Source organism: Trichosurus vulpecula, chromosome 2 (genome assembly GCF_011100635.1).
Source record: "Trichosurus vulpecula isolate mTriVul1 chromosome 2, mTriVul1.pri, whole genome shotgun sequence".
NCBI lineage: Eukaryota > Metazoa > Chordata > Mammalia > Diprotodontia > Phalangeridae > Trichosurus > Trichosurus vulpecula.
In genome coordinates, this window is record NC_050574.1 from 10,612,801 (window position 1) to 10,684,889 (window position 72,089).

At 39.0% G+C, this 72,089-nt stretch overlaps 3 protein-coding genes and 3 pseudogenes across 3 annotated transcripts; 5 read left to right on the forward strand and 1 right to left on the reverse strand.

Moving 5' to 3' along the window:
* Positions 1-5,730: 5,730 nt before the first annotated feature.
* On the forward strand, positions 5,731-6,681 carry LOC118836212 (olfactory receptor 14C36-like). The gene has a single exon (XM_036743559.1). The coding sequence runs from the start codon at positions 5,731-5,733 to the stop codon at positions 6,679-6,681; it is 951 nt and encodes a 316-aa protein (XP_036599454.1).
* Positions 6,682-15,696: 9,015 nt separating this feature from the next.
* LOC118840172 (olfactory receptor 14C36-like) lies at positions 15,697-18,119 on the forward strand. Its single transcript, XM_036747667.1, has 2 exons — positions 15,697-15,723; positions 17,154-18,119. The coding sequence occupies exons 1-2, from the start codon at positions 15,697-15,699 to the stop codon at positions 18,117-18,119; spliced, it is 993 nt and encodes a 330-aa protein (XP_036603562.1).
* A 10,426-nt stretch (positions 18,120-28,545) lies between these two features.
* On the reverse strand, positions 28,546-29,565 carry LOC118839381 (annotated as a pseudogene).
* Positions 29,566-33,240: 3,675 nt separating this feature from the next.
* LOC118836213 lies at positions 33,241-33,794 on the forward strand (annotated as a pseudogene).
* A 25,165-nt stretch (positions 33,795-58,959) lies between these two features.
* On the forward strand, positions 58,960-59,762 carry LOC118839836 (olfactory receptor 14C36-like). Its single transcript, XM_036747346.1, is given in 2 exon segments — positions 58,960-59,725; positions 59,728-59,762. Coding segments are annotated over 2 exon segments (801 nt in total).
* An 8,960-nt stretch (positions 59,763-68,722) lies between these two features.
* On the forward strand, positions 68,723-69,658 carry LOC118835555 (annotated as a pseudogene).
* The last annotated feature ends 2,431 nt before the right edge of the window (positions 69,659-72,089 follow it).

Sequence of the window (72,089 nt, forward strand, 5' to 3'; positions counted from 1 at the left end):
AATGCTCTGCTTTCGCAGCTTCCCTGAGCACAGAGAGGTTGAAACTCTTGCCTGGGATCACACCCAATTAATTTGTGTCAGAAGCAATAGTTGAACCTATGTTTTCCACTCACCAAGGCTACCTCTCTATCTACTATGCCACAACACCACTCTTTGCATAGTAAGATCCATATATATGTACACACACACACACACACACACATATATATATATATACACATGTATGTAGATATGTATATATAGGCAAATATGTATGTATAACATAGCAGTATATGCCACATATTCATATATAACAGTTATCATCATTATTGTTATTTTTTGTCCATTTTTGAGGTGGACCAATGACCTCACAGATGTTGTCTTGACTCATTAGTGAATTGGATTTAAGTGAAGCAGAGTTGTACAGAGTAATCAGCATCACTCTCCCTATGACAGTATAGTGTAAGGAACAGTCCTTTGGCCTCAGCACTCAGAAGAAGCAGGCTCAGAAACATACCAGCTCTGTGACCCCAGGCAAGGCACTGAATCTCTCAGTGTCCCAGGCAACTAGCAGACCATGTTGCAGAACAGGACCTGATCACCTGGAGTTCCTTACAATAATAAAATCACAAGTCTGTTCTATCTCTTTATCTGTCTGTCAACTTGGCTATCTATCTCCAAAAACAGTTCTTTTACTGAACTAATCCCAGAAGCCAAAGTAGTTGGTATAATGGCCCCATAGGTAGATATATAGATAAAATTGATATTGATAATGTTGGGATAAAGTGAAAGGAGTAAAGATGATCAAAGACCTCTAAAATATTGCCAATATTTTCAAGGTTCAGAAGGTCAAGTACGGGATTTGTTGAAAGGGTGGGACATTAACCTGAAAGGAAACAACTGGGATTTATATTAAATATGTTCACATATGTACTATTTACATAAGTATATATGTGCACACATATACCTATGTACACATGTTGCACACCTATATATGTGTGTGTATTACACACATACAACCATAGTCATATCTTTACTTTAAGGGCAGCTAGGGATAAAGCACTGGGCCTCCAGTTAAAACTACACTTTGTGACTCCATTTGGGGTTTTCTTTTGCAAAAGTACTGGGGTGATTTTCCATTTCCTTCTCCAGCTCATTTTATAGATGATGAAACTGAGGCAAACTTGGTTTAGTGACTTGCCCAGGCTCACAGAGCTAGTAAGTGGCTAAGGCTGGATTTGAACTTATAAAGAGGAGTCTTCTTGATTCCCAGACTAGTGCTCTATCCACTGTACCACATAGCTGCCTCATATGTTGGGGGTTATAAGACAAAAACCAAGAATCCCTTGCCTTCAAGAATGTCACACTGGGGAAACTTGGGTACCATGTGTGAGGTGGAAAGAAGATGAAATTATTACATACAGTAAATGCACCAGATGTGGAGGTGCTCTCCTGTAACATGTGCTACTGGGAAGGTCAAGGTAGGTTTATAAATGTGAGTACAGGAATTCTGAACTATATGATCAGCTAAAGGTGATCTAGTGTCCACACTAGGTCTAGAAATAACATGGTAAGCTTCTGTACTGATCTTGCATTGAGATTGGGCCCATGAGTAGCTGCTACACTTCCAGCTTGGGTACGAGAGAGAGAGAGAGAGAGAGAGAGAGAGAGAGAGAGAGAGAGAAAGAGAGAGAGAGAGAGAGAGAGAGAGAGAGAGAGAGAGAGAGAGAGAGGCAGAGACAGATGAACAGAGGGAGAGAAAGAGAGGTAGGCAGAGTGAATGGGAAGGAGATGGAGGAAGGGAATGGAATGGAGAGGAAGAGGGAGGAAAAAAAGGGACAGAGAGTGACAGAAAGAAGCAGAGAAGCAGGTATAGACAGAGTGAGAAGAAGAGAGAGAGAAAGATAGACAGAGAAACAGAGGGAGACAGAGAAAGAGGAAGAAAGAGGTAGTGAGGGAGAGAGGAGGTGGAAGGTGCAGAGGAAAGAGGCAGAGAGAGAAGAAAGGAAGGAAGGAAGGAAGGAAGAAAGGAAGGGAGGGAGGGAGGAAAGAAATGTGAGAAGAGTAAATGCAAATATATACCAAGTAAATGTAAAGTATCTTCTGTAGTGGGAAGAAAGGATTAGAAACTGGGAGAAGAGAATCAGGAAGAGCCTCATGTAGTAGGTGGCCCCTGAGCTGAGTTTGGGGAAGTTGGGCATTCTATGATACAGAAGTTAGAAGGGAGGTAATTCCTGGCATGGGGCACAGCTCTTGCAAAAGCACAGAAGTTGGGGGTTGGTGGGACACAGTGGAATGTAATTCTCTGTCCAGGAAATACAGGGCAATTTCAAAGGAATATGGCATGCCAGAAGGACGCAAGAAGCCAGACTGGCAAATGTTTTAAGTGTCCAGCAGTATGATTTGCATTTTCCCCTGGAGGGTATGAGGAACCAGTAAAGATTTTGGAACTGGGAAGTCAAATGGCCAGATTTGGATTTTCAGGGAATTACTCTGGTGGATAAGGAGAGAATGCACTGGATGAGTGAGCTACCATGAGCTCCCTAAGTCCAACAAGAATGTTACTGCAGTGTCCAAGGCAAGAGTAAAGTGGTATATTGGCTTTGGGAGTAAAAGGACACAAATGACTATGAGAGATGTTGGAAATTGATGATAGGACTAGGAAATCTAGTATGCTAATGGGTAGATACAATGCAATAAACACTTTAGTCATTGGAGTTTAGACAGAAAGAGAAAGAAAAAGACAGAGACAGACAGAAAGAGAGGGACTGAAGGAGGGGGAGGGAGAGAGATAATTATTCCATGAAATAACATTTAATGCATAGGCCCTGATAGGAATCTCTTTAACTAAAACTATATCACTAGTAACTTAATTTCACTTAACCTGTGTTAAACAACTTATCCTCCAAAAACTGATCATAGTAGAAAATTCTCATTTAACACACTAAACAGAGCTTTGAATTGGCGCAACCATTCTGAAACGTAACTTGGAATTATTCTTCAATATCCTTTGACAAAGAGATCTCACTGGTAGATATAATCCAAAAAGCAGCAAATGACAACGTATAGACACATAAAATTTGTAGCCGCAATTGCCAGAGGAATGGCTACACAAATTGGGATACATAGATGCAATGACATATTACTCTATTCTAAATGATGAATATGAAGAAAACAATAGAAAAAAGTCATATTATCTGATGGAAGTGCTGTGTAATGGCAAGAAAAGTGGTATTTTTCACTGCTTTTTTTTAGCATGTTTCTCAGCACTAAGGCAAGCAAATGCCTTTGATTGACTCTCGCCTTTATTTCAGTCAAGAATGTTTGATTGAATCAAGAGTCTTTGATCACCTGCTTAAGTCACAAGAAAGCCTAAGTCACATGAGTTTGAGTCACATGGTTGTGACACCCTCTGAGCCTGAAAAAGTGCATACATATTTGGAGGTTAACATTTGGCTTTGTGGGCTCACTCATTGCAAGAGTGTTCTTGTGCAGATTCTGGGTAGTCATTAAGGAGCTCTCCACCTGGCTTTGAAAATCCAAATGTTGGTGCTTCTCTCTCTGGTAACTATATATGTATTGCTATGGACAGACAGTTAGAAGCCCTGTCTGCTGATTTTCTCTGTTTATATAATTTCTGCTTGTAATTTCTATTTTGTGTTTTCTGTGAAGTTCAGGGTTCTGGCGTTCCCCCTGAAATAAGTGAAAGATATATGTATGTTTAATTAAAGGGAGAATGTAAACCCCTTTAATGTTGCTTTCCTTAGAAAAGCAGATGAAAAAAACCTGTGCCAGAAGCCCTCCTGTGTGCTGGTGGTATTGGCCTTACACCTCCATAGCAGCTGCTAGGAGCATTGCTGTTACAAGCTGTTAAAAGAGTACAAGTAAGGAAACAATATGTGCAATGACTACAACGATGACAAAGGAAAGAACTACAACAAATATATGCAGATTGAATACTTGGAAGTGATTACAAAGCTTGGCCTTAAAATAAGAAGAGCCAAGTTCTTTCACTGAATCTTTGTGGCAATAAGAAGGGACTGTGGGGATCGTTCTATTAAAAAAAATTCCAGACTTCCTCAATGTATAGTCTGGTTTTGTTGAACTTTTCCCCCTCTTTTTCTTTTAAACATTTGTTAAAGGAAGTTTTTCTCAGGAAGGCAGCAGTGGAAGGATATATTGTGAAATCGAGGGGATGTGAAAGTAAAAGACATGCAAAAATGATTTGAATTTAAACTTTAAAATACCCAAACCCTATAATGGCAGGAATTGAGTCCTGCAACAACCTTGTACACATAAGGAGATTTCTACCAAGTTATATGTCGTCTTGGCATCTTGTTGTTGTATTGGTAATTAAGATGGCACTTTTTTTTTTTTTACTGTTTTCTCTTTTAGAAGTGCTAAAGTAATCAAATACCTTTTGAGGTGCAAAGCAGCAGGCCCACACCCCGTTTGCTAACTAGGTGCTAAACCCCAGGCTCACACCCTTTTGCTGATTAGGTGTGAACCCTTCTGGCCCTGACATGGGTATATAAGATCCAAGGTTATTGGCCTTTGACTTTTGGGGCTCTCATTCACTGGAGGAGTGGTGTGTGACACTGGGAAAGCCATTGTTAAGAGTCCTTCAGCTTTGAAGAAACCCAGATGTTGGTGCCTTCCTGGTAACTATAAATTGTGGTTTGGTCTGTTTATATTGTGTATGTTTGTAATTTGTTTGTATTTGCTCTGAAGTTCGGGGTGCTGACTTTTCCTCCTGAACTAAGTGAGTTATATTTGTATGTTGGACTAAAGTAAGATTGTTAACCCCTTAACGTTGCTTTTATTAGTAAAGCAGATCAAAAGAACCTGTGCTGGCAGCTTCCGTTGCTAGTCTTGTTGGGTCTTGCACCCCACAATAGCTTCTAGTCAGATTGTTGCTGCACTTGTGTGAAGGGTGGATAATCACACCGATCAGGATGTGTTTACAGGCAAACTCTTACAGGAGCAAAAATTTAAACAATAATAATAGCTAGAATTTATGTAGTGCCTACTATGTGTCAGTCGCCATGCCAAGTGCTTTACAAATATTATCTCATTTGATCTTTTCAACGACCATGGGAGGTACGTGCTATTATTATTCCCATTTTACAATTGGGACCACTGAGGTAAACAGTGGTTAAGTCACTTATTCAAGGTCCCACATCTAGAAAGTGTCTGAGACTGTATTTGAACTGAGGACTTCCTGATCCAGGCCCAGTACTCTATCCACAATGCCACATGGATGCCTAGAGGCCATTAAAATTTAACTCCTCTGGGTCATCGTGTAATGGAGGTGACCATAGATATTCAAATACTCTGCCATCAGGCACAGCCCAGAATGACTTTGAGTACAGGGTCAGGGCCAGACTGCATACCTGTTGACTGAAAACCGTTCCGGTGCAACTAGGAAAGGCCGTCATCAGGTTAGCTTCATGGCAGTGAAATGTTCATTTACATCAAAGCTCAAAATGACTGATGTTTTCCTACATCAAACCCAGGTTCTTATTTGGGTCATTAAATGATTGTCCACACCTAGGAGTGAAGTCTCAGTTCCTTAATGTATTGAACAGAAGCCAGTAAGGGACCATGAATAACAATATTTTGCCTCCCTAAGGACCCAACACATCATTGAAAAAGTCTTATGTGCCAAGAATAATACAAACTGTAATGTCTTCTGTTTTTAAAATACATTTCTCCTTTGCTCCTCAGGTCACTGGGTGAAAGATTCAAGAAATGTCTAACTTTACCACTGTGAATGAGTTCCTCCTCATGGGGTTTTCTGACATCCGAGAGCTACAGATCATATATTCTTTCCTTTTCTTACTGATTTTCTTGGCTACCCTGTTGGGGAATCTGCTTATAGTCACTGTTACAACTATTGACAGGCGTCTTCACACCCCTATGTTCTTTTTCCTTAGAAATCTGTCTGTTGTGGATGCCTGCTACATAACAGTCATTCTCCCTAAAGCATCCATCAATTCCTTGTTGAACAGCAGAGCTATTTCAAAGAGTGAGTGTGTGGCCCAGATCTTCCTTGTGGTTTTCTTCTTCTATGTGGAGCTGACTTGCCTTGCCATTATGGCCCATGATCGCTATGTTGCCATATGCCACCCACTCCATTACACAATGATCATGAGTCCCCGAGTCTGTATGCAGATGACTTTAACATGCTTGCTTACTGGCCTCTTGTATGCAGGTTTCCATACTGGTTACACATTTCGTTTGCCTTTCTGCCAATCCAATGTGATCCATCAGTTCTTTTGTGACATCCCCTCTTTACTCAAACTCTCTTGCTCTGAGACTTTCAGTAATGAAATGATTATAATTGCCTCTGGCCTGGGGGTTGGAGGTGGCTGCTTTACCTTCATCATTGCTTCTTATGTTGGCATATTTTCCACTGTGCTGAAATTTCCAGTGAAAGAGGATCAAAGAAAAGCCTTTTCTACCTGCATCCCCCACATCATCGTTGTGTTGGTGTTTCTGATCTCAGGCTTTTATGTGTACCTTCGGCCACCATCAGTTTCTACATCCATCGAGGACATGATTCTTTCTGTGTTCTACTCTGTAATACCACCCTTCTTGAACCCCATCATATACAGTCTAAGGAACAAGCAGATAAAGGAGTCTGTGCAAACAGTGATAAAGAGAACTATTTTTTTCCTAGAAGACAGCAAAAATTATTGATCTCTAACTTTTACAGTCATCTTACTCTTTAAGTGTATACTTACATGTTTACACTTTCCCCTTTATATGTTCTGTGATGCAGTGATAGTGCCTTTTTGCTCTTCTTCCCACACAAATATCCATCCCTTGCCTATGGGGATTTCCATTGACTTTCCCACATGCCTGGAATGACCCTTTTTTGATCTGCCTCCTGGTTTCCCCGGCTTCCTCCAAGAGGAAGCACAAATCCCATTTTTTAACAGGAGGCCTTTCTTCTTTACCTCCTCCAGTACTAGTCATTTCTCTTTGATCCTGCCCTATTAGCTTGTATATATCTTATTTGTAAATAGTCATTGACATGTTTTCTCCCCATCAGAATGTGACATGTTAGAATGTAAAAGGCAGGGACAATGATTTTGCTTATTCTTCCACTGAACCCTTTGAAATCTCCTCTCTCAAACATCATGGTGCACACTTATCCATGATTAGCTTTTATCAGAAACCTTTAGAGCAAGTGGTTTCTTCCCCCTTAGGGATGCCATCATATCTTTTCTTCCCTCTCCAACAATTCTCCCTGGTTGAGAATATTAATCAAGATTAGAAATTCTACATCTGATTCCTTGAAAAGGATGAAACTCTCTTCAAGCCACGTCAAAAACAGACATTACCTTTCCTGTTTAGGGGAGAGAGGACACTCCAGTAGGTGTCTGAGTAATTAAAGTCCTTCGTTGCACTAATATATCATGCCTCTTTGTCAGCATTACCATCTATTTTCCTCCTTCTTCATTTCCTCTTTCAATCCACGTGTTATGTATTATACTGCAAGAGCAAAGTTACATATGTTTTCCCCTTACATTGGTCTACACCCAAATTTGCTTCACTATGATTCCTAAATCTGGTTGCTGGTTTACCTAATGTAAGTATATCTTCTTAATATACCATGCGATCCTCATAGCCCTACTTTTTATGCATCCCTTTTCTTTTAAATCAGGTGTATACATCCTTATTTCCAGTCATAGGATTAATCCCATGGCATTCTAGGCATTTTCCTTTCATCAGATTTATTCAGTGAATTCTTAGTGATACCCATGAAGTCAGATGTGCCTTCTTGAATTAGGACCTCTACTCAATGGAACTTACCTTTAAATTGTGAGCATGAATACACTAATAATAATAATACATAATATGCACATAGCACTTTAAGGTTTGCAAATCATTCTTTAACCATTATTTTGCTTTATCCTCAAAAGAATTTGTTGTTTTTCAGTTGGGTCTGGCTTTTTTTGACTCCAGTTGGAGTTTTCTTGGCAAAGATACTGGACTGGTTTGCCATTTCCCTCTCCAGCTCATTTTACAGATGAAGAAACTGAGGCAAACAGGGTAAAGTGACTTGCCCAGGGTCACATAGTTTCTGAAGTCAGATTTGAACTTAAGAAGATGGGTTTTCCTGAATTCAAGCCTGATACTCTATCCACTGCTCCACCAAGCGGCCTCAGGAATTTGTGGAGGTAATTACTATTACTATCCTTGTTTTACATAGGAGGAAACTGAGGGAGGCAGAGGTTAAGTGGTATATGACACTGGATTTAAACAGAACCTGGAAAATAATACACACGATGACTATAACATGGTAAATGGAAGTTACAACAACCAAAATAACTGAACACTCTGCACAATAGCCAAAGTTGTCCATAATGAAGAGATAATAAAATCCATTTTTTCTTCATTGTGGATATGCCGGGCTAGAGCCGGAAAATAATATACATTTTGTGTGTGTGTGTGTGTGTGTGTGTGTGTGTGTATATGTGTGTGTGTGTGTGTGCATGTTATATGTGAATACACACATATGTATATATGTTTGTGTGTGTATATAGAATGATTGAGAGTTTTCCCACTGACCTGCTAAGTGGTCCGTGGCATTTTGTGTTTGAAAAGTCCGGAAACTGCCACAGTTCAGTGATTCAGTGCCCCGAGATCTGCTTTGACCTGGCTGCTCAAGTCTGGTCTGTGCTGGTGAGGCCCAAACTGGGTTCTGCTCCACTCCCAGCCATAGATATTTCCCAGGAACCATCCAGGTTATCTGGGGCTTGAGATTTCTTTCACTCCATCAATTTGTGGAGTCTGTAGCTCCTGAATTTGTTTAGGGTCATTTTTCCAAGTGTTTGGAGGAATTTGAGAGATCTGAAGCCTGAACCTGCTTTGACTCTACCATCTTGGCTCTACCCCTAAAATATATTTTCTTACCTTAATATAACAGTTGTTCACCCATTTTATTTTTGTTGGGCTAAAAAGATTTGCTGCGAATAAAGTCATATCTATGTTACCTCCATTTGTGTAATTAATGTATTTGTGGTGTGTGCTCCACAGTATTTCTCAGCATTAAAAGTTACACACAATCTAGTGATTTTTCTTGAAAATTCTGGATTGATTTATAAAATATTAGTGAGATTTGTAGCCCCACCAAAATTGGATAAAGGCGTCCCATTTCCAATATTGACTTTTTCATCTTTCACCATTCTTAAGTGATTTTATGTTCTGTCTATAATGCATATGTTGTTATGGATGACCTTGAGTAAATCATTAAACTCCCAATATTCTAGGAAGTGGGGAGTTGGATGTGTTCAGGGAAAACTCTTTTCTGGGGTGAGAAGGGGTCCAAGCCCTTTGCAGGACTGGTTTCCACTCTTGGTATCTATTTTATCTGTTGGGGGCCTCTCACCCTTGGTAGTCCTTGACCAGCAAGGACCTGTCTCGGTATGCAATGATTGAGGTGGGAGTCAAGATAACATGGAAGGAACTCCATTTATTGTTACAGCAAGCAGGATTTTTATGCAGTACTAGCCTTCATTACTGGGTGCAACCAAGCTCGTGCATGATCCTCTAAGCCTATCAGGAGCCCCAGGGCCATGCATCACAGCTCATGGACAACTCATGTCCAGTCCTTATTTGGAAGGGGGCATGTGCTGTTCACAGCCTGCCTTATCAGAGGAGGAGGACCCGAGCCGGACTGTGTAGCCCCAGATAATTCCTTTTTCCCATGGGACAGTCCGTGGGCCTCAACTCCCAAGCTTATCAGGCTCTCAAGAGCCCCTTACACTTATTCACCTAACTTTGACCTGTGGCTTCAAGAAGTTCTACCATGCACAGTTGCCACATCCTGGCAAACCATTTCTGCAGATAGGCTAAACCAGGTTGAGAGTAACTGAGGGATCCCAAATTGGTTGGTGAGTTGGGAAGGTGTGTACCACAAGCATGTGGTAGAATGGGCAGATGAGAAGAATTTGTTCAAACTGCCAAGAAGGCAACTGAAGCAGGTGCTATGGAGCACTCAGAAGATGGTCAGATATTGAAGACACAAAGGTCATACATCACATCTTGAGCCATCACCAGTCATTTTGACTCTGTCCTGCCACTGGGCTGTAATGACTTTGGACCAGTGAGTGAGGACAAATGGTGTCATATAACTCTGCCTTATTTCAGTCCAATTTATTCAGAAATGAAAAGACATCATCTGAAGTAATTTTTTTTTTAATATCTCCATGTCCTGTGGCAAATGACAAAGCATCAGGGCCAAATACACTGGGCGTAATAGTCACAATCCTGCACATAGGCAACCCAGGACATAGGGTCATCTACTTACTTGAAGCTGCAGTGGAATTTCACAGAACCCTAGGTGTCTTTAAAGGATTACACTGCTCACCTCCTGGTGTGATGAAAGGGGTGGAAAAGGTGCCCTAAAAATTGTCTACTTAATCAACACTGGCCTGATTCCCTCAGCAGGCAGAGATTCTTCCCCAGAGTCAAGAATTCATCAGGTATCTCAACCAAATAGCAGCCCTGAGTGAAGCAAGGCTGACAAGTGAAGACCAGTTTAGGGAAGTCAGAGCTGGATATACACTATTTCTGGAACAGCTGCAGTGAAGGGGAACACCATGAACCTGGTGTATGATTTCCGATTAAAAATAATCTAGTCAACAAGCTTATATGCCTACCAAAAGGAATGAATGACAGCCTCATGTCAATTTGATTGCTACTTGCAGGAAAATGCTGCACCACCATCATCAATGCTATCCTACCATCATGATTAACACTGATGAGGTCAAAGAAGTAATTTATGACTGTTGGAGACCCTTATCAACCATGTGTCAAAACTTGATGAGCTTACAATTTTGGGTGAGTCTAATGTTAGAGAAATTTCAGTCTACCAGGTATGGCAGGGACTTCTTGCGAGGAATGGAGTTGGAAACATCAAATGCAATAGTCATTTACTACTAAAGACTTGTGTATCCAATGACTAATGCTGTCTTCCATTTACCTAAAAGCTTTTTGAATGCATCCTCACACCAACATTGGTGTCTAATAGACTATGTGATTGTAAGGAGAAGAGACAGACAGGATGTGAGAGTGAAGAAGGCAATGTGTGGTGCAGAGTGCTGCACTGATCATAGACTTATCCTCTCCAACATAAATATTCAAATTCAGCCAAAGTGGTGGCCCCAAGACAAATGACTACCAGAAGAATAAATGTCAACAGATTTGAGAACTTCTCTGACCAGGAACAGTTTGCTTCTAAGTTGGAGGGAAATTTGTATCAACATCAAGTTGACCCAATTGACAACAGAGGAGGAGAAAAGGAGTAAGTGGTTTTCAGAGATTTGGTGTATAGCACTGTATTTACTCATCTGGGTCAGAACACTTCCAAACATCAAGACTGGTTTGATGAAAATGATGGGGAAATTTAGAAGCTGCTAAATGAGAAGAACTGCACATAATTTACCATCAGGAGAGTTTATCCACCTCTAAGAAGGCAGCATTTAGTTCCACCAAAAGGAAAGTACAAGTGAAGCTTAGAGAGATACATGATTCTTGACTCAGTAAGAAGGGAGGTGAAATTCAGTTTTATGCCGATAGTAACAATAAAAATTGGCTTTATGATGCCCTGAAGGCTATTTATGGGCCAGGGCCCTATGACTCATTTTAATTACTCAGTGGATGATGGAGCCATATTGGTTAGTAATACGGACACGGGCTGAACACTTCCTTAATGTTCAAAATAGACCGTCATCAATCAAAACTGAAGCCATTGACTGTTTACCTCAAATTGAAATCAATCCTTCCCTAGCCGATATTGCAACTGAAGAATAACTATTGAATGAGTAGGCTCCTTTTGTGTGACCAAGGACCTGGTGCTGATTCTACTAGAGCTGAGATTTACACGGTGGATGGTCCATTGCTCATACAAAAGCTGACTGAAATTTTCCAGGGTACATGGCAATATGACCACCCAGGAGTTCAAGGAAACCTCCATCATCCATCTCTATAAAGGTAGAGGAAACAGCTTGTCTGTGACGGTCACAGTGGGGTCTCTCTCTTAGTCATTGCTGACAACATTCTTACCAGAGTCCTCCTTAATAGGCTGATCCTTCGCCTGGAAGATGCTTATCTACAAGAAAGCCAACGTGGCTTCAGAAAAAGGGAAGGAACAGTTGGTATGCTGTTTGATGTCCAACAATTCCTGACTATTATAGACTATTTTGCATAACTATATATGTATAACCAATATTGAATTGCTTGCCTTCTCAAGGAGGTTGGGCGGGGAAAGAAGAAGGGAGAGAATTTGGAACTCAAAGTTCTAAAAACAAATGATAAAAAATGATTTTACATGTAACTGGGAAATAATATATAAAAGCAATGGGCTATAGAAATCTATCTGGCCCTACAAAAAAGAAGGGTGAGTGGGGTGATAGAAGGGAGGGCAGACTGGGGAAAGGGGCAATCACAATACATGCAATCTTGGGGTGTAGGGGCAGGTAGTGACAGGGAGAAAATTTGTAAGAAAATAAAAAAAATTAAGAAATATTTGTAAGAAAATCAAAATCTTGTCAATTTGAATGTTTAAAAGTAGATTAATCTTAATAATGAAAAGAGAAACAAAAAAGAAAAAGAATATATTTTAGTCTGAGATTAAATGATAAATATCAAAGAAGATGACAGTAAGAGACCAAATAACACAAAGTCATCAGATGGGAACAGACTACTTTCCTCTCAGCAGAAGGATGGGGAGCTGTGCATTTCAAATGTTTTCTAATCTCTCAGATGTCATCCCTTCATGTGTAGGTTTCCTTAACTAAACTCTCTTGTGAAGAAAGGCAAAAACTTGATGAGAATTTCTTTTGAAACTGACTGTGATGAAAAAGTAAAATACATTTTAAAATATTTCACACTAAATTTGTAGAGGTCTCTTGCCTATATGCCAACCAAAGCTATAACCATAGCCACAGTATACTCTTATCAACTGAGCTAACAAGCCAACAACCCCTCAGGACATTTGGATCTCTCTTCTGCCTTTTTAAAAATGGGTGAAGGGGGCTTATTTTATTATTTTGAGGTAACATGGGAGATAATCAATCCTACAGCCATAATACAGATTCACACACATGTACATTAATTAATATTTCTTCAACTCCATCCAAGTACCCTTGAGAGGACTTTATTTGCCATCTTGTCTTTTGCCACCCAGAGACAATTAACTCAGTGCAATGATCTCTAACTCTCAGTATTTGGCTGAAGAGCAGGGAAACTGCCCCCAAGGAAATGTGAAGAACATATAGCAAAGGTGATATTGGCCAATGGGGCCATCCTATCAAACATGCTGTCCGAATTTAGTACACATACAATGCAAATATTTAAGAGAAATTTTGCTTCCTAACCAAGGAGAATAGAGGATGGCCAGATGACAATGGAAACTTTATAGTTTTCTGCCAGTCCAGCCTGAGCTGGGGAAATTCGGGAGGTCTTTACATGATATATGAATTCAATGATATCATCTTTGAGCAGGTCAGAGAACCTAACAGTAAGGAGACTTGTTGCCTTATTCAGGTAAGATGCAGTAAATGTAATGCTTTTCTCCAACATCCCCTTTTATTTGTTTTCTCCTCCCTTTTTTCTTTCTTTCTTTCCTTTCTTTCACTCTTTTCTTTCTTTCTTCAGTTCTTTCTCCCTCTCCACCTTCCCTCCTTTTTGTTTTTGTTTTCCTTCCTTTTTTACTTTCTTTCCTTCTTTCCCCTCCCTCTCTCCTTCCTTTTTTCTCTTCATTCCTTTCTTTTTTTCTTTCTTCCCCCTCATCCTTTCTTTCTTCCACTCTCTATTTCTGTCTCTTTCTCTACCTTCCTATGTTTCTCTCTTTCACTCTCTCTTTCTTTTTTCCTTCCTTCTTTCTTTCTTCCTCTCCTTATCCCTCTATATCCCTCTTTTCAAACATTACCCCACTTTCATTCCTTCTTGCTAAAGGGCAGTTGTATCTTAGGAAAGGAGGAAACACGGTTAGAATTAAAAGTGATGCAGTCTGTAGAACAACAAAAACAAGTCAAACATTTCTATTCTGTGGGGATCAAGAGGGGAAGTTCATACAGAGGAAACCATGAGGGTGTTCAGGATTCTATCATAGATGTAGACCTGAAATTGGTAGTAGAGGCCTTCAAGGACAGCTATTATATTTTTGAGATAAAAAAGCACAGATAGAAAAAGTGACTAGGTCAAGGTCACATCTTTGGTAGTGGCTTAACTCAAGTGTGAATCCAGGTCTACTAATTCCAAAGCCCGTGTCATCCCCCACACAAAAAAGTTTCTGTCATTGAACCAAGTAGTCACTCTGGCACAAACATTGGACCAGTCACCCTGGGCAGATATTACTTATGCAAGCAAGGCTAAAGAGCAGTAAGTGAAAGGAAGATGATGATATTCTTCTGTATGTGCCAACATTTTCAAAGTTCACTATTTAAAGTGCAAGAAAATTTTGAGCAGAGATATGTCCAACTTTTAGAAAGAACTGTACACCAAACCTAAAATTCAAACAGAGGAGTTAAGAGAAACCTGGCACCTTTGGCCCTTTGTCACTTGAAAATGATATCTTATACTTTGAAACCCAGAGACCTTCCATTTCTCTAACACACTTAAAATATGTGTGAGTTTCATATTTTTAGTCCTATTTCTATCCATAAAACTACCTCCTCTTTTCCCCTCATTTAACTGACTGTCAGGCTGCTGATATTGGACCACTCACTGACTTGCTTCGACATAGATCTCAGCACATAACTGATTGGAACTGCAAAAACTAGGTGAATACATGTAAGTTTTTTTCAGTAAATCTCAATCTTTATTGTTCATTCCTTGGAAATACTAATAAATTTCATATAAAATCAAGCTCCATTTGGCAATATGGTCATAAAGGAAGCAGGAGTCCCCAGATATTTTCCCTGTAGCTTCTTAGTACATTATCACCAATGATAGCCACAAGTATAGGGCTGAAAACCTTCTTTGTTCAATCCAGGTACCAATCATCTGAAGAGATTCAGTTTTGGGGTCTCTCACATGACAGGCAATTGGAAAGCAGTTCTGAGCTGGGCTTGCAGGAACTTTTGTCTATATGTTGTGGTACTTTGATGTTATAACCCTGGAAAACTTGCACCTGATGTCTCTCATATATCATTTTATGTCTGATTGTTGCCTTTCTTCCTTTTTATATCACATTGATTGATTAGAATTTCCCTCACTATGGCCCCCATGAACATTCATTTGTAAAGTAGATTGTTTAAAACTATAGTCCTTCAGTGGGAAAACAGAGGGACCATTGTTGGTGGAGCTCTGAACTGGTCTATTATGAAAAACAATATGGAGCAATGCCTAACAAGTCATTGAATTGTGAATAATACCCTTTGACCCAGTGATACTACTTATTGCAAAGAGATTAAAGAAAGAGGAAAAAAGACCCATATGTATAAATATAGTTAAAGGAACTCTTTTTTGTAGTGGTAAAGAATCGGAAAATGAGGGGATGAGCTTCAGTTTGGTAATGGCTGAAAGGAAGGGGATAATTTCAAAAGAACCTGAGATTTGTATAAAATAATGCAAAATGAAATAAGTAGAAACAAAAGCCTGACATATAATGACAACATCGTAATGATAATTAGCTTTAAAAGACAGTAATTCTAATTAGGATAATGACAAACCATTATTACAATAGACTCATGGTGAGGGATGAAACATTTTCCTCCAGATAGAGAGGTAATGACTGCAGGATACAAATTAAAGCATATTTTCTTTTCTTTTCTTTCTTTCCTGATTCCTTCTTTCCTCTCCTCCCTCCCTACTTCCTCCCTCCCCCTTACTACCTCACTTCGTTTTTCCTTCTTTTTTATGTCCTTCCTTCCTTCCTTCTTTCTTTCCTCCCTCCTTTTCTCCCTCTCTTCCTCCTTTCTTTCCTTCTTCCTGGTTTTTTTTTTGTAAATAGCTAATGTGGTCATGTTTTAAATGACTATACATATGTGTACTAGGTTTTATTTTTGTAACCTTCTTAATGGGTGGGGGAGAAGGAGTAAAATGGAAAAGAATTAAAAAGTGGCAATAAAAATGATACCTACATATAGATGTGATCATATATACTTAGGTATGTATGCATATATGATTCAACGTAACCAAAATGTGGCACGTATGTCTAGATCTGGTTATTATTCCTTTAAAGATGTTATCATGAAAAATACATGCATCTGTTTTGTGCCAGAGTCCTGGACTTTTAACTACGAAAGATTTCTTTAGGGAAGTAGTAGATATAAAAGAACAGGGAGGAGTATCATGACAGTGTGCTCCCTTGAATGTCATTCTATATGAGACAAGACAGAGCTGGGAGTGAAAGGTGATTCCTTTACGTTACCAGATGCCTCTGAATGGAAGAAAATTGAAGTGATAATATCAGGAGAGCCAGGGACCCTCTATGATGACAATTAGATGAAGTGAGACTATTCAGAGGAGCAGAGAGAATATCAGGCCAGGTCAGCAGACTTCACCATCCTACTGGGCCTGGATAGGGGAAATATACTGTTGGATACATCTCCATCATTCACTTGCAATCTCCTTTCATTCAGTGGGAGAGTGTGTACAGGAAATAGTAGGAGGAAAGATTGGAGTCCTTGTCTCCACTGAATATGTTTGAAACTATATCTTTTTAAATTTCTGACTTTTTTTTCTGTACCATTTATGGCTATTCAAAAAGATGAGATGGCTATGGGAAATGAATAGAAAGATAGGCTACGACCATATCTCAGGGGACTTAAAAAAAAGGATCAGCGTTTTCATTGGTACTTTCTAGTCTAGGTCAGATTATCTGTACTGATGTATTCACTCACAGGTAATCAATATATTAAAGCAAAAAGAAAGTCAATCTGAGGTTATTAGGAACATTACTTTCCTTCCCTAAACATCTATGTTTTTGATAGATGGAATTTCCAGGTACTGAAATGTCTTTTACTAGCATATGTCTGCACCTCTCGTGTAAGTTTTTGAAAGCTTTTCCTTGAAGAGAAACCCTACTTGCTCAGAGTCGTACATGACAGGGGACTTATGCAGTAACGATAAAAATGAAATAATGTCTTCTACACAGGGTATGTTCTAGATAAATGGTGATTGATGGACTGTTTCATTTCTCTTTGGCTCCCTAGGTCACTCACTGCAGTGTGAAAATGTTTAACTTCACCACCACTGTGTCTGAATTTCTCCTTATGAGGTTTTCTGACACCCGTGAGCTTCAGATTACATATTCTTTCCTTTTCTTTCTCATTTATTCAGCAGGCTTAATGGGGAATCTCCTCATTGTCATTGTCACCACTTTTGACAGGAGACTCCACACGCCCATGTATTTTTTCCTTAGGAATCTGTCCATTGTGGATGCCTGCTTCATATCAATAATAATTCCTCAGGCATCAATTAACTCCTTGTTGAACAATAGAGCTATCTCAGTTACTGGATGTGCAGCTCAGATATTCCTGGTGACTTTAATGGCATATGTTGAATTTACTTTGCTTACCGTCATGGCCCGGGATCGTTATGTTGCCATTTGCCAACCACTTCTCTATCCAGTGCTCATGAGTCCCCAAGTCTGTATACAGATGACTTTAACATGCTTGTTCACTGGCCTTTTGTATGCAAGTTTACATACTGGTTTCACATTTCGATTGTCTTTCTGCCAGTCCAATGTGATCCAACAATTTTTCTGTGATATGCCCTCTCTACTCAAGATCTCTTGCTCAGAGACATTCAGCAATACATTATTCTTAGTTGGCTCTATTCTGGTAGTTGGGGTTGGCTGTTTTTCCTTCATCACTGCATCTTACATTAACATATTTTCCACTGTGCTCAAATTTCCAGTGAAAGAAGACCAAAGAAAAGCCTTCTCTACTTGTGTCCCCCACATCATTGTGGTTACTTTGTTCCTCATTTCATCCTCTTATGTACACCTACAACCACCTTCAGATTCTGGTTCCATTAAAGATATAATCCTTTCAATATTCTATACTGTAGTAGCTCCCTTTATGAATCCTATTGTATATAGTCTACGCAATAAGCAGATAAAAGAAGCTGCAAGATTGGTAATGAAGAAAACGTTTTTATTAAGGAATAAAACATAAGCTGTAATTTCTTCCCAATAATTTTTTAAAAATATATTATCTTTATTTTTAATTTACAACACTCAGTTCCACAAGTTTTTGTGTTCCAACTTTTCTCTCCCTCCCTCTCTTCCCCCCTCCCCCCAAGACAGGATGTAATCCAATGTAGGTTCTATATTTAGCTTCACACTGAATTTATTTACATAATAGTCCAGTTGTAAAGAAGAATTATAACCAATGGAATGAATCATGAGAATGGTGAAATGAAACCAAAAGAGTAGGAAAAAAAGAGAGCAAATAGTTTGCCTTCATTTGCATGCAGACTCCATAATTCTTTCTCTTGATGTGCATAGCTTTTTTTCCATTATGAGTCTTTTGGGGCTGTCTTTGAACCTTGCATTGATGAGAGGAGCCAAGTCTATCAAAGTTAGTCTTTACAGATATTGTGTTCTTGTAATCATGCATATTTATTTCCTGGTTCTGCTCTGCTCACTTGGCATCAGGTCATATATGTCATTTCAGGTTATAGTGAAGTTCATCTGCTCCTCATTTGTTATAGCACAGTAGTATTCCACTACATTCATATACCACAATTTGTTTAGTGATTCCCCAACTGATGGGCATCCCCTTGATTTCCAATTCTTTGCCATTATCAAAAGAGCTGCTATAAATATTTTTTTACATAGCAGTCCATTTCCCACTCGTGTGATCTCTTTTGGACATAGCCCTAGAAGTGGCATTACTAGGTCAAAGGGTTTGCACATTTTTGTAACCTTTTAGACACAGTTTCAAATTGCTCTCCAGAACAGCTGGATCAGCTCAAAACTCCAGCACCAATGTAGCAATGTTCTAATTTTCCCACATCCTGCCCAGCATTTATCATTTCCCTGTTTTGTCATGTTAGCCAATCTGACAGGAGAAACATGGTACCTAAGAGTTGTTTTGTTTTGCATTTCTCTCATCAATACTGATTTACAGCATTTTTTTCTATGCCTATAAATATCTTCAGTATCTTCCTCTGAAAACTGCTTGTTCATATCCTTTGACCATTTCTCAACTGGGGAATATCTTGCATTCCTATAAATTTTCTTCGGTTCCCTGTATATTTTAGATATGTGGCCTTTATCAGAGACACTGCTTTTAAAGACTTTTGCTCAGTATTATGCTTCTTTCCTTATCTTTGTTACATTGGCTTTGTTTATATAAAACCTTTTCAATTTAACATAGTCATAATTATCTATTTTACATTTTGTAATGCTCTCTATCTCTTGTTGGGTCATGAATTCTTTCCTTTCCCATAAATCTGACAGGTAAACTATTCCTTGCTCTTCCAAATTGCTTATAGTATCAGCCATTATTCCTGAATCATGAACACATTTTGACTTTATTTTGATATATTTTTTAAGATGTTGTCGTATGCCCAGTTTCTGCCATACCATTTTCCAATTTTCCCAGCAGTTTTTGTGAAATAGTGAATTCTTAACTCAGAAGCTGGATTCTTTGGGTTTATCAAAGAGTGGATTGCTATAATCATTGAGCATTGTGTCTTGTGTACCTAACGTATTACACCGATCTGCCACTTCTTAGCCAGTACCGAGCAGTTTTGATGACTGTTGCTTTATAATACAGTTTAATATTTGGTATGGCTAGGCTACCTTCCTTAGTGTTTCTTTTCATTAATTCCTATTGATATTCTGGACTTTTTGTTCTTCCATATGAATTTAGTTATTATTTTATCCAACTCTGCAAAATATTTTTGGTAGCTTGATTCATATGACAGTGGATACGTAAGATAATTTAGGTAAAATTGTCATTTTTATTATATTAGCTCAGCCTAACCATGAGCAATTGATGTTTTCCATTTATTTAGATTTCACTTTAATTGTGTGAAAAGTCTTTTTTAGTTGTGTTCATATAGGTCCTGGATTTGTCTTGGCAGGTAGACTCCTAAGTAATGTATAGTGTCTACAGGAAATTTAAATGGAATTTCTCTTTCTCTCTCTTGATGTTGGGCTTTGTTAGTAATATGTAGGAATGCTGAGGATTTATGAGTGTTTATTTTATATTCTGCAACTTTGGTAAAGTTATTTATTATTTCAAGTAGTTTTTTTTCTTGATATACATCTGCAAAGAGTGATAACTTAGTTTCTTCTTTGCTTCTTCTAATTCCTTCAATTTCTTTTTTCTTCTCTGATTGCTAAAGCTAATATTTCTAGTACCTAATTCAATAATAGTGGTGATAATGGACATCCTTGTTTCACCCCTGATGTTATTGGGAAAGCATCTACCTTATCCCCATTACATATAATGCTTTATGATGGTTTTAGTTAGATGTTATTTATAATTTTAAGGAAGACTCCATTTATTCCTCTGTTTTGTATTGTTTTTAATAGAAATGGGTGTTGTATTTGGCAAAAATTTTTCTGCATCTATTGAGATATTCATATGGTTTCTGCTAGTTTTATTGTTCATGTGATAAATTATGCTAATAGTTTAAATAATATTGAAAGAGCCTGGCATTCCTCGAATAAATCCTATCTGGTGGCAGGGTATTGTTTTAATGATAAATTCCTGTAATCTTTTTGGGAATATTCTATTTAAAATTTCTGAATCACTATTCATTATGGAATTTGGTCTATAATTTTCTTTGTTTTTAGTCTTCTTGGTTTAGGTATTAGTACTATATTTGTGTCATAAAAAATTCACCTATTTTCCCAAATAGTCTATAAAGTATAGGAATTAATTGTTCTTTACGTGTTTGATAGAATTCACATGTAAAACCAACTGACCCTTGAGATTTTTTGCTAGGGACCTCATTGATGGCTTGCTCAATTTCTTTTTTCTGAGATGGGGTTATTTAAGTATTTTACTTCCTCTTCTGTTAACATGGGAAATTTATATTTTTAAATATTCATTCATTTCCCTAAAGTTGTCAAATTTATGGGCATACAATTGGACAAAATAATTCCTAATTATTGTTTTAATTTCTTCTCATTGGAGGTGAATTCACCCCTTTCATTTCTGATGCTCGCAATTTGGTTTTCTTCTTTCTTTTTTTGAAATCAAATTGACCAAAGGTTTATCAATTTTATTGTTTTTTTTTTCATAAAACCAGCGCTTAATTTTATTTACTAAATAGTTTTCTTCATTTCAATTATATTAATCTCTCTTTTGGTTTTCAGTGTTTCTAATTTGGTATTTAATTGAGGGTTTTCAATTTGTTCTTTTCTTAGCTTTTTCAGTTGCATGCCCAATTCATTGGTGTCCTTTTTCTCTATTCTATTCACATAAGCATTTAGAATTATAAAGGTTCCCCCAAGAACTGCTTTTCCTTCATCCCTTAAGTTCTGGTATGTTTTCTCATTATTGTCCTCCTGAATGAAGTTATTAATTGTTTCTATGATTTGTTCTTGGACCTATTCATACTTTAGGATTAGATTATTTCGTTTCCAATCAATTTTTAGTTTATCTTTCCGTGATCCTTTATTACAAATAACTTTATTTGCATCACGATCTGGAAAAGTTGAAGTGACAATGTCTGCATTTCTGCACTGGACTATGAGGTTTTTATGCTTTAGTAAATGGTCATTTTTTGGGTTTGTGTGTGTACCACTGAGAAAAAGGTATATTCCTTTTTATCCTCATTCAGTTTTCCCAGAGTTCTATCTGAAATTCACCTCCTTAACTTATTTCTTGTTTATTTTGAGGTTAGATTTATCAAGTTCAGAGAGGGGGAGGCTGAGGTCCCCCACTGGTAAAGTTTTGCTGTCTATTTTTCCTGTAGCTCCCTTAACTTCTCCTCTAGGAATTTGCATGCTATACCACTTGGTGCATATATGTTAAATAATGATATTGCTTCATTGTCTATGGTGTCTTTTAGCCCGACATAGTTTCCTTATTCATATCTTTCAATTAGATCTATCTTTGCTTTTGCTTTGTCTGAGATTAGGATTGCTATCCTTGCTTTTTTTTTCACTTAACTGAAACACAATATATTCTACTCCAGTCTTTTACTTTTATGCTGTGTGTATCCCCTTGTTTCAAATGTGTTTCTTGTAAATAACGGATCATAGGATTATGGTTTTTAATCCATTCTGATACCTGCCTGTATTTTATGGAAGAGTCCATCCCATTCATATTCATAGTTTGATTACTAACTGTGTCTTTTTCCTCATCCTATCCCCCCTTTATGATTTTACTTCTCTCTTATCCCTTCCACTCCACAAAAGTCTTGCTTTTCCCCACCACCTTCCTCAGTTTACCCTCCTAATTAATTCCCCTCTCTTATCTTATCTTTTTCCCCTTGCTACTTCTTCCCTCCCTTCTGATCACCACCCCCCACCTTTTCTTTCCTCTTTCCCCTCCTATTACTTTTAGGAGAAATTTGATTTCTATACTTATCAGAGTATGTTACTCCAGTCTTGAATAAAATAATGTCAGAGTAAAGCTCAAATACTGCTCTTCTCCCTCTCTTCTTTCTCTCTAATCTAATATGTTTTTGTACCTCTTCATATGATGTAATTTACCCTGTTTTACCTCCTCCTTTTCTCTTCTCCCAGAACCATCCCTTTACATTCCTTAATTAATTTTTTACCATTATATCAGTTATTTTACACTGCCATTTTCAGACTATGTATATCCCTTTCAATTCTCATAATAACTGTACTATTTGAAAGATTGACATATATGCATATATATATGTATATATATATATATATATATATATATATATATATATATATATATAGTTCCTAACACTAACCCTAACCCTAACACACACACACACACATACACACACACACATATACATATATAAATGTAACACATATTTAAAATAATATAATCCTATATAAGGTTGTAAACAATTTGCCCTTATTGAATAACAAGTATTTTTTCCATTTGTTTAACTTTTTACATCTCTTTTGAGTTTTGTATCTAAAGATAAAATTTTCCATTGAGATCTTGCCTTTTCATCAATAAGGTCTGGAATTCCCTTATTTCATTGAATGTCGATCTCCTTGTCTGGAAAAAATTGTGCTCAATTTTTCTGGGTAGTTGATCCTTGGTTGGAGACCAAGCTACTTTGCCTTTTGGAAAATCATGTTCTGATTCCTCCTGTCTTTTAATGTAGAAGCTGCAAGATCTTGTGTGATCCTGATTGTAGTTCCACAATATTTGAATTGTTTATTTCTGGCTGCTTACAATATTTTCTCCTTGACCTGATGATTCTGGAATTGGGCTATTGTATTCCTTGGAGTTTTCAATTTGGGATCTCTTTGGGGGGGGCGGTGATCAATGGATTCTGTCAATGACGATTTTACCCTCTCCTTCTAGGACCTCAGGGAAGACATACTTGATAATTTGATAATTTCTTGGAAGACACTGTCCAGGTTCATTTGTTCATCCTGTCTTTCTGGTAGACCAATAATTCTTAAATTGTCTCTCAGGGATTACTTTTTATATGTAAATGCTCTTTTTTGTATTGAAATTATGAATTTTTTTAAAGAATGAATGAGAGAATGCAAGGAGCCATGGTAAGACCTAAATGATGTCATCCAACCTGCATTCCATCTAGTTCCTCTGACTCCAAATCTACTGCTCTTTCCACCACACCCTAAAGACTGGAAAATCAAAAACATGCACATAAGGTGAAGCAATGACTTCTGAAAGAGAAATTAAGGATAAGGGAAGAGAATATACTGAAAGCAAAGAAAATAAAATTTGTTGATGGTCCTACAATTTAATATATGTCGAAAGAGTAGTGTAATCACTGCATAGGTGTTGTAGGACAAAACTAGAGGAAGGGTTAAAATCCAAATTGGGGAAGCTTAAAAAAATATGGAGGTAAAGGGGAGAACTATTCAATACCAGGGGCAGCTGGTGGTGCAGGGGATAGAGCTCTGGCCCGGGAGCTGGGAGGACCTGAGTTCCAATCTCTCTTTATACACTTACTAGCTGTTTGACCCTGATTTTCAAAAAATTCAATACTTGCTCTGCTAGAAATATGACTCTGTAAAATTACTTTACACTGAGAAAGGTGACTGAATCATGTCACAAAGAGATGATGTAACACATGGTACCATCTTGCCTTGCTAAGGAAAGTCCTGAATTCTTGACCAAAATATCAGAGTAAAGTGAAATGGAAAAATTAATGTTATTTTATTATTTGTGGCCTCTATTTCAGAAAAAATGACACCATCAATAGAAAGAGGGAATGTAACCTAAATTTAGTGGGAAAACTAATCATGCATCACTATCTTGAGTTGGAAGGTGCAATGTCTTTCTATCACCCAGGCAGTTAGTCAAAGTATGGATGATAATGATGAGCTGAAGTAATGAAAGAGTAACTTCAATGTCTTTGTTTTTGGTTATTTGGAGGAACTGGATAATAAAAAAGGCTTCCTTTAAAAATACTATTATAATTTACCATATCATAGAACTGGGACTCTTTACTATTGCTGAATGGATGAGACAAAATCTTTTCTCTCACTTTCACTAAAATATCTTTATGCTTAGATCTGCTAGAGTTTATTCTGGAAGAAAGATGGTTACAAATGGCATAAAATTAAATAATACATTTCTCAGTTGAATCCTTGCATACAGGTCAATATATCAATGATGATCTACCACGTAATCTTAATTTATCTGGATATGGGGCTTATTATGATGACAATAAAATGAGTTGTTGGATCATTTACATTTGGATTCTTTCTTTGAAAGTGAGGATATTTGTTGCTATGAATATCGAAATAAATGTATTATTAAATTCATGAGGTCAAATTTGTAATACTGATTTATTGATAAAGATTTTGAATTATTAGGTTACATTATTAACCTTTTCACAAGAGCTACTATAATTTAAAGCTGAAATCTACAAAGCTGAAATAAGCATATGAGTTTGGACTAGTATTGTAAGCTACTTTTTTGAGACCATCAATGGTTAAAGAGTACATCCTCTCCACCCCTCCACCCCCATCCTTCAGGGTTTTAAATATCCTATTCTTCAGATAGTGCAGTTGATACCCATAATGGTTCACCTGACTCTTCTACAAAAAAGCCCACAACACACCATCAATTTCACAGCTTCATCTTCCAAAGAGTGTTTTCAGCACCATTTCATAGATGATATCCAGAAGTAAAAATACATTGAAGAGTCCAATATCACTCTTCCAAAACACATATTCCATGAAAACTGAAAAATGTTGCCATATTTCTTTTTTACACAATCATTTATCAAAGAAAGAAACAGTTATTTAATGCTTGATCATAAATCAGAACCCTGATTAGGTTCATGTTGAATAGAAAAAAGACCCTTCATAGAAGGCTGCGATCATGACATTAATTTTGGAGTAATAGATATCATAAAAATAATGTTTGTTACATTTTATGCTAAATTTTAAATTGTTGTTTTTCAATATTGTTTGTTGTGTTGGCAATACAAATGAATCATAAAATGGAATGTTAGCCCTCTCCATATTTTTCACCATTCCCTGTTTTGATAACCACAGATTCAATAAATGTTACCTTTTTCAAAGTTGAAAAGAGTCACTTAATATTAAATATGTAAATATATCAAAATTGCAATTTAAGAAAATGAAATAAAGTGGAATTATTGTCAATTTTTATATTTAGAAATGCTGTGTTGTAGTACAATTAAATTATTTATAATATATATATATATATAATTTTATATATTATCTTTATATATTAATACACATAGTTAATATTAAAAATTGTACTACTCTTTTGCCCTCTTGTTTCTGACAGTTTAAACAGATATAAAAATGAAAAGTAAAACATCAAAATAATCTAATCTTTAACCAAAGTAGTTGGGCTCTAATGTAAAATTATGTAACTGAAGATACATTCATTTCTGCTCAATGTGGTAAGTTATGAGACATGCTTTAATGACAATTCCCAATTTGCCATAGTTGGGGGGTAATTTTTCAAATTTAGGTTTATTACAGTTACAGTCATAAGATTAGTGATTACAATACATTTAAAAAACAATTTGAAAAAGAGTGGCTTACTTTGTGAATTATTAAGAATTTTAATAAAGCACCCAAAATGTTTAAGTAGAGCACTGTAATATTACCATAAATGGTATCTATACTGCATGCTTTGGCAGGTGGCTAGCATAACAGTAGTAATCACTCCCCATTTGTCTTATACAGTTGTACCATGTAAAGATGCACAAGCTTCTTACTCACACATCATTGCTGCACATATTAGAGTGTATTTGGAGGGAAGGGGAAGGGAATAGGCACATACATTTATATGTTGCATATTCGCCAGGCACTATGATAAGCAGTGTTACAAATATTATATCATTCTAGATAATACAGTTATACCACTTATGGTATCATTAAATTTGTATTCTGAGACAATATATTCAGTCATAAGAATACTTTGTACTTTCAAGTGACTCAGGACATTCAACAATGAACAATACATGTTTGAGCACTGAAGCAATTTGATGAAAATGCAGGGCAGGTAGAGCAGGCTGGATAAAAGGAGAACATTTTCCAGGGCTCTTCATCATATGAGGCTGCCAGAATCTGAAACTCTCCTGCCTCTTTCTTTTTTTTTCCAAAGGGGTTCATTTTCAAAAGTTTATATTATGATTTTTCAAATTGCCGAAATGCTTGACAGCTTAAACTATCTCTCCCAAACCATCACATAGCAGCAAGGAAAGTCCTATAAGTGGTTCTTCATAATGTTGCCTTAAAATGTTTTGTCAAAACCACAAACAATCTTATTGGAACATACCAGAAGTATTGAAATAGCCCAAGATTTCTTTAACCATATGCTTTACAAATAATTATTGTGCACAAATTCTCATTGTATATAATTTCCAACTTAGTGCTTCTGCCTGTGAGAAAAACTGGCAATCACCCATCCACAATTGTGCACAACTCTAGCATTTTATTTAACATTTGCTTGTGAAAACACGAGAGAAGAGGTTCATCTGCTAACCAAGAGTAGTTATGTTACAGACCGCCCTCCTCAAAGGCTTTCTTAATGCTCTGAGTAAGCTGCTTCATCTTTTTCTCTTGCCTTATGGGAATATTTAATGCATGAGGAACACTGGAATCTAAATTGATCTTTCTCCCTTTATGAAACATATACAGCAGAAATGTACATACATAAAGACACTTTACACACACAAAAGTGAATTCACCAATTCCAAACTCATCAGTTTTTGAGAACCAACCACTAAATGAGTGGACATAAGCCAATCCCTGTCTATAAACTACATGAAAGAGATGAGACCTGAGTTTCAGATCAACACTTTGCAAAACCGTCTCCCCATCAGTTATGCTTAGTGCAATAAACTTCCCATTTACTCTAAATTCCCTTTTTCTGAACCCAAACAAGACCTTGTGTTCCTTAAATACCATTATAAACTTCATGATTTTCACCAATCAGTATGTCTGAGAAAACAGAAGCTCCTACTTGTTTAATTTTTTCCTTCTTTTATATTGTACTATTTTTGACATGTGCTGGACCCCCAACCTTACTGTAAAATGACCCCATCCAGCCACAGGTTTAATGTTTTCCATTAAGTTTTCTAACTGTAGTTCCTGATCATGTGAAGCACCTAACATCCCCTTGACATACTGGATATAACTGGCAGTGACCCTGACAAAGTAAATTGCAGAACTTCGCCTCTTTGGGTAATGGAGCTGTATCCAGTGCTTAGCAAGAGATTGACTTTTCAGGGCATCCTGTGCTAATGGTGGCACTTGTCCAAAGTTGGTACATCCCCTCGAGATTAGGGAACCCTAAAAGTACCAGTGAGAGAACTCTCCTATGTCCACTCCTCCTGCAAACAAAGGGATGGAGACACATTAGCTCTCCAAACCAACACATGTGGTGTGAGGTCTGTTCCTTACCTAGTCCCACCTCTTCAGGTTTTTTTTCTTCTTCTTTTCTGCCGTGAAGTAGGAGGGATGAAAACCTAACCTGAGTCACAAGAACGAAAGATGGTGAAGGAAGTAACCAGGACTAGCTGAGAGACTCCCAGTACCTCTACACCCAATAAGCTGGTTTCACCAACAAACAAACAAAGACACACACACAAAAACAAACAAACTGGATTTACAAAATCCATTCATCCAAGGGTAGCAGAGCAAAGGGGAGGGATGGCACAGGGAGAAAAGCAAAGTGTTCAAATCAGCACAGGCACAGGGTTGGCAAAGGCTAGAAAACAGCTGCAGAAAAATCTGTGGTCACTGAGACACGTGACAGCATTAAAAATCCACACCCGGCATCAAAAAGATTCTGGCCAACACTCACAAGATAGTAAAACTCCAGATCCCACAGAGAATAATGGGAATGTGCTGAGGGCCCTTGGCAGGGTGGGTCCTGCTTTCCCTGGGTGAGGAAACTGAGGAAGCCACCACCAGTGCTTTCCCCCAAAGCCATCCCTCCCCTTGGAGGCAGCTCAGTGGACTGCAGCAGCTTTCAGTTTGGCAGGAGATGGGTGAGGTGAGGGGAGCTTTTTGGGAGAGGCTGAGCTACTCAGGGCAGACTACAGGTAGACTGTCTTGTGAAAGATTCTGTTGCTTAGGAAGACCACCAAGGAGAAGAGGCATAACTGGAAGAGATATGCTTTCCCAGGGGTCTTCACTTCATTGGCGCTGATGATGAACAGAGGGAAGAGGATAGAGAAGAGGCAGCCACTGATGATGTAACAAGACTGCATTGCTGTGAGGAAGGCCAAGGGTAGACCAAATCCAAAGTAGTAAGGCCAATTCTTTTCAATGTTGGATAATTGCTGATGCATTTCAATTCCTTTGTTGAACCAACGGTACTTAAAACAATAAAGTGAGTAGAGAAGAGACATGTGCAGGAGACTGACCAACTGGCCAATGAGATGGATAGGGAATAGACTGACAAACATGCCCTGGATCAGGAAAAGGGCCTGTAGTAAGAGGTTAAAAAGCATGTCGGCGATGATCTTGCTGACACTTGGGGATGGTTGAGGTTTTCTCCCAGATACCTCGAATGCCAGGTCAGCAATGTCCTGAAACCATATGGCATTCACCTCTTTACTGAGCACAAACAGGGGGAGAACCCACCGAGCACTAAAGATAGAGGTGAGGATAAACTCCAGCCAGGACCAGACATCTCCATGCAGAGAGGGATCAATAATTTCAGCTGTTACTGACTGAAGCGCAGGGATAAATACTCGGGAAAATAAAAGGAGACTCAGCCAGAATACTCCTCCATTCTAAGCATAGCACTGGAAAATTCTGCTCACTATCTTTGGCTTACTCTCTTGCTTCTGCTCCTCACTTTGGGTTCCTCTCTGTGCTAAAATACTGCTTGCCCTTCTTCGACGCTGCTCTTCCCTTTTCTGTTGGATTCGGGCGTCCAATTTGGAGATGGTGCAGATGCCCCAGATGGAGTCCTTGATTCCCCTGACGAGATCATGGAGAAATGTTTTGACACTGTCAGCCATCTCTCCTTCTGCATCACTTCCACCACCCAAACGATCAACTACAGGGAGAAGGGAAGAGAAGGATCCCAAAATCTTTCATCGTGAAGAGCCTGGAAACACAAAGCCTGCACTTGGCTCCTCTGGCGCTGGCTGCCGCCGCCGCTGCCCACCGCCTGCCAGCCGGTGCCGCTCCCCAGGACGGGGCCGGCACCTCCCACACTGGGCATGCCAGGGCTGCACGGGGCAGGCTGGGAAGTGAGCGGGACCGGCGCTGCCTCTCCTGCCTCTTGCAATTGGTTGTTTTACTTTAGGTATATTCTGATATTTCCATACCTCATAAAACAAATCCTATGTAAGTAAGGTAAGTGCCAATTGGTGGTTACACGTTATTTAAAATTATTGTGTTTATTTTGCATATTTTTATTAACCATACAACTTTGGGGCCCATCAGGGGTGGAGTCCTTTAAAGCTAAGGACCCCATAAAGTGAGCAGCCTCAAGGCAACTATGCCAATAAACTTTTCGGGACTTAAAGAAGGGAGAACACTGACTACCAGGGCCAGAAAATACCCTTATTCAGGTGAGTGTTGGTTTGTTGTTTTCTAGGTGTCAAAACCTAATCTGTTCTCTTTGGGAGCCAAGTGAGTGGGAAGAATGTGAGTGGACCTCTGGTTGGAGAAGATGTAATTGACTTGTCCCTACCACACCCTCTCAGTAAACAGGTAATGGAATATTGTGTCGCAAGGAATGAAGAATGTGATGAATTCAGTGATACATAGCAATATGTGCTTTGAATTGTGCAAAATAAAAAGTTGAATGAAAAGACATTAAGTATATACTATGCATCAAACACTATGCTGAGTCCTGTAGATACAAATTAAAAAGCAAGATAGTTTCTGTCCCCGAGCAACTTATACTCTAATAGGGGAAGTAACACATAGTAAGGGCATGTTTTAACAATCCGGCTAGCAGCTTCTGTGGGGGTGTAAGATCCACCCACAGCCAGCACCGAGGAAGCTGCCAGCACGCTGGGAAAGCACAGGTTCTTTTGATCTGCTTAACCAAGGAAAGCAAGGTGAAGGGGTTGACAAGCTTACTTTAATCCAGCATACAGATAGCATTCAGTTAGTTCAGGGGAGCATACAGACAGTGTTCAGTTAGTTCAGGGGAAAAAGACCAACACACTGAACTTCAGAACAAAATACAAACAAATTACAAATATCAACAGACAGACCCAATACAATTCATAGTTACCAACATCTAGGTTCAGCCCGAGAGCTCGGAACAAGGGCTGGCCCAGAGTCACACTTGCCACCACTGCTGCTCCAACTGAAAAGGGGATCTTCAAGCTGTCTTCTCTCCTCTTATAGAGTTTTTGACATCATCAAGGGTTGCCTGAATGACCAGAGCCAATTGGTTCTTGAGTTGGCCCCTCCCCCTAGGACCCTGGGAGGTTCACATCCACGTAGACTAGGTTAACACCCAATAGGGCATGGCTCTGGAGTTAACACATCCCCTTAGCCAGTCCCATGAATCGTCACAAAGAGGTGGACCTAAACCCAGGTGGTCTAAAAGCCTCTTCCATCCCAGACATGTAAACTAGGCCCTCCCTGGAGTTAGCACCAAGGTTCCACACCTAACGGGGCTCTGGGTCTGGGGCCCAGCACCCAGCAAGGCTCAATGAGATAAACCAAGTCACTCAAAGAAAACAACGGCCATTCTGCTTACAGGGCATGAGAGCCTAGGAAAGGTCTTTTGATCTGGAAAGTTCAAGGATAAAGAGTAAAACAATGGGGAAATAGTCACGCTCTACATAAGCATTGGTCACACTGATTGAATTAGAGTTCTTAGAATAGAAATGGAAAGAAAAATCACACAATTTAAGAGTTGGAACAGACCTCAGTGCCATCTCATCCAATCCATTCAGTCATATCAAGCAGACAACCAATTATTAAGTGCTTACTGTGTGCCAGGGACTATAATACATGCTGGGAATACAAATATATGCATAAAGAATGACAGTCGCTGTCTCCAAAGATCTTGCATTCTAATGAGAGAAAACAACATTTAAAAGGAAGCTGAGAAGTATGTGCTGCAGTATCCTTATAGGGAGCATGGTAGAGAAGGTCTGTCTGGAGTCAGGAGTGCAACCTACAGAGGTATGAACTCATGGCTGGCCTGGGGGATTCTACTTAAAATCAAGATCCTAGGAGGATCCAATCAATCAGAGGAAGAGGCCAAAGGGCAGAAAATACTTCTGGTGTAAGAAATCCAGGGGTGAAGTGAACTTTCAGGGTAAAGAGGTTTCTGTTTCATGGAAAATAAAGCCTGGAGAGTCAGCAGGACAAGCTGGGATGTAAGGAAACCTCATTCAGGAAAGGTGCCCCCACTATAACATACCTCAAAGTGGTCATGTAGTAGCCTTGCTTTACTCATTGTAAAAGATCCCAAGACTGAGAAAGTTTAAAGACAAAAGGCAAAAGGGCTGGCATAGAATGAGATTGAGAGATAGTGTCATGGAAAAATCAACATGGACTTGGGCAGACTTGAGAGACAGTGGAGGATAGAAGGGCCTGGTTCATGGGATCACAAAGAATTGGACTTAACTGAGCAACTGAACAGCAGCCTGGGGTTAAAAATTTTCATGGAAGGAGAAACAATCATCTCTGAAGGAAGCCCTTTCAATTTTTTGTCAGAACAAGCAGTCTAGAATTTTTCCAGATATCCAGCCTAAATATGGACCTTTATGACATTTTTACATTGCTCCCAGTTAATAGTGTAATCTCTCCCCCACATGGTGTTCTTGTATATATCTGAAGACAGTAGTCATGTACCCATTCCCCACTCCTGAGTCCTAATGACTCTGCATTGTACATGCCTGGAAGTTTCAACTGATTCTCATATGAGAACTCAAGGCCCTCTACCTTCCTGGTTTCCTTCCTCTGAACCCTCTCCAGCTTATCATTTTCATTATGACATGGTGCCCAAAGCTGAGCACAACACCCAGATAAGGTCTGATGATGGCTGTGTACAACAGGGCCCTCACCTTTGTAGTCCTGGAAAATATTCTCTTCTTGATGCAACTTTTTTTGGCTACTACATCACACTGTTGACATATATTGAGCTAGTAATTAACTAAAATCCTCAAGGCTTCTTCAGAACAACTACTATCTATCCACATCTGGTCTATCTTTTACGCCCAAATACAGACTTTATGTCTATCTGTATTGATTTTTTTTTCATATTTTCAACCCAAGTTTATACTCAAATCATGTCAACAAGCTTTTGTTAGGTGTCTACTGTATTTCAGATAGTAGGCATTTACTATGTGCCAGATCTCTACCATTGATAATGAGGTTGACACGTGTATTGCCAGTGCTAGCTCAGTGTTTGGGAGTCTGTGAAGGAAAGTATGGGAGAGAAGAGATATTAGACTGAGTATCAAACTGAAGATCCAAAGAGCCATGGTGCTGACCTCATTGTTGTATGCCTGTGAAACCTAGACAGTCTACCAGTGCCACGCCAGGAACCTGAATTGTTTTCATTTGAATTGTCTTAGGAAGACTCTGTAGATAACTGGGCAGGATAAGGTACCAGATACTGAGGTCCATACTTGACCTTAACTGCCATGCATTCAAACTCTTTTTCAGAGAGCACAACTCTGATGGGCTGGCCATATTGTCTGAATGCAAAATATATGCTTGTGAAAAATACTATCTCACTTACTGGATGTGCGTCTCAGATATTCCTCTTGACTTTCATGGCATATGTTGAATTTACTTTGCTTACTGTCAGGGCCCGTGATCGTTATGTTGCCATTTGCCAACCACTTCTCTATTCAGTGATCATGAGTCCCCAAGTTTGTATGCAGATGACTTTAACATGTTTATTCAGTGGCCTTTTGTATGCGGGTTGCCATACTGGTTTCACATTTCGATTGTCTTTCTGCCAGTCCAATGTGATCCAACAGGTCTTCTGTGATATCCCCTCTCTACTCAAGCTCTCTTGCTCAGAGACATTCAGCAATACATTATTCTTACTTGGCTCTGTTCTGGTGGTTGGGGTTGGCTGCTTTATCTTCATCACTGCATCTTACATTAGCATATTTTCCACTGTGCTCAAATTTCCAGTGAAAGAAGACCAAAGAAAAGCCTTCTCTACATGTATCCCCCACATCACTGTGGTTTCTCTGTTCCTTATTTCATCTTCCTATGTGCACCTACAACCACCTTCAGATTCTGCATCCATTAAAGATATAATCCTTTCAATATTCTATTCTATGGTAGCTCCTTTTCTGAATCCCATTATATATAGTCTAAGGAATAAGTAGATAAAAGAGGCTGCAAGGATGGTAATGAAGAAAAAGTTTTTATTGAGGAATAAAGCATAAGCTGTAATTTCTTCCCAATGATTTTTTAAAACTTTTACTATTTTTATTTTTAGTTTACAACATTCTGTTCCACGGGTTTTGGGTGCAAAAATTTCTCTCCCTCCCTCTCCTCCATGCTAATGTAATGATATTGCTTCGTTGTCTATGGTGCCTTTTAGCAGGATGTAGTGTCCTTCCTTATGTCTTTCAATTACATCTATCTTTGCTTTTGCTTTGTATGAGATTAGGATTGATACCCCTGATTTTTTTTTACTTTAGCTGAAGCACATTATATTCTACTCCAGCCTTTTACCTTTATCCCGTGTGTATTCCCCTGTTTCAAGTATGTTTCTTGTAAACAACATATTGTAGGATTATGGCTCTTAATCCATTCTGCTATCTGACTCTGTTTTACAAAAGAGTTTTTCCCATTCACATTCATAGTTTGGATTGCTATCTGCATCTTTTTCCTCATCTTATCTCCTCCCCCAATGTATGCTTTTAATTCTCCCTTCTCACTTCCACTCCTCAAAAGCATTTGACTTTTGACTGCGGCCTTCCTCAGTTTACCCTCCCTCTTGATTCCCCTCCCTTAGCTTACCTTTTCCCCCTTGCTACTTCTTACCTCCTTTCTGACCACCACCCCCTTTTCTTTCCCTTTTCCCCTCCTACTACCTTTAGTACAAGTTTAATTTCCATACTTATCAAAGTATGTTATTCTGTTCTTGAGCTAAATCCAGTGAGAGTAAACCTCAAATGCTGCTCTTCTCCCTCACTACTTCCCCTCTACTGTAATATGCTTTTGTGCCTCTTCATGTGATGTAACTTAGCCTTTTCTAACTCCTCCTTACCTTTTCTCCCAAAACCATTCCTTTATATTCTTTAAGTTTTTGTCATTATATCAGTTATTTTATAGTGACACCCACAGTCTATATATATCCTTTTTGATTACCATAATAACTGTACTATTCGTGAGACTGATATATATATATACATATATATATAAAACATATATGAAGCAATAAAATCCTAAATAAATATATAAACAAATTGCCCTTATTGATTAACAATGTTTCATTTTGCCCTGTTTGCTTCTTAATGTCTCCTTTGAGTTTTGTATTTGAAAATATAATTTTCCATTGAGCTGTGCCTTTTCATCAGGAAGGTCTGGAACTCCCTAATTTCATTGAATGTCCATCTCCTTACCTGAAAATGTATGCTCAGTTTTGCTGGGTAGTTGATCCTTGGTTGTAGTCCTTTGCATTTTGGAATATCATATTCCAATTCCTCCTTTCCTTTAATGTAGAAACTGCAAGATCCTGTGTGATCCTGACTGTAGTTCTGCAATATTTAAATTATTTCTTTCTGGATGCTTGCGGTATCTTCTCCTTTACCTGATAATTCTGGAATTTGGCTATAATATTCCTTTCAGTTTTCAATTTGGTATCTCTTTCAGGGTTGATCAATGTATTCTTTTGATGACTATCTTACCCTCTGGTTCTAGGACCTCAGGGCAGTTATTCTTGGGATTTCTTGGAAGACCCTGTCCAACCTCTTTTGTTCATCATGGCTTCCTGGTAGACAAATAATTCTTAGATTGTCTCTCCTGGATGTATTTTCCAGGTCAGTTGTTTTTCCAATCATATATTTCACACTTTTTTCTTTTTTTTCATTCTAGATAATACAATTATAATATTTATGGTACCACTAAATCTATCATCTGAGACAATGTATGCAGTCATAAGAATAATTTGTACTTTCGAGTGACTCAGGACATTCAACAATGAGCAATACATGTTTGAACACTGAAGCAATTTGATGAAAATGCAGGGCAGGTGGAGCAGGCTGGATAAAAAGAGAACATTTTCCAGGGCTCTTCACCACATAGAGTTACCAGAACCTGGAACTGTCCTGTCTCAGCCAATTTATTGGTTTATTTTAGGTATATTATGATGTTTCCATTCCTCATAAAACATATCCTATGTAAGTAAGGTAAGATCCAATTGTTGGTATAGGTTATTTAAAATTATTGTTTTTATATTGCATATTTTTATTAACCATAATAATTTGGGGGCCCATCAGGGGTGGAACTCTCTAAAATTAAGTACCCCATAAAGTGTGGAGCCCGAAGCAAACTGTGTCAATGAACTTTGCAGGGACTTCAAGAAGGGATAAAACTGACTACCAGGGCCAGAAAGTACCCTTATTCAGGTCAGTGGTGGGTAATTGTTTTCTTTTTATTGTTAACATTTTCTTTTATTTAATATTTTAGTTTTCAACATAGATTACCACAAGATTTGGAGTTACAAATTCCTCCTCCCCCCAATTCTACCCTCCCCCTCATTCCAAGATGCCATATATTTTGATTGCCTCGTTCCCCAGTCAGCCATCCCCTCTTTCACCCCATGCCCCCGCCATCCCCTTTCCTCTTATTTTCTTGTAGGGCAGGATATATTTCTATGCTGTGTTCCCTATATATCTTGTTTCCAAGCTTCATGCACAAAAAAATTAATTTCTTAAGCATCTGCTTTTAAAACTTCGAGTTGCAAATTCTCTCCCCTCTTCCCTTCCCACCCTCCCTAGGAAGGCAGGCAATTCAACATGGATCACACATGTTTCATTATGCAAAACGCTTCCGCAATGCCTGTGTTGTGAAAGGCAAACTATATTTCCTTCCGTCCTACACTGTCCCCCTTTACCCAGTTTTCTCCCTTGACCCTGTCCCTTTTCAAATGTGTTTGCTTTTGATTACCTTCTCTGCCTATCTGCCCTACCTTCTATCATCCCCGCTTTTCCCCTATTCACCTTACTTGCCTGTGGTGTAAGATACGCAATTGAGTATGTTTGTTATTCCCTCCTCAAGTTGAATCCGTGAGAGTAAGATTCGCTCATTCCCCCTCACCTGCCTCCTCTTCCCTTCCAACAGAACTGCTTTCTCTTGTCATTTTTATGTGAGATAATTTACCCCATTCTATCTCTCCCTTTCTCCCTCTCTCAATATATTCCTCTCTCATCCCTTAAATTTACTTCATTTCTTTAGATATCACCCCTTCATATTCAACTCATTCTGTGCTCTCTGGCTATATTCCCTTAAACTACCCTAATACTGAAAAAGGTCTGCTGAATTACACACATCATTTTTTCCATGTAGGAATGTAAACATAGCAGTTCAACTTTAATAAGTCCCTTATGAGTTCTCTTTCTTGTTTAACTTTTCATGCTTCTCTGGATTCTTGTATTTGAAAGTCAAATTTTCTATTCAGCTCTGATCTTTACGTTGGGAAAGCTTGAAAGCCCTTTATTTTATTGAAAATCCATATTTTGCCTTTGAGCATTATACTCAGTTTTTCTGGGTAGGTGATTCTTGGTTTTAATCCTAGCCCCTTTGACCTTTGGAATATCATATTCCAAACCCTTTGATCCCTTAATGTAGAAGCTGCTAGATCTTGTGTTATTCTGATTGTCCTTCCACAATATTCAATTTTTTTTCTATCTGGCTGCTTGCAATATTTTCTCCTCAACCTGGAAACTCTGGAATTTGGTGACAACATTCCTAGTAATTTTCTTTTTGGGATCTTTTTAAGAGGCAGTGGGTGAATTCTTTCAATTTCTATTTTTACCCTCTGGTTCTAGATTATCAGGGCAGTTTTCTTTGATAATTTCTTGAAAGATGATGTCTAGGCTCTTTTTTGATCATGGCTTTCAGGTAGTCCAATAATTTTAAAATTATCTCCCCTGGATCTGTTTTCCAGGTCAGTGGTTTTTCCAATGGGATGGTGTTTGACTTTTTGGGCACACTCATGAAAGGAGTGTTGAGACTATGGGCAAGCTATAACTGCCCCCAGCTTTGTAACCCAGACCCATCGGTTCTTCTCTGGTCACTATGTATTGTGATTTGAATAGAAAAGGTCTGTCTGTTGATGTTTGTAATTTCTGTTTGTATTTTCCTTGAAGTAAAGGGGGCTGATCTTTCCCCCTGAACTAAGTGAATGATATATGTATGTTTGATTGAACTGAGATTGTTAACCCCTTAAAGTTGTTTTCCTTAGAAAAGCAGATCAAAGAACCTATTTTAGCAGTTTTCTGTGTGCTGGTTGTTGCTGGGTCTTACACTCCTACAGCAGCTGCTATCAGATTGTTGCTACAGTGAGAGAGAGACAGAGACAGAGATAGAGACAGACAGAGACAGAGAAAGAAGACTCAAGTTAAAAAAATAAATTTAATTGAAAAACTAGTGGCCACTTATAGATGTTTGTTGATTGATTGGATAGTACCTTAAAAAAAGAAATAGCCATCAATTGATTTTAAGGGTAGAGGGAAAGGACAGAATTAAAACATCTCATGAAGTCTGGCTGGAGAAACAACATGAGATAGGAAGTCCACTTTTTCAGTAGATACAAAGTTACTGAGATAATAGTATTACCATTTTAATGTATAAGCCAGTGCTCTTTTACTTTATTGTGATGCTTTTGTCTCCCACATTTGTGGCTGATAGAAGGTCCTGATGAGGATTTAAAAATAAAAACAATGTTATGATATCTGACAAAAATAATAATAATAATAATTTTTAAATTATCTCTCCTGGATCTATTTTCCAGGTGAGTGGTCTTTCCAATGAGATATTTGACATTGTCTTCCATTTTTTCATTTGTTTGGTTCTGTTTTACAATATCTTGTTTTCTCCTAAAGTCACTAGCTTCCAGTTGCTCCAGTCAAATTTTAAGGTGGTATTTTATTCAGTGGTCTTTTGGACCTCCTTTTCCATTCAGCTAATTCTGCCTTTCAAGGCATTCTTCTCTTCCTTGGCTTTTTGGAGCTCCTTTGCCATTTGGGGTTCTGTATGCTTTAAGGCGTTATTTTCTTCAGTATTTTTGGGTCTCCTTTAGCAAGTCATTGACTTGTTTTTCAAGGTTTTCTTGCATTACTCTCATTTCTGATCCCATATTTATCTCTACTTCTCTAACTTGATTTTCCAACTTCTTTTTGAGCTCCTCCATGGCCAGAGACCAGTTCACATTTTTTCTTAGAGGCTTTTGATGTAGGCTTTTTGACTTTGTTGACTTCTTCTGGCTGTATGTTTTGATCTTCTTTGTCACCAAAAAAGGAATCTAGAGTTTGAGTTTGAGTCTGAGTTTGGGTCTGAGTGCATTTTCACTTCCTGTTCATGTTCCCAGCCAACCACTTGACCCTTGAGATTTTTGTCAGGATATGACTGCTTGTAGCATAGAGAATATTTTGTCCCAAGCTTTAGGGTTCAAGGACTGCTGTTTTCAGACCTACTTCTTCTCCACCATCACCCCAGGCTCTGTCACAGCAGTGCCCCTCCTCCCCTAAGAATTTCCAACTAGGACTGCAGTTCAGATCCAAGCAGGGCACAGCAAGAAAATTTGCCTTTGTGGCCAAAAAGCACTCCTTGTATTCCTCCTCTGCTCTGCTGCTAGATTCTTCCCACCATGTGAGCCAGAGACTCAGGAAGCTGCTTATGCTGGCACTCTGAAGGCAGCCTCAGGAGCTTCCTGCTGCTGCTACCACCACTGCTGCATGACCTCTTCCACCCTGAGAGCTGGCTGCTGGACCTCTCTGAACTCGATACCCCGGTTTCTCCCTAACCTTCTCTTTGTCATTTGTGGGTTTTGAAGTCTGGTAACTGCCAAAGCTCATGGTTTCATGGCCCCAAGGACTCTTCCAACTGGCTGACTCCAGGTCTGGTCAGGTAATTGTTTTCTAGGGGTCAAAATCTAATCCATTCTCTTTGAGAGCCAAATGATTGTGAAGAGGGAGAGCGAACCAGTGGTTGGAGAGGATGTAATTGACATTTCCTTACCACCCCTTCTCAGTAAACAGGTAATGGAACATTGTGCCTTAAGGACTGAAGAACGTGATGAATTCAGTGATACGTAGCAATATGTGCTTTGAATTGTACAAAATCAAAAGTTGAGTGACAAAACATTTATTAAATATATACTATGTGTCAAATATTATGCTGATTCTGTAAGATAAAAATAAAAAAGCAATATAGTGTTTCTCCCCAAGCAACTCATATTCTAAGAGGTGGAGGCAACTCATAGTAAGGGCATGAGAGCCTAGGAGGATTGTTTTGATCTGAGAGGTTCAAGGATAATGAGTATAACAATGGGGAAATCAATTGTCACACTCTTTCCAGAAGCATTGGTCACAGTGATTGAATTAGAGTTCTTAGAATAGAACTGGAAAGAAAAATCACAGAGTTTAAGAGGTGGAAGACACATCAGTACCATCTCATCCAATCCATTCAGTCATGTCAAGCCAACAAGCATTTATTAAGTGCTTACTGTGTGCCTGTGACTATGATAAGTGCTGGGAATGCAAATACAAGCATAAAAAATGACACTAACTGTCTCCAAATGTCTTGCACTTTAATGAGAGAAGACAACATCTAAAAGGAAACTGAGAAGTATGTGCTGGAGTACTCTTACAGGGGGCATGGTAGAGAAAGTTTGTCTGGAGTCAGCAGTGTAGCTTACAGACATATGGACACATGAGTGGGCTTGGGGGTTCTACTTAAAATGAAGATCCTAAGAAGAACCAGTCAATATGAAGAAGAGACAAAAGGGAAGAGAATACTTCTGATGTGAGAAATCCAGGGGTGAAGTGAACTTTGTAGCTAAAGAGTTTTCTGTGGCATGGAAGAGAAAGTCTGGAGAGTCAGCAGGACAGCCTGGAATGTAAGGAAACCACATTCAGGAAAGGCATCCCCACTGTAACATACATAACAAGTCATCATGTACTCCCCGGAAAAGATCCTGAGGTTGGGAAAGATTGAAGGCAAAAGTGAAAAGTGCTGGCAGAGAATGAGATGGATAGACACTGTCATGGAAAAAATTAACATGGACCCGGACAGACTTTGAGAGATAGTGGAGGATAGAAGAGAAGGTTCATGGGATCACAAAAAATTGGACACAACTGAGCAACTGTACAGGAGCCTCGGGTTAAAAATTTTCATGGAAGGAGAAACAATCATCTCTGAAGGAAGCCCTTCCAATTTTTTTTGTCAGATCAATCAGTCAGGAATTTCTTCCAGATATCTAGCCAAAATATGGACCTTTATGACATTTACACATTGCTCCCAGTTCACAGTATAATCTCTCCCCCACTTGGCAGTCTTCTATATACTTGAAGAAAGTATTCGTGTACCCATTCCCCATCCCTGAGTCCTAATGACTGTGCATTGCACCTGCCCACACCTTTCAAGTGATTCTTATGTGAGAACTCAAGACCTTCTACCCTTCTGGTTGCCCTCCTCTGAACCCTCTCCAGTTTATCATTTTCATTATGATGTGGTGCCCAAAGCTAAGCATAATGTTCAGATAAGGTCTGATGATGGCTGTGTCTAATGGGACCCACCTTTGTAGTTCTGGAAGCTATTGTCTTCCTGATGCAAATTTTTGGCTGCTACATCACACTGTTAACATACATTGAGCTAGTAGTTAGCTAAAATTCTCAAGGCTTCTTCAGAACAACTACTATCTATCCATACTTGGTCTATTTTTATAAACCCAAATACAGGCTTTACAACTTTTCATATTGATTTTTTAATATTTTCAACCCAAAGTTATACTCAGATCATGTCAAAAAGCATTTCTTAAGTGTTTACTATGTTTCAGATACTAGGCATTTACTATGTGTCAGATATCTACCATTGATAATGAGGTTGACACCGGCATTGCCAGAGCCAGTTCAGTGTATGGGAGGCTCTTAAGTAAAGTATGGGAGAAAAGAGGTATTAGACTGAGTATCAAACTGAAGATCCAAAGAGCCATGGTGCTGACCTCATTGTTGTATGCCTGTGAAACCTAGACAGTCTACCAGTGCCATGCCAGGAACCTGAATTGCTTCCATTTGAATTGTCTTAGGAAGATTCTGAAGATCACCTGGCAGCATAAGGTACCAAACACTAAGGTCCTTACTTGATGTAAACTGCCAAGCATTCAAACTCTTTTTCAGAGAGCACAACTCTGATGGGCAGGCCATATTGTTTGAATGGAAAACATACATGTGCGAAAAATACTGTGTTATGGAGAACTCACACAGGGCAAGCTCTCACATGGGGGTCAGAAGAAGTGATACAAGGACACTTTCAAGGTCTTTCATTGGAACTTTGGAATTTATTACATGATGGGGGAGACACTGGCAGAGGACTGCTCAGCATGGCATGTGCACATCAGAGAAGGGGCTGTGCTGTATGAGCAAAGCAGAATTGAATCAGCTCAAAGGAAATGTAGGATGTGCAAGTTTGGAATATCTACCACAAATGTTCACATGGACTATTTGTCCCTGACCTCTGGTAGAACATTCCAAGTTCTTATTGGTCTGATAAGCCTGATTTTTTTTAAATTATTTTTTTTGTCTTGAGTTTACAACACTCAGTTCTGCATGATTTTGAGCTTCAGATATTCTACCCACCCCCCACCATTCCCCACTTCCTCCCGAAGAAAGCATGGAATCTGATATATCTTCTACATATAACTTCCCATTAAACTTTTCTACACAATACTCAATTTGTAAAGAACAATTATAACCAATGGAATGAAGAATGAGAAAGAAGAAACAAACCCTCCCCCAAAAACAAAAAGAAAAGCAAAAGGGAAAAAAAAGAAAAAAAAAAGGGAGAGCAAATAGTTTGCCTCAATCTGCATTCAGACTCCATATTTCTTTCTCTGGAAGTAGATAGCTCTCTCCATCATGATGCTTTGGAGTTTTTTTTTAAACCTTGTAGTGCTGAGAAGCGCCAAGTCTATCAAGGTTACTCGTCACAGCATCAAAATATCTGTGGTTTTGTGTAGAGGACCAGTTCTGAGATATTCCGTGGTGAGAAAAATACAGGCCTGGTTTTCACTGAAGCCTGTTCTTGCCATTGGGCTGATAACACAAGCTGTGGGCTCTCCAAACACCCTCAGCCCACACGTGCTAAAATCCCTGTTTCTCTATAGGCTGTTGACACAATATTCTTATGATAAAAGGGAACAAAGCACAAGGAAGTCACGCAATGTAACAAAATGTTTCACACAAAAACTTGTTTATCTGCTTGCCTAAAAGGTATATAACCCTTTCCCTTAGATTAATAAACAGAGTTGTACTATACTCTCCTGCCAAGCCTGTGTTTTTCTTTCACTCTCTCCGGAAATCTTTTAGCACAGTGTTACCTCCACAGGGTGCAGTTCTGTATATTGTTCTCCTGGTTCTGCTCCAGTCACTCAGCAATATATCATGTAGTTTTTTCCAGGTTATTATGAAATCTGTATCTTCCCCATTTATTATAGCATTATAGTATTCCATTATATTCATGTAGCAAACTTGATCAGCCATTCCCCAATTGATGGGCATCCTGTTGATTTCAAATTCTTTAATACCACAAAAAGAGCCACCTGTAAATAGTGTTGTACATATGGGTCCCTTTCCCATTTGTGTTATCTCTTTTGGATACAACCCTAGAAGTAGTATTGCTGGGCAAAAAGGGTATGCACATTTTTATAGCCCTTTGAGCACAGTTTGAAATCGCTCTCCACAATGGCAGGATCAGTTTACAACTCCACCAGCAATGTAACAGTGTTCCAATTTTCCTACATCCTCTCCAGCATTTATCATTTTCCTCTTTTGTCATGTTACCCAATCTGACAGGAGAGATGTGGTACATAAGAGTTGTTTTGATTGCATTTCTGTAAAATAATTTTTGGTAGTTCAATTGGCATGGCCCTGAATAAGTAAATTAATTTAGATAAAATTGTTGTTTTTATTATATTCACTCAGCCCAACCATGAGCAATTGATACTTTTCAATTTACTTAGATCTGACTTTATTTGTGCAAAAAGAGTTTCATAATTATGTTCATGCAGGCCCTGGGTTTGTCTTGTCAAGTAGACTCCCAAATATTTTATAGTGTCTACAGTAATTTGAAATGCAATTTCTCTTTCTATCTTTTGCTGTTGGGCTTTGTTAGAAATATTTAGGAATGCTAAGGATTTGTGTGAGTTTATTTTATATCCTGCTACTTTGCTAAAGTTATTTATTTTTCAAGTAGTTTTTTTTCTTGATTCTCTGGGATTCTCTAGGTAAATCATCATATTGTCTGTAAGAAGTGATAATTTAGTTTCTTCCTTGCCTATTCTAATTCCTTCAATTTCTTTTTCTTCTCTTATTGCTACAGCTAACATTTCTAGCAAAAATTGAATAATAGGGGTGATAATGGACATCCTTGTTTCACCCCTGATCTTATTAGGAATTTATCTGGCTTATCCCCATTACAAATAATGCTTGTTGATGGTATTAGGTAGATGCCATTTATAATTTTAAGGATGGCTTCATTTATTCCTGTTTTTAATAGGAATGGGTGTTTTGTTTTGTCAAAGTATTTTTCTGCATCTATTGAGATGATCATATGGTTTCTGCTTGTTTTGTTGTTGATATGATCAATTATGCTGGTACTTTTCCTAATATTACACCAGACTTGCATTTCTGGAATAAATCATACCTGGTCATAGTGTATTATTCTCCGGATAAGTTTCTGCAATATTTTTGCTAATATCTTATTTTAAAAGTTTGCAAAAATATTCATTAGGGTAATTGGTTTATAAATTTCTTTCTCTGTTTTGACTCTTCCTTGTTTATATATTAGTGCCATATTTGCATCAAAAAAAAGGATTTGATAGTACTCCTTTGCCTATTTTCCCAAATAGTCTTTAAAGTATAGGAATTGATTATTCTTTTAATGTTCAATGAAATTCACAAGTAAAACTGTCTGGCCCTGGAAATTTGTCCTATGCATTTCATTGATGACTTACTCAATTTCTTTTTCTGAGATGGTTTTTTTAGGTATTTCAGTTCCTCTTTTGTTAACCTGGGCAATTTCTATTTTTTTTGTAAATATTCATCCATTTCCCTAAGGATATCATATTTATGAGCATACAATTGGGAAAAATAATTCCTAATTATTGTTTTAATTTCCTCTTCATTGGAAGTGAATTTACCCTTTTCATTTTTTCGATACTGGTAATTTGGTTTTCTTTCTTTCTTTTGATCAAATTGACCAAAGGGTTATCAATTTTATTGGTTTATTTTTCATGAAATCAGCTCTTGGTTTTATTTATTAATTTAAAAGTTTTCTTGATTTCAGTTTTATAGATCTCTGGTGATTTTCAGTATTTCTAATTTGGCATTCAATTGGGGATTTTCAATTGGTTCTTTCTCTAGCTTTTTCAGCTGCATGCCCAATTCATTGATCTCCTTTTCCTCTATTTAATTCCTGTGGGCTTGTAGAGATATACAGTTTCCCCTTAGAACTGATTTTGCTACCCCAAACACCTATAAAAAATGACTCTGAACAACTTCTAGAACTGTAGAACCCAGAAAATAGCAGAGGGAAGCAGGGCTCTAACCCAGGACAGCCAGAATGGTCACTGTGTGTAAGGTATATTGCGCACAGAGCTGGGAGCTGAGTGGAGCAGAGCCCAGCGTGGGCTGTACCAGGACCAACCAGACTGGGAGCCTGGCAGAACAGGCCCTAGGGCACTCAATCAGTGAACTGTGGCAGTTACTAGACTTCTCAACCCACAAACACCAAAGACAACAGAGAAGGTTAGTGGGAAATACTGCGGGGGACAGAGCAAAAGGAGTTCGCAGTTTGGCCACCACCCCGGAGCAGCTGAGGTGGTGCAGCTACAGAACTACAGCTGCAGTTGCTGAAGGCCCCATGCCCACCTGATGGGAAGAATTAAGTGGTGGATAAGAGAAGGAGAACAGAGCCTGCTTAAGATCTGAGTCTGCTCTGGGTTGGCAGTACTTGTGGAGGGAGGAGCGCTGGTGTGGCAGAGCTTGCTGTGTAGAAATAACTCTGAAAACAACAGCACATCCCCTCAAGCTTTGAACAAAGTATTCCATACTCTACAAGTCATCATACCCTGACGAAAAACTAAAGGGTCAAGTAGTTGTCTGGGAACATGGCCAGGCAGCGAAAATGCCCCCATATTCAGTCTCAGACTTTGGAATCTTTCTCTGGTGACAAAGAAAACCAAAATATACAGCCAGAAGAAGTCAATGAAGTCAGAAAGCCTACATCAAAAGCCTCCAAGAAAAACATGAACTGATCTCAGGCCATGGAAGAAATCAAAAAGGATTTGGAAAAGCCAGTCAGAAAAGTAGTGGAAAAATTGGGAAGAGAAATGAGAATGATACGAGAAAACCATGGAAAGGAAACCAACGACTTGCTAAAGGAGGACCAAAAAATACTGACGAAAACAATACCTTAAAATGGACTAACTCAAATGGCAAAAGAGCTCCAAAAAGCCAATGAGGAGAAGAATTCCTTGAAAGGCAGAATTAGCCAAATGGAAGAGGAGGTCCAAAAGACCACTGAAGAAAATACTATCTTAAAATTTAGATTGGGGCAAGTGGAAGCTGGTGACTTTAGGAGAAATCAAGATATTATAAAACAGAACCAAAGGATTGCAAACATGGAAGACAATGTCAAATATCTCATTGGAAAACCACTGACCTAGAAAATAGATCCAGGAGAGAGAATTTAAAAATTATTGGATTACCTGAAAGCCATGATCAAAAAAGGAGCCTACATATCATCTTTCAAAAAATAATTAAGGAAAACAGCCCTGATATTCTAGAGCCAGAGGGTAAGAACAGAAATTGAAAGAATCCACCAATCGCCTCCTGAAAAAGATCCCAAAAAGAAAATTCCCAGGAATATTGTTGCCAAATTCCAGAGCTCCCAGATCAAGGAGAAAATACTGCAAGCAGCCAGAAAGAAACAATTTAAATATTGTGGAAACACAATCAGAATAATACAAGATCTAGCAGCTTCTACATTAAGGGATCGAAGGGTTTGGAACATGATATTCTGGAGGTCAATGGAGCTAGGATTAAATCCAAGAATCACCTACCCAGCAAAACTGAGGATCGTGCTCCAATGCAATATATGAACTTTCAATAAAATAGAGGACTTTCCAGCTTTCTCAGCAAAAATACCAGAGCTGAAGAGAAAATTTGACACAGGGTCACAGGGTGAGTTGAATATGAAGGGATGATATCTAAAAAAGAAAATCAAATTAAGGAATGAAAGAGGAATATATTGAGAGTGGGAGAAAGGGAGAGTTAGAATGGGGTAAATTATCTCTCATAAAAGTGGAAGACAAGCAATTCAACATAGGTCACATATGTATGTAAGACACTTCCACAATACTCGTGTTGTGAAAGGCTAATATATTTCCCTCCATCTTATCTTGTCTCTCTTTATTCAATTTTCTCCCTTTACCCTGTCCCTTTTCAAAAGTGCTTGCTTTTAATTACCTCCTCCCCTATCTGCCTTCCCTTGTATCATCGCCCCTTTTTTAACACCTCCCACTTAATTTCCTGTGGAGCAAGATACCCAATCGAGAGTGTATGCTATTCCCTCATCAAGAGAAATCCCATGACAGCAAGATTCACTGATTCTCCCTCGACTGCCCCCTTCCTTTCCAACAGAACTGCTTTTTCATGACACTTTTATGTGTGATAATTTACCCCATTCTATCTCTTCCTTCTTCCCTCTCTCAATATATTCCTCTTTCACCTCTTAATTTTATTTTAATTTTTAGATACCATCCCTTCATATTCAAATCACCTTTTGCCATTTGTGTACATATATGTATATTCCCTTCAACTACCCTAATACTGAGAAAGGTCTCCTGAATTACACACATCATCTTTCCATGTAGGAATATAAACAAAACAGTTCAACTTTAGTAAGTCCTTTACGAATTCTCTTTCTTGTTTAACTTTTCATGCTTCTCTTGATTCTTGTATTTGAAAGTCATCTTTTCTATTCAGCTCTGGTCTTTTCATTGATAAACTTTGAAAGTCCTCTATTTTACTGAAAATCCATATTTTGCCTTGGAGCATTATACTCAGTTTTGCTGGGTACATGATTCTTGGTTTTAATCCTAGTTCCTTTAACCACTGGAATATCATACTCCAAGCCCTTTCATCCCTTAATGTAGAAGCTGTTAGATCTTGTATTATCCTGATTGTGTTTCCACAATATTTAAATTGTTTCTTTCTGGTTGCTTGCATTATTTTCTCCTTGATGTGGAAACTCTGGAATTTGGTGACAGTATTCTTAGGAGTTTTCTTTTTGGGATGTTTTTTTCAAGAGGTGTTTGGTGGATTCTTTCAATTTCTATTTTACCTTCTGGTTCTAGAATATCAGGGCTTTTTCCCTGATAATTTCTTTAAAGATGATGTCTAAGCTCTTCTTTTGATAATGACTTTCAGGTAGTCCAATAATTTTTAAATTATCTCTCCTGGATCTATTCTCCAGGTCAGTGGTTTTTCCAATGAGATATTTGACATTATCTTCCATTTTTCATTCCTTTGGTTCTGTTTCAAAATATCTTTGTTTCTCATAAAGTCACTAGCTTCCCCTTGCTCCAATCTAACTTTTAAGGTAGTATTTTCTTCAGTGCTCTTTTGCACCTCCTTTTCCATTTGGCTAATTCTGCCTTTCAAGGCATTCTTCTCTTCATTGGCTTTTTGGAGCTGTTTTGCCATTTGGATTAGTCAATACTTTAAGGTTATTTTGTTCAGTATTTTTGAGTCTCCTTTAGCAAGTCATTGGCTTCTTTTTCATGATTTTCTTGCATCTCTCTCATTTCTCATCCCTATTTTTCCTCTACTTCTCATTCTTGCTTTTCCAAATCCTTTGTGATTTCTTCCATGGCCTGAGACCAATTCATATTTTTTTAGAGGTTTTTGATGTAGGCTTTTCAACTTTGTTGATTTCTTCTGGCTGTATGTTTTGATCTCCTATGTCACCAGAAAAGGAATCTAGAGTTTGAGTCTGAGTCTGAGTTTCAGTCTGAGTTTGTTTTCATTGCCTGTTCATGTTCGCAGCCAGTTCTTGACCCTTGAGCTGTTTGTCAGGACATGACTGCTTGTAGAGTAGAGAGTATTTGGTCCCAGGGTTTAGGGTCAAAACGCTGCTGTATTCAGAGCTACTTCTACTCCACTGACACTGCAGACTCTGTCACAGCCATTCTCCTCCTCCCCCAAGAACTGTCAACCAGGTCTGCAATTCAGATCCAAGCAGGGCACAGCAAGAGAACCTACCTTTGTGCCCACAGAGTTCTACTTGCATTCCTCCTCTGCTCTGCTGCTAGATTCCTCCCAGCATGTGAACCAGGGACTTGGGAAGCAGCCAATGCTGGAGCTCTGGTAGCAGTGTCAGGATTATCTTTCTGCTGCTACCGCCAGTGCTGCATCACCTCTGCCACCCCCAGTGATGGGGCCAGACCACTCTCACCTAGATCCTGCAGTTTTCCACTAATCTGGTCTTTGGCTTTTGTGGCTGGAGAAGTCTGGTAACTGCCACAGCTCAATGATTCATTGCCTTAAGGCCTGTTCCAGCTAGGTGACTCCCGGTCTGGTCTGTTCTGGAATGACCCATGATGCGCTGAGCTCTGGTTCCAGCACAGTGTGATAAACATTTCCCAGTGACCATCCAGACACTCTTGGGCTGGAGACCTGTTTCTTTCTGCTATTTCATGGGTTCTGCAGCTCTAGAATTTGTTCAGAGCCATTTTTACAGGTGTTTGGTGGTATTTGAAGGTGAGCTTAAGCAACTCCCTGTATTCCAGTGGCCATCTTGGCTCTGCTCTGCTCCCAATTTAGCCTTTTGTACTATCTCCTTACCTCTTCTCCCAGAACCATCCTTTTTATATCTTAGTTATATTTTTATCATTATATCAGTTATTTATACTGACACCTGCAGTCTATGTATATCCCTTTCAATTATCCCAATAAGTGTACTATTCTGGAGATTGACATATGTACAAAACACTTACAAAACAAAATAAGCCTATATAGAGATGTAACTAATTTGCCTTATTGATTAACAAGGGTTTTTTCCCCCATTTACCTTTTCATGTCTCTCTTGAGTTTTGTATATGAAGATGAAATTTTCCAATGAACTCTGGTCCTTTCATCAGGAAGGTCTGGAATTCCATTATTTCATTGAATGTCCATATCCTTGACTGGAAAATTATTCTTCATTTTGCTGGGTATTTGATCCTTGGTTTTAGTCCAAGGTCCTTTGACTTTCAAAATATCATATTCCAATTTCTCCTGTCATTTAATATAGAGGGTGAAAGATCTTGTATGATCATGACTGTAGTTCCATGATATTTGAATTTTTTTTCTATCTACTTGCACTATTTCTCCTTGCCCTGGTAGTTCTGGAATTTGACTATAATTTATCTTGGAGTTTACAATTTGGGATGTCTTTCGGGGGGTGATCGATGGATTCTTTCGATGACAATTTTCCCCTCTGGTTCTTGAGCCCCGGAGAAGTTTTACTTAAGGGTTTCTTGGAAGATACTATCCAGGCTCTTTTTTTTTCATCATGGCTTTCAGGTAGACCAATAATTCTTAGATTGTCTCTCCTAGATCTGTTTTCCAGGTCAGTTGTTTTTCCAATCAGATATTTCATGTTTTCTTCTATTTTTTTTTTCATTACTTAGATTTTGTTTGACTGATTCTTGCTATCTAATAGAGTCAATAGCTACTAGTTGCCCAATTCTAATTTTTAATTTATTGTTTTCTTCCTTTAGCTTTCTATCTCCTTTTCCATTTGGTTGATTTTACTTTTCAAGGAGACATTTTCTTCATTTATATTCTGATTCTCCTTAAACATTTCGCTGATTTTACTTTTTAAAAATGTGTTTTCTTCAGTGATTTTTTTTCCATTTGTTCCTGAACTCCCTAATTTGATTTTTAAAGTCCTCCTTGTGTTCTTCCAGGAATTATTTTTTGGTCTGGAGACCAGCTCACTTTCCCTTTTGAGGTGTCAGATGTGGGTGTAGTGTCCATTTTGTCCTCTTCTGAATTGGAAGTTTGATCTTCCCTGTCTCCACGGTATTTTTTTTCTCCCAGTTTCTAAAGCGGATCTCTGCTTCTGGGACTCAGGGGGCTCTGTCTCAAGTTTCTTGTGTTGGGATCTAGCTTTATGTACTATAGCCTCTGGTTTTGTGAGGTGTGGGAGAGGGGTGGTGTGGCTTCTGGGATTCTCCTCTTCCCCAGGACTGCTCTACAGCATGGGTGGTCTCAGCTGTTGTCAGTGCTGGTGTCTCCCACTTCCCCTGGCTGAGCAAAGCCACTTCTGGGGTCCTGCCATTGACATTTGTTAGCTCCACCCCTCCCCTGGAGCTTAGTTACTCTTGTTGTTCTGCTTAGTTGAGGGCTGCTGGGACACCTCTCTTCCGCACTAGTTTCCTCCCACCACCACAAGAAGTGCCATCTCCCCAACTTCTGTTGCTACTGAAGTCCTCATTCTGGCTACTCTGTTTCTCCTGAGGTAGTATTACCTGGGTTTATCCAAGGGCAGGATGAGAGCCAATTTACCTGGCCATCATGACTCCCAGAAGTTCAAGAATGCAAGTTTCAAACCTTTAGACTGTGGGTTGGAGGCCTCTGGGCTAGCTGCTCCCACAGCCACAGCCACTGCACTGGTGTTTCCCCTAGCACTGACAGACTCCTGTCATAGGCTGAGAAGCCTGGGGCTGGATCATGGACTTAGCCAGTACTTCTGCCCTGGGCCCATTTCTGCTCCAGCTCTCCTGGACTGGCACATTGGCTGGATTCCTCTGCTGTTCCTGCTTGATTTGGTCATGTCCCCTTCGCATACCCAGTGCTCCTGCTCCTCTCAGTCTACTAGTGGCTTCTAATTTTTTTAGATCTGCTCAGATTTAGATTTTTAGATGTATCTGACAGAATTTGTGGGAGAGGTCCAGTAGTTCCTTCCTTTAACTGTACCATCTTGCCTTTGCCCCCCTGATCAGCCATATTTAAACACATTGAAACTTGACTCTAGAATGGTGATGTCATTTTGGTCCTTCTAAAGAATGAAGGACAACAACCGAAGTGTGCCAGATACTTGTTTCTGTTTTCTTTTCATTTTTGAAGAGGACCAATGACATCAGGGGTGATGTCTTGACTTGTGCATGAATTGGATTTGTGAGACCGAGTTGTACAAAATCATCACCTTCGCTCTCCCAGAATCACTGAAGTCCTGTGGCTAGACAAAAGTCAAAATGACAGTGATGGCCCAGGATGCAGTGAATGACCTTGGTGTCTTTGTTGTATGACCAAGTTCTAAGTCCTCTCCAGTGTCTGCTTCAGGGGCCTTCATAGTCTTTGGAACATTGTTCTCATATACCTATTTTGCTGGGGGAAGTATTCACATGTTTCAGGTAGACATCCTTCCCCTTCTGCCTAAGTCACTTATGATTTTGAGACTAAGTGTTACCCTCAACTTTAATTAGCTCATTTGCCAAGAGGGTTTATTGGGCTGTGGCTGCTGTGCATGCCACAGGTTCTTGGAGCCACAAGTGAGAGTTGAGTGCTAGGTAGACACCAAAGTAAATCAGCATCCTTGGAAAGGGCTCAGCAACCCTCCCACCAAAGGTGCTAGGCTTCCTTTAATACTTTCTCTAACCCATCAGACTCTTAATGGGAAGCATTAAGAAGGGGAAGGGAAGGAAATAAACATTTCTATAGCTCCTCTTATGTGCCAGGCACTGGGTTAAGTGTTTTACAAATATCATCGCTTTTGATACTCAGAACAATCCTGAGAGGTGGGTGTTATTATGCACCCCATTTTACAGTCGAGGAACCTAAATCAAAAAGAGGATAAGTGGCTCATCTAGGGTCATGCAGTTGTAGGTGTTTCAGGTCAAATTTGAAATCAGGTCTTCCAGAGTCTAGGCACAGTGCTCTATCTACTACGCCACTTAGCTGCATTAGGAATACAAAAGCAAGCAGAAAGAAATACAGCCCGTCTCTTCCCTCTCCAATTCTATGGGAGAAGACAACACAAAGGACGCAAAAGGTAGAGTAAGACAAGTAGAAGGGGGTGAAGGAGATGCCCATGAAGAAGAATAGAAGAAAAAGTATGGAGGGTGAGGATAGCATCCTGTAGAGGAAAGAAGACAAGTGTGGCTTGGGTGTTCTCCTTAAAATAAATATTCTGAAAGAAACCATCCAATAAGCAGGGGAAGGCTATAGGCATGGAGGGTACTTCCAATGTGATAAATCCAGAGTTGAAGTAAACTTCCAAGATGAGGAAGTTTCTGGGACATGTTAGAGAAAATCCTAGAGGAAAATTTGGAGTGAAGCCTAGAAAGGAGTAAAGGTCTATCCTGTCCAGACATTTCTGACCCCTTTCTTTATCATCTTAGAGGGTTCCCAACCTCTACAAGGTTTGTATGGCACACAGTAGAGAGGGAGGTTAAGCACAGAGCCCCACTGCATGACCAGGGTGATGATAGGGTATATCATCCAGGGAGTTCAGGCTGAATGTATTCAATCCTGATATGCACTGGTGCAATTTAGAGATTAGAACAGCAGAACCCAGGCAAAGAATGAAGAAAGCACAATAATGGAAATATACAGAAAGGACTAACAAGTGTATTTGAATCTACCAATAACAACCAAGAGAATTCACATTAAATGAAATGACCAATAGTGTTTCCAGATGAATCATGTTGGTATATTATCTTACTCCTAGTGAAGAGGTGGTGGATCATGGCACAGAATGTTAGTTCTCCATCAGATGTGGTCATTTTATTTGGTGATTTTGATTTTTTACTTTTTAAAGACAGAATTATTTTAATAAATTTATTTATACCTAAATTTTGTATGAAATTTGAAATATATTGGTGAAATATATGAAATAAAGTGAACATGTATATGAAGCTAATCAACCCATGCACAGATCAAACCCATGCTGTTAGTCATAGCACGTTCATGACAAGTTAAACAGTTGCACATTTATTTCATTCATATATTCATCCTGAATTAATGAAAAATCAATTTTAAATCTTTTTAAATATAATTGAGATATTAATAGGATTCAGGAATCATAATGATCAATATTTGCTTACATGTATTAATGGGCAGCTAGGCCATGCAGTGCATAGAGTGTTGGGCCTGAAATCAGGAAGATTTATCTTCCTGAGTTCAAATCTTGCCTCCACCTCTTATTGGCTATGTGATCTTAGGCAAGTCACATTACCTTACTCGCCTCAGTTTCCTTATCTGTAAAATGAACTGGAGAAGGAAAGCACGCCAGTATCTTTTCCAAGAAAATTCAAAATGAGGTTATGATAAGTTGGACATGACTGAAAAGCCTGGACAATAACACGCATTCATACTTCTAGAAACCTAAAACTAAGTCTCATGATACACCTTAATTATTTTTCTATCCATCTAGAGACAATTGCATCATTGAAATTATTTCTGGGCTTTCTAAGTCTGGCTGGACACCAGGAATAATGTCTCTGCAGGCAATGCTGGGACTATTATAGGCAGCGTTCCAAGAAATGACTTCCAGCCAAATAAGATTATCATGATTGTGTTGAGATAGCATAGGAGCTCTTAGAACTGCCTGCCTCTCCTGAGAAATTCTTGAGTCATTGTGTCTCCAGTGAGAAGGTAGCATTTATCTATTTGGTGCACCAGTAGTCATCAGAGAATCAAAGAGCAAAGACCCCTCTTAATCTATGTGAGAAGAGAACAAGTAAGTGTTCATAGAGTGGTCCCTTCCTCTCCTCTGCTCTCCTCTGCTCTCCTCTATTGTCTTCTGCTCTGCTCTCCTCTCCTATACTATCCTCTCCTCGCCTCTTCTCTCCTCTCCTGTTGTCTCCTTTCTTTTCCCTTTCCTTTCTCTCTCTCTCTCTGTCTCTCTCTCTGTCTCTCTCTCTGTTTCTCTCTCTCTCTGTCTCTCTGTCTCTGTCTCTGTCTCTCCCTCTCTCCCTCTCTCCCTCCTTCTCTCTCTCTCTCTCTCTCTCTCACACACACACACACACACACACACACACACACACACACAAATACTTATTTTTTTCCTGGCAGGAGGTCACTAGAGCTATGATCTCAGAGTAATGAAGTTCTTGCAGTGAAGAGCTCCTTCTGCTAATGCAGGTCAGTACTTGCTTGGTAAAATTCTCTGCTTAGAAAGCTTCCCAGAGCACAGAGAGTTTTGAAACTCTTGCCTGGGTTAAGACTCAAATAATTTGTGTCAGAGTCGACAGTTTGAACCTAGGTCTTCCAGACACCAAGGCTCCCTCTCTATCTCATATGTCATGATACCACTCCTAATATATTAACTTTCATTTGCATATACATATACTTATATAAACATGCAGGTACCTATGCATAGACAAGTATGTGTGCATAACATATCTGTCGATGCCGCATATTCATATAAGACAGTTATCATTGTTATTATTACTATTCATCCATTTTTGAGGAGGACCAAAAAAAGTCCTCACAGATTTTGTCTTCACTTATGAGTGGATTGGATCTAAGTGAGGCTGAGTTGCACAAAGTCATCAGCCTCACTCTCCCTATGACAGTATGGCATAAGGAACTGTCCTTTGGCCTCAGCACTCAGAAGAAGCAGGCTCAGGCACATACCAGCTGCGTGACCCCAGGCAAGGCACTGAACCTCTCAGTGTCCCAGGCAACTAGCAGACCAGGTTGCAGAAAAGGACCTGATCTGCAGTTTCAGATGAAGTTTTGTCCCCTGGAGTTTCTTACAGTAATAAAATCATAAGTCTAGTCTCTCTCTTTATCTGTGCATCAATTTGGCTGTTCTTTTACTGAAATAATACCATAAGACAAAGTAGTTGGTATAGTAACCCCATAGATAGACATGCAAATAAAATCAATTTTGACAATGTTGGGATACAGTGAACGGAATAAAGATGTCAAAGACCTCTAAAATATTGCCAATATTTTCAAGGTTCAGAAGGTGAAGTATACAGATTTGATGAAAGGGTGGGATATTAACTTGAAAGAAAGCAACTAGGGTTTATATTAAATATGCTCATATGTGTACATTTAACTAAGTATATTTTTGCACACACTCATGTTGCAATGCACTGTAACATGTGTGTGAATGCATACATATACCTACATGTACATGTTGCATACACATCTATGTATGTGTATTACACACATACAACCATAGTCATACCTTTATTTGAAGGGCAACTAGTGATAGAACTCTTGGCCTGGAGTCAGGATGACTATTCTTTTTGACCCCAGTTGTGTTTTATTTGCAAAAAAAACTGGAGTGATTTGCCATGTCCTTCTCCAGATGATTTATAGATGAGTAAACTGAGGCAAACCAGGTTTAGTGACTTGCCTAGGGTCACAGAGCTAGTAAGTAGATAAGGCTGGATTTGAATCTTCCTGATTCCCAACCCAGTGCTCTAGCCACCGTACCACCTAGCTGCCTCATGTAGGGGCATTATAAGACAAAAACCAAGCATCCCTTGTCCTCAAGAATGTCATGCAAGTGAAACTGGGGTGTTATGTAGGAGGTGGAAAGATGTAGGTATTATATAGAGTAAATGCACCAGGTGTGAACATATTCTCCTGTAATCCATGCTACTGGGAACGACAAGGTAGGTATATAAATGTGGGTACAGGAATTCTGAACTACACAATCAGCTAAATTTGATCTAGTGTCCATACTTGTTCTGGCAATAAAATGGTAAGCTTCTACACTTGTCTGGTATCGAGATTGGTTCCATGAGCAGCTGCTAAACTTCCAACTTGGGTAGAAGTTGAGGGAGACAAAGAGAGAGAGAGAGAGAGAGAGAGAGAGAGAGAGAGAGAGAGAGAGAGAGAGGGAGAGAGAGAGAGGGAGGGAGAGAGAAACAGAGCCAGATAAACAGAGGGAGGGGAAGGGAAAGAGACACAGACAGGGTGAATGGGAGGGAGATGGAGAAAGAGGAAAGGAATGGAGAGGAAGAGGGAGGAAAAGAGAGCAAAGAGTGACAGAAAGAAGCAGAGACACAGAGATAGACATATTGAGGGTGGAGAGGGAGAGAGAGACAGAGAAACAGAGAGACAGAAGGAGAGGAAGAAAGAGGCAGTAAAGGACAGAGGAGGGGGAGAGGGAAGGGGAGACAGAGAGAAGGAAGGAACTTATGAAGGAATGAAGAAAGGAAGAAAGAAAAGAAGGAAGGAAAAACAAGAAGGAAGGAAGGGAAGAGTAAATGCAAATATATAGCAAGTAACGTAAAGGATTTTTTTTTGTATGAGGAAGAAAGGATTAGAAACCGGGGGAAGAGAATCAGGAAGGGTCTCATGTAGGAAGTGGCCACTGAGCTGAGTTTGTAGGAGGAATTTAGGTATTCTATGATACAGAAATTAGAAGTATGGATCACAGCTTGTGTAAATGTGCAGAAGTTGGGGGTGGGCTGTGGTGGAATGTAATTCTGTGTCCAGGAAATGCAGGGCAATTTAAAAGGAATATGGAATGCCAGAAGGCCACAAGAAGCCATATTGTGAAAGGCTTTAAGAGTTCAGTAGTATGATTTACGTTTTCCCCTGGGGGCCCTAAGGCACTATTAAAAATTTTGGAACAAGGAAGTCAAGTGGCCAGATTTGGATTTTTAGGGAATTACTCTGGTGGATAAGGAGAGGATACACTGGATGAGGGAGTTACCCTGAGCTCCCTAAGATGAACAAGGATGTTATTGCACTGTCCAAGGCAAGAGATGATGAGAAGATCTACTTCTCTAGTGACTTTGGGAGTAAAAGGAAGCAAATGGCTATGAGAGATGTTGTAAACTGATGATAACACTAGGACATTTGGTATCTTAATGGGTAGATGCAATGCAATAAACACATTAGTCATTGCAAATTAGACAGAGAAAGAAAAAGACAGAGATGGAAAGAGAGGTATGGAAGGAAGGAGAGGGAGAGAGAGAATCATTCCAGGAAACAACATTTAATGCACAGGCCCTGATGGTAATCATTTTACCTAAAATTATATTCCTAATAATCAAATTTCACTTAACCTGTGTTAAACAACTTGTCTTCCAAAAATTGACCAAAGTAGAAAATTCTCATTTCCAGTAGCTTCATTAACACACTTAACAGAACTTTGAAAATGGCTCAACCATTCTGCAGAGTAATTTGGAATTATTGTTGGATATCTTTTGACAAAGAGATCTCACTGGTAGACACGTTCTACAAAGCAGCCAATGACAACCTATAGACACAGAAAATTTGCAGCAGCAATTTTGGTTGTGGCAAAAACAAAAACAAAAGCAAAACTAGAACCAATCCCCTATCAATTAATTCGGGAATGGCTAAACAAATTGAGGTACACAAAAGTAATGACATAGTGCTCTAGTCTAAATGATGAATATGAAGAAAACTGAGTAAAAAGAAGTCATATAAACCATTTGAAGAGCTGTTAAATGAGCACAGATAAGGAAACAATATGAGGAATGACTACAACAACAAAGGAAAGACCTGCAACAAATGTATCCAAATTTAATACTGGGAAGAGATTACTAAGCTTGGCCTCAGAATGAGAAGAGCCAAGTCCTTTCATCAAATCTTTGTTGCAAAGGGAAAGGACTGTGGGCATGGTGCTATTAAAAAATTTCAGACATTCTCAATGTATCATCTGGTTTGGTCAAACATTTCCCCTCTTTTTTTAAAGGCATTTATTAAAAGGAGTGCTTTTCAGGAAGGCATCAGTGGAAGGATATATTTGGAAAACAGGGGGATCTGAAAGTAAAAGACATGCAAAAATGATTTTAACTTAAACTTTAAAATACCTAAACCGTATAATGGCAAGAATTGAGTCTTGCAACCTTCTTGTGCATACAAGGAGATTTCTACCAAAGTATATATTATCTTAGCATCTTGTGTGAAGGTTGGAGAATCAGACTGATCAAGATGTGTTTATGGGCAGAGTCTTACATGATCAAAAAATTAAGCAATAATAATAGGTAGAATTTACATAGTGCCAACTATGTGTCCTTAATCTATTGAACAGAAACCAATAAAGTACCATGTATAACAATCTTTTGCCTCCCTAAGGATCCAACACATCATTCAAAAAGTCTTATGTGCCAAGAGTAATACAAATGATAATGTCTTCTGTTTTTAAATATATATTTCTCCTTTGCTCCTCAGGTCACTGGGTGAAAGATTCAAGAAATGTCTAACTTTACCCTTGTGAATGACTTCCTCCTCATGGGGTTTTCTGACATCCGAGAATTGCAGATTATATATTCTTTTCTCTTCTTACTGGTTTTCTTGGCTACCCTGTTGGGGAATCTGCTTATAGTCACTGTTACAACTATTGACAGGCGTCTTCACACTCCCATGTTCTTTTTCCTTAGGAATCTGTCCATTGTGGATGCCTGCTACATAACAGTCATTCTCCCTAAAGCATCCATCAATTCCTTGTTGAACAGCAGAACTATCTCAAAGAGTGAGTGTGTGGCCCAGATATTCCTTGTGGTTTTCTTTGTCTATGTGGAATTGACCTGCCTTACCATCATGGCACGTGATCGCTATGTTGCCATATGCCACCCACTCCACTACACGGTGATCATGAGACCCCGAGTCTGTATGCAGATGACATTGACATGCTTGCTTACTGGCCTCTTGTATGCAAGTTTCCATACAGGTTACACATTTCGTTTGCCTTTCTGCCAATCCAATGTGATCCATCAGTTCTTTTGTGACATTCCCTCTTTACTCAAACTCTCTTGCTCTGAGACTTTCAGTAATGAAATGATTGTAATTGCCTCTAGCTTGGGGGTTGGAGGTGGCTGCTTTACCTTCATCATTGCTTCTTATGTTCACATATTTTCCACTGTATTGAAATTTCCAGTGAAAGAAGACCAAAGAAAAGCCTTCTCCACTTGCATCCCCCACATCATCGTTGTATTGGTGTTTCTGATCTCAGGCTTTTATGTATACCTTCGACCACCTTCAGTTTCTGCATCCATTAAGGACATGATTCTTTCTGTGTTCTATTCTGTAATACCACCCTTCTTGAATCCCATCATATACAGTCTAAGGAACAAGCAGATAAAGGAGGCTGTGCAAACAGTGATAAAGAGAACTATTTTTTCTAGAAGATAGCAAAAACTTTTGATCTCTCTAACTTTTCCAGTCATTTTACACTTTAAGTGTAGGTTTATATATTTTACACTTTCCCCTCTATATATTCTGTGATCCAGTGACATTGCCCTTTTGCTGTTCCTCCCACATGACAATCCATCTCTTGCCTGTGGGTATTTACATAGACTGTCACACATGCCTGGAATGCCCCTTCTCCTTTTCTCTGCCTCCTGGCTTTCCTAACTTCCTCCAAGTGGAAAAAAAAAATCCCATTTTTCTATGAGAGGGCTTTCCTCTTTACCTCCTTCTCTACTAGTCACATCTCTTTGATCATAACCCATTAACTTGTCTACATCTTATTTGTAAATAGTCATTGACATATTTGCTCCCCTATCAGAATGTGATGCATTAGAATGTAAAAAACAGGAACAATGATTTTGCTTAGTCTTCCACTGAACCCTTTGAAGTCACTTCTCCCCAACATCATGGTGTATACTGACCCATGACCATTTATTTTCAGAAACTGTTAGAGCTAGTGGCTCCTTCCCCACTCAGGGATGCCATCATATCTCTTATTCCCCTTTCCAGCAATGCTCCCTGGTTGAGAAAATTGAATCAAGATTAGAATTTCTACATTTGATTCCTTAAAAAAGTATCAAAATATCTTCAAACTGAGACACCTTGCCTACCTGGTCTAGGGAGGCAATGAGGTAAATTCCAGCTTTATCAAGTCTTTCTATAGTTAGACCATTTCCTTGTCTCAGAAAATCACCGTGCTGACTCCTTGAGGGAACTGAATTTGGAACTAGGAATTCTTCGTGTAACATCAGAGAGAAAAGGAACTTTATGAGGTCACTCTTTTTGAGTAGTTAAAAGAGTCTCCTAGTTCGAAGAGGTCATCTAAGCCAGCTCGTTTCTGGACAAGAATTCCTTCTCCAATATTTCCAACAAGTTAGCATCTGGGATCAGCTGTCTGGGCTTTGATACTCAAGGCAGACCACCTACCTCCTACATATCTACTCCAATCCATGAAGTCCTCTCTAAGTTGAGATCTAGTGAGAAACTAAAAGTGATTTCTTCTACCTGACAACAGAAAAAAAGAAGGAACTACAGACAATAGAAAACAGGGGCCTGGAAATAAAACTAGGGTCTACATCTCCCAGTCTAATCAAGGGGTTCATGTAGACTGTAGCCCACAAAAGTACTTTTTCCATTGCAAAATCCCAGGGGTGGCGAGTTTGGAACTGCCAGGGTGCTGAGGTTTCAGCTCTAAACCTCAAAAATTCGAAGAGGCCTAAACCCAGGATGTTTAAGTCTGTGCAAGAACCCAGGGAATTGAAGATAAGAAGGGGCCTGGGCCTGGTTGGTTATGCCACCAGGGGTCATAGCCTGGGCCTAGTACAAAGCTTCAATTCAGAACCTAAACCTGGAGAGGTAAATACATTAAATATGAAAACATCAACCAGTATCAAATCTGGAGATCCTCCAAAAGAAGGCAATTCCATAACAACTCTAAACATAGATTCTAAGGAAAAAATGGATTTTCCACAAGGACTACATGAATTCTTAGAAGAAATGAAGGAAGAGATAAAAAACGAAATAAAAGACCCGGAGGAAAGAATTGGAAGTAGAATAGATAATTTAGAAGAGAAAATGTTAGGCCTTATGCAAGAAGTGGAGTCCTTGAAAACAAGAATAGATCAAACAGAAATCAATGACTCCGTAAGACAGCAAGAAATATTAGAACAAAATGAAAAGATTGAAAAACTCGAGAAAGAAAATGTAAGATATCTGGTAACAAAAACAACTGACTTGGAAAACTGGTCAAGAAGAGATAACATAAAAATTATTGGGCTCCCTGAAAACATTGATATAGTAAAAAGCTTGGATACTATATTTCAAGAAATCATAAAAGAGAATTGCCCAGGTTTATTAGAACCAGGAGGCAGAATAAATATAAAAAGAATCCATAGATCACCTCCTCTTATAAATCCCCAAATAAAAACTCCCAGGAATGTCATAGTCAAAATTCAGAATTCCCATGTCAAAGAGAAAATATTACAAGAATCCAGAATGAAGCCATTCAAGTACCAAGGAATTACAGTCAGGATCACACGAGACCCAGCAGCTTCAACCATAAATGAGAGGAAATCTTGGAATTCAATTTTTAGAAAGGCAAAAGAGATGGGCTTACAACCAAGAATAAGCTACCTTGCAAAACTTGGTATAATCAATAAATGTCTTTTCACTCAGCTTTTCATTGTGCACAATTCAAAGCACATATTGCTACATATCATTGAATTCATCACATTCTTCATTCCTTATGGCACAATATTCCATTACCTGTTTACTGAGAAGGTGTGCTAAGGACAGGTCAGTTGCATCCTCTCTAACCACTGGCTCACTCTCCCTCTTCACACTCATTTTTCTCCCAGAGAGAATGGATTAGGTTTTGACCCCTGGAAAACAATTACCCACTACTTTCCTGAATAAGGGTATTCCTGGCCCTGGTAGTCAGTTTTCTCCATTCTTAATGTCCCTACAAAGTTCATTGATATAGCTGCCATGGGGCTCCACACTTTATTGGGTACTTAGTTTTAGAGAACTCCACCCCTGATGGGCGCTCAAATTTTTATGGTTAATAAAAATATGCAAAATAAACAAAATAATTTTAATAAACCTGTACCACCAATTGGATCTTACATTACTTATATAGATATGTCTTATGAGGTAGGGGAACATCATAATATACCTAAAATAAACCAATAAATTGGTTGAGACAGGAGGGTTCCAGATTTCGGTAGCCCACTATGGTGAACAACCCTGGAAAATGTTCTCCTTTTATCCACCCTGCTCCACATGCCAGGCATTGTCATCAAAATGCTTCAGTGACCAAAGATGTATTGCTCATTGTTGAATGTCCTGAATCAATTGAAAGTGCAAAGTATTCTTAAGACTGAATACATTGTCTCGGATGATAAATTTAATGATACCATAAATAGTATAATTGTATTATCTAGAATGAAAATATAGAAGAAAGTGTGAAATATATGATTGGAAAAACAACTGACCTGGAAAATAGATCCAGGAGAAACAATCTAAGAACTATTAGTGTACCAGAAACCCATGAGGAAAAAAAGGCTGCACAACATCTTCCAAGAAATCACAAGGATAACTGCACTGAGTTCCTAGAACCAGAGGGTAAAATAGTCATTGAAAGAATCCATTGATCACCCCCTGAAAGAGATCCCAAATTGAAAATTGAAAGGAATATTATAGCCAAAATCCAGAATAATCCATTCAAGGAGAAAATACTGTGAGCAGCCAGAAAGAAATATTTCACATACTACAGAACTACAGTCAGGATCACCCAGGATCTCACAGTTTCTACATTAAAAGAAAAGAGGAATTGGAATGTGATATTCCAAAAGGCAAAGGAGCTTGAACTACAACCAAGGATCAACTACCCAGCAAAACTGATTAAAAATTTTCAGGTAAGGAGATGGCCATTCAATGAAATAAGAGAATTCCAGACCTTCCTGATGAAAAGGCAGAGCTCAATGGAAAATTTGATCTTCAAATACAAAACTCAGAAGGACATAAAAAGGTAAACATGGGGCAATAAAACATTGTTAACCAATAAGGGTAAATTGTTTACAACCTTACAGAGGATTATATATATATATATATATATATATATATATATATATATATATATATATAAATCTTGAAAATAGTAGTGTAATTATGAGAACTGAAAGCGATATACATAGATTGTGGGTGTCAGTGTAATATAGCCAGTATAATGACAAAAATTTAATTAAGGCATGTAAAGGAATGGTTCTGGGAGACAAATTAAGGAGGAGTTAAAAAAGGGTAAATTACATCACATGAAGAGGCACAAAAACATATTATAGAAGAGCTGATACTTCAGTGAGGGAGAAGAGCAGAATTTGAACTTTATTCTTATTGGATTTAGTTCAAGAACAGAATAATATACTTTGATAAGTATACAAAGCAAACTTGTCTTAAAGATGGTAGGAGGGAAAAGGGGAAAGGAAAAGGGGTGGTGGTCAGAAAGGAGGGAAGAAGTAGCAAAGGGGAAAAGGTAAAATGAGGGAGTTGAATCAAGAGGGGGGGTAAACTGAGGAAGGCCACAGTAAAAAGTTAAACTCTTTTGAGTAGTGGGAGTGAGAAAGGAGAAGTAAAACCATAAATGGCAGGGGGAATAAGAAGAGGAAAAAGATGCAGATAGCCATCAAAAATATGAATGGGAATGGGATGAACTCTTCCATAAAACAGAGGCAGATAGCAGAATGGATTAAAAACCATAATCCTACAATATGTTGTTTACAAGAAAAACATTTAAAACAGTGGGATAAACACAGGGTAAAGGTAAAAACCTTGAGCAGAATATATTGTGCTTCAGCTAACGTAAAATGAAAAGGTGGGGTAGCAATCCTAATCTCAGACAAGGCAAAGGCAAAGATAGATCTAATTGAAAGAGATAAGGAAGGACACTACATCCTGCTAAAATGCACCACAGACAAAGAAGCAATATTATTATATTGGGGGGAGGAGATGCAGGGAGAGAAATTTTGCAACTCAAATCCTGTGGAACTGAATGTTGTAAACAAAAAAATAAAAATAGTAAAAGTACCCTCCCACCCACTCCAAGATGCCATATATTCTGGTTGCCCCATTCCCCAGTCAGCCCTCCCTTCTGTCACCCCACTCCCCTCCCATTCCCTTTTCCCTTTCTTTCTTGCAGGGCAAGATAAATTTCTACGCCCTATTGCCTGTGTATCTTATTTCCTAGTTGCATGCTAAAAGTTTTTTTTTTTGTTTTTCAATGTCTGTTTTGAAAACTTTGAGTTCCAAATTCTCTCCCCTCTTCCCTTCCTACCCACCCTCCCTAAGGAGTCAAGCAATTCAACATAGGCCACATGCGTATCATTACGTATAGCCCTTCCACAATACTAATGTTGTGAAAGACTAACTATATTTTGCTTCTTCCTAACCTATCCCACTTTTCAATAATTTTCAATAATTTCAATAATGAATTTTCAAATTCAATAATTTCCTCCCTTGACCCTGTCCCTTTTTGAATGTGTCTGTTTTTGATAATCTCCTCCCCCATCTGCCCTCCCTTCTATAATCCCCCTTTTTTATCTTCTTCCTACTTCTTTCCTGTGGGGTAACATACCCAGTTGAGTGTGTATGGTATTACCTCCTCAGGTCAAATCCAATGAGAGCAAGATTCAATTATTACCCCTCACCTGCCCCCTCTTCCCTGCCTACATAACTGCTTTTTCTTGCCACTTTAATGCGAGATAATTTACCCCATTCTATCTCTCCCTTTCTCCCTCTCTCAATATATTCCTCTCTCATCCCTTAATTTGATTTTTTTAGGTATCATCCCTTCATATTCAACTCACCCTGTGCCATCTGTCCTTATACACACACACATACATACATACATATACACATACATATATACATACACACACATATATGTATATATAAATATATACATATTCCCTTCAGCTACCCTAATACTGAGGTTTCATGAATCATACTGTATTAGGAGGGCAGAGTTTATAATTTCAAAGAGGATCGTATATATGTCTGAAAGGTTCAGAACTGTGAGAGATAAGGAATCTTCAAAGTAGGAGGCAGAAGAATCAAAGCATATATTTAGGCTCCACAGTAGCCAACCCACAAACCTGCATCCCCATTTTGATATTTTGATCAAAAGCTTCCAGGCCCAATAAGTCTGCCTCACAAGAGTTACCAGGAGGCCACAGAGAAGCATGATGGTATAAAGCAAAGTCATATACATGCTTCCCCTCTATGGTAAAAAGATTACCCACTGGCCTCAAGTCCTTGTTCAGCACTCCTCAATCCTCACGTGTATCAGCTCTGCTACTGGTAGCTCCTGCTTCTGCTTCTGCTTCAGCTTCGGCTGTAGCTGTAGCTGTAGCAGCTTCTGGCTCCAATGGAAGCTGCTTTTAACCATCCGGCTTGTGCAGGGGTGTAAGGTATGCTGAGGAAAGCACAGGTCCTTTCGATCTGCTTAAGCAAGGTGAAGGGGTTGACCAGGAAAGCACAGGTTCTTTCAATCTGCTTAAGCAAGGGAAGCAAAGTGAAGAGGCTGACAAGCTTACGCCAATCCAATATACAAACAGCATTCAGTTCAGGGGAAAAAGCCAAATTGGTCAAGGGCAGGTGTTGACTAAGTGCTAAGGAGCCCATTTTTGGTTACCAACACACATACACATCATCTTTCCATGTACGAATGCAAGCAAAACAGTTCAACTTCAGTAAGTCCCCTGTGATTTCTCTTTCTTGTTTGTCTTTGCATGCTTCTCTTGATTCTTGTGTTTGAAATTAAAATTTTTATTCAGCTTTAGTCTCTTAACTGAGGAAGCTTGAAAGTCCTCTATTTTATTGAAAATCCATATTTTGCCTTGGAGCAGGATACTCAGTTTTGCTGGGTAGGTGATTCTTGGTTTTAATCCTAGCTCCACTGACCTCTGGAATATCATATTCCAAGACCTTCGATCCCTTAATGTAGAAGCTGTAAGATCTTGTGTTATTCTGATTGTGTTTTCACAATACTCAAATTGTTTCTTTCTGGCTGCTTTCAGTATTTCCTCCTTGATCTGGGAGCTCTGGAATTTGGTGACAATATTCCTAGGAGTTTTTTTGGGAGAATCTATTTAGGGAGGTGATTGGTGGATTCTTTCAATTTCTATTTTACCCTCTGCTTCTAGAATATCAGGGCAGCTCTTTGATAATTTCTTGAAATATGATATCTGAGCTCTTTTTTTTGATCCTGGCTTTCAGGTAGTGCAATGATTTTTAATTTATCTCTCCTGGATCTATTTTCCAGGTCAGTGGTTTTTCCAATGAGATATTTCACATTGTCTTCTACTTTTTCATTCCTTTGGTTCTGTTTTATAATATCTTGGTTTCTCATCAAGTCACTAGCTTTCACTTTCTCTAATCTAATTCAGTGGTCTTTTGGACCTCCTTTTCCATTTGGTTAATTCTGCCTTTCAAGGCATTCTTCTCCTCATTGACTTTTTAGAGCTCTTTTGCCATTTGAGTTAGTCTATTTTTAAGGTGTTGTTTTCTTCAGTATTTTTTTCAGCATTTTTTTGGCTCTCCTTTAGGAAGTCATTGACTTGTTTTTCATGGTTTTCTCACATCCTTCTCATCCTTCTGCCCCAGACATGTTTCTGCTTCAGCTCTCCCAGACTGGTGCATTGGCTGGATTCCTCTGCTCTTCCTGGTTGGTTTTTTTCTGGTGCCCTTACATGTACCCAGTGCTCCTGCCCCTCTCAGTCTACTAGTGACTTCTAAATTTCTCAAATCTGCTCAGATTTACTTTTTTAGACATATCTGTCAGAATTTGTGAGAGATCTCCAGTAGTTCCTTCCTTTCACAGTGCCATCTTGGCTCTGCCCCTCTGATCAGCCAAAGTTAAATGCATTGAAACTTGACTTTAGTGATAGTGATGTCATTTTGGTCCTCCTCAAGGATGAAGGACAACAGTCACCATGTGCCAGATACTTGTGGGAATTGTTCTTCGTTTTTGAAGTGGACCGATGACATAATGGGCCATGTCTTGACTTGTGCATGAATTGGATTTGTGAGGCTAAGTTTCACAAAATCAGCACCTTCACTGTTTGAGAGTCATTGAAGTCCAGTGTCAAGACAAAAGTCAAAATGACAGTGATGGCCCAGGATAGTGAGAATGACCTTGGTGTCTTTGTTGTATGACCAAGCTCTAAGCCCTCTACAATGCCTGCTTCAGCTGTCTTCATAGCCTATGGAATATTGTTCTCATCCACCTATTTGGTGGGGGAAGTCTTCACATGCTTGGGGTAGACATCCTCCCATTCTGCCTAAGTTGCTAATGATTTTGAGCCCATCTCTTAGCCTCAACCTCATTTAGGTCATTTGCCAAGAGGGTTTATTGGGCTGTGACTGGTGCGCATGCTACAGGTTCTTGGAGCCACAAGTGAGATTTGAGTGCTAGGTAGACACAATGGTGAATGAGCATCCCTGTAAAGGGCTCAGCAGCCCTCCTACTAGAGCTGCTAGGCCTCCTTGAATACTTTCTCCCCCCCATCAGACACTTATTGTGAAGCATTAAGAGGGGGGAAGGAAGGGAATAAACATTTCTATAGCTCCTCTTATGTGCCAGGCACTGGGCTAAGTGTTTTACAAATATCATCTCTTTTGATCCTTGTGAAAATCAATGTCGAAAACAAAATAGATTAAATAAATTTTAAAAAATGGAAAAAAAAATAAATGTTCTTTTCTCTCATTAGAGTGCAAGACATTTCGAGACAGTGACTGTCATTTTTATGCTTTTATTTGCATTCCCAGCACCTATCATAATCCCTGGCACACTGTAGGCAATTAATAAATGCTTGTTGGCTTGACATGACTGAATGGATTGGATGAGGATGTACTGAGGTCTTTTCCAATTCTTAAATTGTATGATTTTCTTTCTAAGAACTCCAATTCAATCAGAGTGACCACTGCTTCTGAAAAAGTGATGATTGATTTCATCATTATTTTACTTTTTACCCTTGAACTTCGCAGATCAAACACTCCTCCTAGGCTCTCATGCCCTTAATATGTGTTGACTCGCCTTATTAGAATGTAAGTTCCTTGGGGACAGAAACTATCTTGCTTTTTTTTGCCTCCCTAGGGACCCAACACAACATTCAAAAAGTCTTATGTGCCAAGAATAACACAAACTATAATGTCTTCTGTTTTTAAAATATATTTCTTCTTTGCTCCTCAGGTCACTGGGTGAAAGATTCAAGAAATGTCTAACTTTATCATTGTGAACGAGTTCCTCCTCATGGGGTTTTCTGCCATCTGAGAGCTGCAGAACACATATTCTTTCCTCTTCTTACTGATTTTCATGGATACCATATCGGGGAATCTGCTTATTGTCATGGTAACCACTACTGGCAGGTGTCTTCACACCCCTATGTTCTTTTTCCTTAGGAGTCTGTCCATTGCGGATGCCTGCTGCATAACAGTCATTCTTCCTAAAGTATTCCCCAATTCCTTGTCGACCAGCAGAGCTATCTTAAAGAGAGAGTGTGTGGCCCAGATCTTCCTTGTGGTTTTCTTTGTCTATGTGGACTTGACCCACCTCACCAACATGGCATATGATTGCTATGTTGCCATATGCCACCCACTCCATTACACAGTGATCATGAGTCCCTGAGTCTGTATGCAGATGACATCAACATGCTTGCTTGCTGGCCTCCTGTATGCAGGTTTCCATACAGGTTACACATTTCCTTTGCCTTTCTGCCAATCCAATGTGATCCATCAGTTCTTTTGTGAAATCCCCTCTTTACTCAAACTGTCTTGCTCTGAGACTTTCAGTAATGAAATAATTATAATTGCCTCTAGCCTGGGGGTTGGCGGTGGCTGCTTTACCTTCATCATTGCTTCTTATGTTCGCATATTTTCCACTGTACTGAAATTTCCAGTGAAAGAAGACCAAAGAAAAGCCTTTTCTACCTGCATCCCCCACATCATCGTTGTATTGGTGTTATGGATCTCAGGCTTTTATGTGTCCCTTAGGCAATCTTCAGTTTCTGCGTCCATTGAGGACATGATTCTTTCTGTGTTCTATTCTGTAATACCACCCTTCTTGAATCCCATCATATACAGTCTAAGGAACAAGCAGATAAAGGAGGATGTGAAAACAGTGATAAAGAGAACTATTTTTCCTAGAAGATAGCAAAAACTTTTGATCTCTCTAAGTTTTAGAATCATCTTACACTTTAAGTGTATGCTTACATGTTTTACACTTTCCTCTCTATGCATTCTGCGATCCAGTGAAAATGCCCTTTTGCTGTTCCTCCCACACAACAATCCATCCCTTGCCTGTGGGGATTTCCATTGACTTTCCCATGTGCCTGGAATGCCCCTTCTATTTTTCTCTGGATCCTGGCTTCCCTAGCTTCCTCTAAGCAGAAGAACAAATCCCATTTTTCTACAGGAGGCCTTTCCTCTTTACCTCCTTCACTACTAGTCACTTCTCTTTGATCCTACGCCATTGACCTATCTATATCTTATTTGTAAATAGACATTGACATGTTTGCTCCCCTATCAGAATGTGACACATTAGAATGTAAAAGGCAGGGACAATGATTTTGCTTATTCTTCCACTGAACCCTTTGAAAACCCCTCTCCCCCACATTGTGGTGCATACTGACTCATTACTGTTCTTTTTTTTTTTTAGAAACTGTTAGAGCTAATGGCTCCTTCCCTCCTCAGGGATGCCATCATGTCTCCTCTTCCCCTCTCCAGCAATGGGCCTGGAATTTTGGAATCAATTGCTGCTGCTGCTGCTACAGCTGCCTCTACATCCACCTCCACTGCCCTGGGGCTGGGGCTGGACTGCTGCCTTCTGTCACCCAGGTCCAAGAAAGTTTTACCACTGACCTGCTAAGTTGTCTGTGGCATTTATGGGTTGAAAAGTCTGGAAACTGGGGCAGAACCAAGATGGCAGCGTGAAAACAGTGTCTTACCAAATCTCTCTCACAAGTTCTGTCATATTTCTACAAAAAAAAAATGTGAATCTGAGCAGATTTGAGGGAGTTAGAAACCGCAAGCAGTCTGAATAAGGCAAATTTCCAAGCCAGTAGAGTCTGAAAGGCCAAAGGGACAAATCTGTAGGCTGGAAGAGTGCTCAGCATGCAGAGCTGCTCCAGACAGCACCAAAGCAGAAGCAGCCAGGGAAACCAAAGTGCGAGATAGGCAGGGAGAAAGCTGGGTGCCCAAAACCAGCTGAGATCCCCAGGCCTCCCAACACAGGATGGCAGTCTGTGGAAGTGATGAGAGGCAGCAGTGCAAAGCCACCAGCTGTGAGACATCAACTCCTGAGGCTTGTAGCCCAAAGGTATGAAACCCATCTTCTTGAATTTCTGGGAGACATAATGGGCAGGTAAATGGCTCTAAACCCTCCCCACCTGACCCAGAGAATTCCTCAGGAAAAAAATGCTGGAGTAAAGGAGACAGAAGTGGGAATTCAGTGGCTGAGTAGTGGGGGTTCCTGAGTCCCAGAGGGGCAGAGCCAGCAGGGGTCAACACCAGGAGCCCAGACATACCCTTGCTCCCCCAGAGGAAGTACCAGACACCAGCTCAAACAACAAAGAGCTGAGACCATTGCTAAAGAGCAACAGTGCTGGAGTGCAACCCCAGGGGTAGAGACTTCAGGCAGCCAGACCACTCCCCCACACTTCAGGAAACTGAAGGCCATAATTCACAAAGCCAGCAACTAGACTCACAATCCCCAGAATAAGAAAGCTGGGACAGAGAGCCCTGAGCCCCAAAAGCAGAAATTCATTGTAAATCCAGGAAAAAGGCTAACCAACATGAAGAAGAACACACAAAAAAACTGAGGACCATTGATTCTTTTTATGGAGACAGGCATGATCAAAATACCAATTTGGAAGAGGATAGCAATGACACTATACCCACATCTGATACCTCAAAAGGGAATGTGAACTGGTCTCAAGCTCAAAAAGCATTACTGGGAGAGCTAAAGGAGGATTTTAAAAACCAAATTAGGGAGGTTAAAGAAAAAATGGAAAAAATTGGAAAAAAAAAAACATTGACAAAATCAAGTCCTTAAAGAATAAGATTGGCAAAATGGCTATGGAGATTAAGAATCTAAATGGAGAAAATGACACCCCCGGAGGTAAAATCAACCGACAGGAAAAGGAGACTGAAAAGCAAAATGAAGACAGCAACTCATTAAAAATTAGAGTTAAAAAGGTGTAGGCTAATAAGACTATGAGGTATCGAGAAATAGTGAAACAAAGTGTAAAGAATGAAAGAATAGAAAAACAATGTGAAATATCTGATTGGAAAAACTACTGACCTGGAAAATAGATCCAGGAGAGACAATTTAAGAATTATTGGTCTACCAGAAATCCACCATGAAAAAAGAACCTTGACAGTATCTTCGAAGAAATTATCAAAGATAACTGCCCAGAGGTCCTAGAACCAGAGGGTAAAATAGTCATTGAAAGACTCCGGTGATCCGCCATGAAAGAGATCCCAAATTGAAAACACCAAGAAATATTATAGCCAAATTTCAGAATTACAAAGTCAAGGAGAAAATACTACAAGCAGCCAAAAAAAAAAAAAACAATTCAAATATC

Bases quoted from the DNA above. Each gene is read 5' to 3' on its own strand.
- LOC118836212 (XM_036743559.1), top strand. From the start codon at position 5,731: ATGTCTAACTTTACCACTGTGAATGAGTTCCTCCTCATGGGGTTTTCT.
- LOC118840172 (XM_036747667.1), top strand. From the start codon at position 15,697: ATGAAACATTTTCCTCCAGATAGAGAG. The intron at 15,724-17,153 runs GTAATGACTGCA...TTGGCTCCCTAG, and splicing joins ATTTTCCTCCAGATAGAGAG to GTCACTCACTGCAGTGTGAA.